The 60,948-nt window shown below is 43.1% G+C and overlaps 1 protein-coding gene across 1 annotated transcript; it reads left to right on the top strand.

The window, feature by feature from the left end:
• Positions 1-18,018: 18,018 nt before the first annotated feature.
• On the top strand, positions 18,019-56,519 carry LOC308298472 (Fc receptor-like protein 5). The gene is made up of 15 exons (XM_080742078.1): positions 18,019-18,078; positions 27,455-27,496; positions 29,303-29,461; positions 29,645-29,746; positions 34,707-34,973; positions 36,002-36,019; positions 39,442-39,600; positions 41,092-41,193; positions 47,968-48,228; positions 48,653-48,835; positions 50,408-50,423; positions 50,532-50,629; positions 50,986-51,036; positions 51,239-51,255; positions 55,145-56,519. Exons 1-13 carry the CDS (start codon positions 18,033-18,035, stop codon positions 51,012-51,014), a joined length of 1,482 nt encoding a protein of 493 aa, XP_080598204.1. The 5' UTR covers positions 18,019-18,032; the 3' UTR covers positions 51,015-51,036; positions 51,239-51,255; positions 55,145-56,519.
• Positions 56,520-60,948: the final 4,429 nt, after the last annotated feature.

Consider the following 60,948-nt stretch of genomic DNA (forward strand, 5'->3'; position numbering starts at 1 on the left):
GCGAACCTGCGCGGCGTGGAGCGCCGTTTAGGCAAGGACCCAGAGAAGGCAGCAGTATACACCGCAGAAGTTCAGAAGTTGGAGGAGGCAGGCTATGCCACTAAAGTTCCCTCAGAGATGGTGGACCAAGTCGAAACTTGGTACATTCCCCATCACCTGGTTCATCACAATGGCAAGAACAGATTGGTCTTCAACTGCTCATTCAAGTACAGAGGTGAGAACCTGAACGAGCTACTCCTGCCTGGGCCTACCTTGGGATCCACACTTCTCGGTGTCCTCCTGCGCTTCCGGGAACATTCTGTCGCTGTCAGTAGCGATATAAAGGGGATGTTCCACCAAGTGAGACTTCTACCTGAAGACAGGCCACTGCTCCGGTTTCTGTGGCGAGACCTACAGAGAGAAGATCCCCCGAGTATCTATGAGTGGCAGGTCCTCCCTTTCGGGACCACCTGCAGCCCGTGCTGCGCCACCTATGCGCTGCAGAAGCACGTGATCGACCACAGCCTGCCTGGAGAGGATGTCCGTGAGGCAGTCGAGAGATGCTTCTACGTCGATAACCATCTACAGAGCCTGTCCTCTACAGGTGAAGCAAAGAGACTGGTTGACAAGCTGAAAGCGCTCCTGTCGACAGGTGGATTCGAGCTGAGGCAGTGGGCGAGTAATACACCGGAAGTGATCAGTCACCTACCCAAAGAGGCTCGAGCGGAGAGCAGTGAGCTTTGGCTCAGTCCGACCAAGCAGGTGTGGAACCCCAGGAGCAGACACTCGGGCTCCGCTGGTTGTGCAAGTCTGACACAATGGGGTACAAGTGTCGAGCACAGGAGAGCTCTACGCCCACGATGAGAAACATCTACCGCGTGTTAGCGAGCCAATATGATCCGTTAGGATTTATTGTGCCTTATACCACAAGGGCCAAGATGCTGGTACAACGGCTGTGGGACAAGCAGCGAGAGTGGGATGATCCTTTGCTACCTGATGAGGTCCTCCAGGCCTGGAAGACCTGGGAAGAGGAACTGCAGCACCTGCACCTAATCTCATTCCCCCGCTGTTATTCCAGTGCCGAAATGGACCGCCTGGACAGTGTCAGAGATGTACACATCTTCTGCGATGCGTCTGAACGTGCCTATGGGTCAGTGGCATATCTGCGCACAGAAGATCCCCAGGGGCAAGTTGAAGTGGCGTTCCTAACCGCCAGATCAAGGGTAGCCCCAAAGCGCCAGCAGTCCATGCCACGGCTCGAGTTGTGTGCTGCCGTCACCGCAGCACAATTAGCCACCCTGCTAGAAAGAGAGCTCACCCTGCCTCTGCGCTCAATAGTGTTGTGGTCAGACTCCACAACAGTCTTAACTTGGCTTCAGTCTCAATCATGCCGCTTCAAAGTCTTCGTAGGCACAAGAGTAGCCGAAATTCAGGAACTGACCGACGTGCAGGCATGGCGCTACGTAGACTCTGCCAATAATCCAGCAGATGACCTTACGCGAGGGCTGTCTTTGCAGGAGCTTGCCACAGGAGGTCGATGGAGTCAGGGCCCAGCCTTCCTACGGCAGACATCCGACAACTGGCCAGCCAAACCAGTGACTGAAGACCAGGAAGATCCGATGGAGGTGAGGAAGCCAACCTTCTGCGGTCTGTCCGTCACATCCAGTGACCCTGCTTTACCAGATCCAGGTCAGTTTAGCAGTTTCAGAGAACTGGTTGAAGCAACTGCACTGTCTCGTCACGGGGCGGCCGGGTTGCAAGGAACTCCTTCTGCGGAGGCCCACATAGAGGCGGAAAGAGAAATCTTAAGGAAGACTCAAGAACAATGCTTCGCAGAAGACCTCAAGCAGTTAGCAGCAAGTAAGCCCGTATCTTCCACAAGTCGCCTGCTCACCCTGGCTCCAGAGTACGACCAAAGTACGAACCTCATCCGGGTGGGAGGAAGACTGCGGCGCAGTTCTGACCTAGAACCCTACAGTGTTCATCCTATTGTCTTAGACCCAGTTCACCCAGTGACAAGGCTGATAATTCAGGACACTGACAAGGATCTGCGACATCCTGGCTCAGAGCGGCTGTATGCAGAGATCAGGCGCAGATATTGGATTCTCAGAGGGCGAGAGGCCATCAAGAAACAGCAGCGGACCTGCGCAGACTGTCAGCGTTGGAGGGCCAAACCTACCATCCCGAAGATGTCTGACCTGCCTGAATCTCGCCTACGTCTATACCAGCCAGCATTCACTTCCACCGGAGTGGATTGTTTTGGGCCTCTCCTAGTGAAAGTGGGCAGACGGAATGAGAAGAGGTGGGGAGTGCTGTTTAAGTGCATGACCACTAGAGCCGTCCACATAGAGCTCCTGTCTAGCATCGATTCCGATTCTTTTCTGATGGCCCTGCGAAGATTCGTTGCCCGAAGAGGGAAACCTGCGGAACTTTTGTCTGACCAGGGCACGAATTTCAAAGGTGGAGATCGAGAACTCCAGGAGGCCTTCAAAGCTCTACATCCCACCCTTCAAGCCCAGTTGGGGAAGCAGCAGATCAAGTTCACGTTCAACCCACCGAGTGCGCCTCATTTCGGGGGAGCTTGGGAACGTGAAATCCGAAGCATCGAGACCGCCCTGACTGCTACCGTGAAGGCGCAAGTCGTCACTGAGGAAGTTCTTAACACTGTCCTCATTGAAGTTGAAGGGATCTTGAATTCAAAACCCCTAGGGTACTTGTCCACAGACTTGGCAGACCCAGAACCAATCACGCCAAACATGCTTCTGATGGGGCGGCTTGACTCAGCATTGCCTCAGGCTGTCTACCCGGAGTCTGAGCTCCTCAGCCGCCGTCGATGGAGACACTGCCAAGTGTTAGCGGATCAGTTCTGGAAGCACTATGTGAGGTACTACCTGCCTACACTACAGACCCGCTCGAAGTGGTGGAACGACTCAGCCAACCTTCAGTCAGACACAGTGGTCATGGTTGTCGATCCACAGCTGCCAAGGGCATTGTGGCCAGTCGGACGAGTGAGCAAGGTTGTCCCAGGGGCGGATGGACGAGTACGTACAGCCGAAGTGGATATCGGAGGGAAGACCTACATGAGGCCAGTCGCCCGGCTTATCAAGCTACCTGCCATCCCAGATTAGGACATGGACAGAATCTTCTACTTGATGGCAAATCTGGTGCGCCAGATTTGGGGGCGGCTGTTAAGAAGATTCCCCAAATACTATATGTTGAGTTACTTTTTCTGTTTTACCTCTAAGTAGAGTGTGCCTTTAATGTCTTAACTGACTGATTAAGTGTTCCTTTGATGTGAGGTCACAGTGTTCCTTTGATTATGGTCACACCTGCTGTTAATGGTGATTACCTAGTTTTTCCACCTGTAGTAGCAAATGTTTGGCAGAGTGTCATTCATTCAGTTTCCTGCACAGAGAGCAGCAGCAGCCTTTGAGCATTTTGAGCTGCAGCTACACATTCTTTATTTTCCAGTGTGTGCGTCCTTTGGAAGTAAGTTGTTTGTTTCTTTTCACATATACTGTATGTAAGGCGTACACTCTGTTTGTTTAATGTTTAGTTGGAATATATTATATTTGATGTCACTGATATTTGAGTTTGAGATATACTGTATTTAGTAGTTTGTTGAGTGAGTGTTATTTTTTATGTTACTGTTATACATGTGGGTAACTTGTTTCTTTTTCTATTCTGTTTTAATATGCAGAAAACCACACACATACTCAAATCTACCAACCTGTAACCCCCCTGCACAGTGCGTGAATAAATAACACTAAAGACAATCTCTGCATTTTTATTTATGCCCCACGGTGATCACGATTACACCGAACCTTTTTTTTGAGAGAAACAATTTTACAACTAGGCTATACCTAGTTAGTAGTTTTCAAATAATTGTGTAGTGGATTAAAAGTACAATATTGTTCTCCAAGATCATGTAGTGGAATATGGAGTGCAAGTATTGGAAATTAGATGGCCTGCCTTTAATATGATTTACAGTGACAATTGGTTTCTCAGATCTGATCAGAACATAATGTCTACACAGGTATACCATAGAATGTATCTCTCATTCTCATCCCTTCTTTCTTCATCCTTTCTTCCTGACCCATCCCTCTTCTTCCAGTGTCTCTGAGAGTCAGTCCTGAAAGATCTAATTTCTTTGAGCGGGAGTCCACCTCACTGAGCTGTGAGGAAGAAGGGAAATCTATGCCGGACTGGTCTATGAAAAGACACAGTCAGAGAGGGAATGGAACCTGCAGCAAAGAATGGGGAAACATCAATGGTAGGGAGGGATGGATAGATACGTAGATATATGATGTATTTTACTGTAACTGAAATCTTCTTTCTTTTCGTTGTGATTCTGTGTAGGAGGGTCCTGTATCATGGTGCCGTATCGTTGGGACAGTGGAGTTTACTGGTGTGAGTCCAAGTCAGGAGAACGCAGCAAGTCCATCAACATTATTATCTCTGGTATAATCAATATAATTACTTCAATATAATCAATATATGATGGTGGGTCGACAGCATCTATTCTACAGTATATGTTCAGTACCATTCAAGATGTAGCCTAAATGTTATTTGTGTTCTTCTTGTGCTATTGTTGACAAGCCAAGGCCTGTTCTCTTGATAAGGTTACAGTATAAATGATCACTCATATCCAGGAAAAGTCATAAATTCATCTACTCGTTCATTCATTGTAATAAGCTTAATGAATACAATTTAACATCAGCATTTCCCAAAACCGTAGGTTGCAGTTAACTATGAAAACCGACACAACTTGTCAATAACGCCTGTCAGAGGCCGGATAACGCCTCGATGTCTATAGCTGACCTATGACATCACATTGTTGTGACATCACATTGTGACATTACATTCCGTCCTTGTCCCTTGTATGCCCATATATAAGCCCATAGCTTGTAATGCCCATATATGGACATATTATTGTGTGAGTATCATGTCGTCTATAACATAAGACATCTATGATGACAGACGCCAGTCATATCCATATTTGGGAAAATATTTTGTCCACATTTTGTCCAACTTGAACAACCAACCGCAACTCGAATCACACTTCGAATTATGTCCTGTGCGAGGTCGCTCTTCACCCTTAGGCTTCCTACTGGTACTGTATTATGTTTCACATGATTTTGATTGGTTGATGACAACTGCACATCATCTTGATTGTGGAGCCAACAAACATCACATAAGTGCTGTACTGTTCTCAACCTGCTGTTGGTTCTAGGTGGAGATGTGATCCTTCAGAGTCCCGTGCTTCCTGTGATGGAAGGACATGATGTCACACTCCACTGCCTGTCCAAAAACAAGACTGGTAATCCATCCTCTGGCCTCGCAGCTGATTTCTATAAAGATGGGTCCCTCATCAGGACTGAGTCTACAGGACAGATGACCATCCAAAATGTTCACAAGTCTGATGAAGGATTCTACAAGTGTAACATCTCTGGCCTTGGAGAGTCAGCAGAGGGCAGAATAGATGTGAGAGGTGAGTTAGTCATGAAATAATGCTTAATAATTAATTAATTACTAAGGGTGTTATCTTTAACCTGCAGCAAATCGGAGCTAAGCACAACACAGATGTCATTGCTAGTTTCTAATCATCCAACGGCTGTCGTCAACGTTCCCTTAAAGGGAATTGGAGAATTCAGAGATTAAATTCAACCCATTTATACTGTGCGTCTAGCTTCCCTCAACACATTCACTGCCCAGTATTAATTAATTAATTCATCCACCTCTGCCACGTTTTTTCAGTTTTTTTACCTGTTTTCGCCAAACCCACGGAATGCATCATGCATGTGAGCAGGATGTAAAGCACAGCACTGTCTAAATTATAAAGTGAAAACGCAGTGTTTAACAACCAGAATTGGAGCTACAGTAGATATATCCCCAGCACAATCTGTCCTGTGCCAAAAACATAGATTGTCAAAATAGCCTATGGAAATATTATATAATTGCGACCGTCAGGTTGCAGTTACTATCAAAACCTCCACCGGCTGTCTGTCTGTCTGTCTGTCAGTGACATCACATCACGTCACGTCACGTCACATCACTTCACGTCACACTTTTTCCCTACTCATATCTCCGCCACCGTTGCCCCTATCCATGCCAAACTTTGCGCACACACACTCCTTGGCTGCCAAACCACAACCTCTACTCCTCATTTCTCACATCGACACATTTCTCTTCTAGCGCCATCATGAGTCCGATTCTTGCAAAGAAAAGAACGTGTCTCTTGTCAGAGAAAGAACGTGTTTAGTTGGAATGGAAAGATTAGCACCATTGACATACTGTACCTGTCTCATTATGCACTGAAGAATCCCTCTCATTAGTTTCACCACACTCTAGAGGGGAACACAGACTCAGTGACATTGGCAACACAGCATCCTCTGTAAGCAGGCACAGAAATATGACACTACTGTAGTCCATGCCAACTGGAACGCTCTCTCAGCACAGAGGAAGGACACGGACGTGAGCACGGGCACACCCACACACATATGACCCCTGACTGTGCTTTGCCTGCAGGACAGGCAAGATACAATCCCATATACTCAAACTCAAACCAGGGGTGGGAAACCTTTTTGGCTTACATTTTCACCCATTTGTCAGAAGGTGAAGAAAAGTAGAAAACCTCTATCGTTTTTTTTTCATCATATGCTGCTAATTTGAATAACACCATTATAAAATGAGGTAATCATCTAAAAACAAACCCTAAAAGATGGAGAGACAGGTGTTATGGAAACGATTGTTTTTGATCCGACTCAATTAATCTCAGCAGTAGTAGCCCAATCTGATCACCTGGTGGATGCAAAATAGGTGTTTAAATTCTAAACATGCACACACAGGGATGCACACACTATCACTCACACACACACACACACACACACACACACACACACACACACACACACACACACACACACACACACACACACACACACAAGAATTGAAATTTAAAAGAGATAAGATTCACAGCTCTTAAAATGTGTGTTTAAAAGGAATATGTGTCTCATTCTGCTTCAGATTCTCCAACCTCCAAATACAATGAATCAGACCCTCCCTCCCTCTCTCTAGCTCCCTCTCTGTCTCCCCCTCCATCTCTGCCCCCTTCTTCTATCCCTCTATATTTCTACCCACTGATGTGTGCTGGAGTCTCCATCTTCCTGCTGATTCTGGGTCTCTGTCTCTGGAAGAAATGCAGAGGTATTTTAATGATGTTCAGACATACCGTACAGCCATTTAGAGAAGTCAAAACAAAGGAGTAATGTAGGAATAACCTCAGAATTGTAGCAAAGTTCTTTGGTCCTGTTAGGCTTGGCTAGCTTTTCACCTACTGAACATGGCAACTAGCTGTGTTGTTGGGTTCCAAAATCAAAGGAGTATATGAATGAGTATGTATTAGTTTTACTGAGCTTGAATAGGTTAGGTTTTGTCACTGTTTTACTGATGTTAAGGTTAGGAATAAGGTTAGGTTTAACCGTTTTATAGAGGTTACGCTTCGGAATGCCAGGCAGAGACCGTGTACCGTTCCTCCGGATAGATGCCCGAGGCGAAAAGGATTTCGGGCGAACGAACGGACTGGTATTCACACTGGGAGGATGTATTGATTGATTGATTGAAGAGTTTATTAGCAGGTTGCAAAGGGAAAAGTATAGTTTCATGACAGTACAAATGACTGGTACAACTAAAGGGAGATCCTAGTAAGCTTTACGGCTTATTTACACAGGAACCCTTTATGTATCTCATATAACATTGAAAGACAGGCGGATAGAACACAGTACTATGCATAGGATATCATCAATAAAAAAACAGGGGGAAAAAGAAAGGAAAATGAAGAAAAAAAGAAAATAAAGGTTAAATAGAATAATAAGAAATAGAAGATATTTACAGGGAAACAGGGAGGTAAGTATGGGCTTAGTCTATTACAAGTTTCGAGTAGCAGCCCTCTGTAGGTGACTTTTCAGACCAACTTTGAAGGAAGTTAGGGATTTACCCTCCTTTAAGGCTTGTGGTAGGGTGTTCCACATGTTACATCCTGTTTAGGAAGTATTTTGTCAGGTACATGGGTATCTTGGTGGTGTAGTGTATCTTGTAAACCAGGCGCATTGCAAGATGCTGTAATCTGTCAGCTACCGTGAGCCACCCCACTGGGAAATCTCGCTTTTTCGAACGCACATCATTTCGACAACGGAGCGTCGGCAGGTGTCGCTACTCACCCAACGGAGGTTAGGGTTAGGGTTAGGTTTGGTTGTCGAAAAGATGACTTGTAGAAATAGCGCCATGCTCCCCTACCCCACACACTTATATAGTGATAAGCAGTGATGTTGATTGATTGAAGACTTTATTAGAAGTTTGCATAGCAAAAGGTACAGTTTCATGACGGTACAGTTCACTGGTACAAGGTCAACTAAAAGGAGATCCTAGAAAAGCACTTGGCTTATTTACACAGGAAACCATTGAAGTATCTCATATAACATTGAATGACAGACAGATAGAACACAGTACTATGCAGTAGATATAGTCAGGAAAAAATAAAAAATAAAAAAACAGTGCAAAAAATATATACAGTAGGTAAAAACAAATAAGGGTCAGGGGAAGGTAAGGCTGGGCTAGGTTTGTTATTGCCAGTTGCGAACGGCTGCCGCCTGTAAGTGGTTTTTCAGGGCGATTTTAAAGGATGCTAGAGATCCACACTCGAGCCTTACCGAAGGCCTTAAAGGATCCTTTAAGGCCTTCGGTAAGGCGTTCCACATTTTGATGGTATAGCAGAAGAACGAGTTTGACCCTTTGACTGACTTGACTCTGGTTGAACGTGATCTGTGGCGCTGCCTCTGGTGTTGTAATTGTGGACATCCTTAATGTTTTCAAAGTAGACAGGTACATGGGTATCATAGTGGTGTAGTGTATCTTGTACACCAGGGGCCAGTTGCACCACCAGACCGTAAGTTCTGCCTAAGTTAGGGAGTAAAGTCCTTACTAGAGGCTTAGTAACTACTAGTTAGTTTGTAACTAAGTGAGTTACTAACAGGTGTTGCACCACGACTGCTTAAGGTATAACGTAACTAGTAATGCGTAGAAGACTGTTCCTAAAGTAATGTATAGTCGCATAAAATGACGTCATAGCTCCAGAATCCAATGAAAACGAACTGTTTCTAGTAAGGAAGCAAAGCTTGTATTGTCTTTTGTCAACAGACAGAGCTCCGTCTCTCCACTGGCATGTACACAAAGTCATATTGATACGCGTGCTCATGGCGAGCGCATCCCTGCACACGGATTGTATCACAAATTATATTGGCCCCTCATACATTTTTCCCCCGTTGTGAAGTAACGCAGGGCAGCGCATCTTTGGAGGGGAGAAGAGCACCGTTCAAGTCGCTGTTGTGCTGTATGCAGTCAGGTTGAAAAAGTATGCAAATTAATTAAAAAAGTATCACTCCTGCAATATAGAAATACTCTATTATTAATAGCAGACACATTGTGTGCTTGTAGATCGGCTATTTTCAAATGGCCGAAATGTAGACTATATACTATAGGGCTTAATGTATGTTTTAAACAGATGTGTCGTTTCATTGTTGAATTAAATAAATAGCCGATATAATGCTGCCTGTCTGCCACGTTAGTAGTGTAGTTGCTCTACTCCCATAGAGATAGGTTACTTAGTAAGGATTTAGTGGTGCCCAAAGGCTGGTGTAAATATTTAGTAGTTACTTAGAGATACGTTAGAGTGGTGCAACAGCTGAAATTTTAGTAATGCGTTTACTAGTTACAACTAGTTTACGTTATAACTTAGTAACAGCTGTTGCAACCCTGCCCAGGCCCATTGCAAGTTGGTGTACTCTGTCATCTACTCTGAGCCACCCCACTCTTAACTGGTGCGTAGCGGTGAGGTGAGTCTGATAGGGAAGGTTAAGCAGGTCCCTAATTAGTTTGTTTTGGGCTGTTTGGAGCTTAGTTTTCAGGGCTTGTGGGGCATCACGATACCATATGTGGACTCCGTAGTCAAAGAGGAGCTGAATTATTGTGGGCCCGAGAAGGAAGGTCAAGCAGGACCCTAATCAGTTTGTTTTGGGCTGTTTGGAGCTTTGACTTTAAGGCAATTAGGGCATTGCGATACCATACGAGGACTCCATAGTCACTCAGTCAGAATAAGTGCACCTCCTAGTAGTCGAGGACCCACATGGCCAAAAGCTCAAAGAAAAGAGGGGTACCTGTGATTTTCTGCCGTACTTTTTATTTCAGTTTTATCTATTAGGTCGGTCATTAAGGTCCTCAGAATGAGAGGCCTGCTCTGCCGGAAACATCGCGAAAAAAAGTTATGGCCATTTGTATATTCACTGTCCCATTGACTCCAATACACTGTGACTACACAGGAAAAGAAAAATATTTAAAAAAGAACAAAATCTACTTTAAGTAGCATGTGAGGGGTCAAACTGGGGGTTCTTCATGATTCTGAATCCATTGCAAGCATTTGTTTTGCATGAAAAACATTCCTTGGGCTACATTTCGACCCGAGAAAATGGTGAAAAGTGATGAGTCATCAAAAAAATAAAAACACCCCAGTTTGACCCCTCACGTGCTACTTAAAGTAGATTTTTTTCTTTTTTTAATATTTTTCTTTTCCTGTGTAGTCACAGTGTATTGGAGTCGATGGGACAGTGAATATACAAATGGCCATAACTTTTTTTCGCGATGTTTCTGGCAGAGCAGGCCTGTCATTCTGTGGACCTTAATGACCAAACTAATAGATAAAACAGAAATAAAAAGTACGGCAGAAAATCACAGGTCCCCTCCCATTTTGTGGACTGGGTCCCCGACTATAGAGTCTTCCATGTTTTTCTATTGACCAGCGGGGAGACCCTGCAAGAAACAAATTCTTTGGTTGACTTTTTTTGATTACCTTTGTAGTAATTCTTTCACTGGAAATGTTTGCCTCTAAGATGCTACGGGAATTTGGGCAAACTGACTTGTTACCCTGTAGGTGAGCCAGTTGGTTACAACAGCAGTGGCACGTTGTGGGTTGACTCTTTCTCTTCTGCAGGCTGTAGGACAATCAGTGAACCAGACGGACAGAGTGAAGAAGTGACTTATGCTGCCCTGACTGTGCATACGGCTAACCACACTGCAAGGCCAGGCGGACAAAGTGAGGATGCGACGTATGCTGCTGTGAGAGTGAAGCAGGAAGCAGGCTGCAGCACAGGCAGCCAGGGTGAAGATGTGACATACGCTGCTGTGACTGTGAAGCCAGAAGCTAACCACAGGAAGAGGAGAGGTTGAGTATCTCAACACCACACTGAGCTCATAAATATACTGTTGTTTAATTGTTTTAACACTAATGTTGCACATGAAATGTGCAGATCTACCAGTTCAGTCCACAAAGCATAGGACCACAATGGAAAGTCTGCAGGACTTTTTTGCATCCTTTTAGCCTAAATGTCTTACTGTACCCGTGCTGTTTACATTTCGGACTAATAAAGTATTCAATCAATCAGTTGCTGCCAGGTGGACCTTTGGTCAACCTCAGTTCCACGCATCGATTCTCAACCAATTAGACACTTTAAGGCCTTCGGTAAGGCGTTCCACATTTTGATGGTATAGCAGAAGAACGAGTTTGACCCTTTGACTGACTTGACTCTGGTTGAACGTGATCTGTGGCGCTGCCTCTGGTGTTGTAATTGTGGACATCCTTAATGTTTTCAAAGTAGACAGGTACATGGGTATCATAGTGGTGTAGTGTATCTTGTACACCAGGGGCCAGTTGCACCACCAGACCGTAAGTTCTGCCTAAGTTAGGGAGTAAAGTCCTTACTAGAGGCTTAGTAACTACTAGTTAGTTTGTAACTAAGTGAGTTACTAACAGGTGTTGCACCACGACTGCTTAAGGTATAACGTAACTAGTAATGCGTAGAAGACTGTTCCTAAAGTAATGTATAGTCGCATAAAATGACGTCATAGCTCCAGAATCCAATGAAAACGAACTGTTTCTAGTAAGGAAGCAAAGCTTGTATTGTCTTTTGTCAACAGACAGAGCTCCGTCTCTCCACTGGCATGTACACAAAGTCATATTGATACGCGTGCTCATGGCGAGCGCATCCCTGCACACGGATTGTATCACAAATTATATTGGCCCCTCATACATTTTTCCCCCGTTGTGAAGTAACGCAGGGCAGCGCATCTTTGGAGGGGAGAAGAGCACCGTTCAAGTCGCTGTTGTGCTGTATGCAGTCAGGTTGAAAAAGTATGCAAATTAATTAAAAAAGTATCACTCCTGCAATATAGAAATACTCTATTATTAATAGCAGACACATTGTGTGCTTGTAGATCGGCTATTTTCAAATGGCCGAAATGTAGACTATATACTATAGGGCTTAATGTATGTTTTAAACAGATGTGTCGGGCTATATTTCGACCCGAGAAAATGGTGAAAAGTGATGAGTCATCAAAAAAATAAAAACACCCCAGTTTGACCCCTCACGTGCTACTTAAAGTAGATTTTTTTCTTTTTTTAATATTTTTCTTTTCCTGTGTAGTCACAGTGTATTGGAGTCGATGGGACAGTGAATATACAAATGGCCATAACTTTTTTTCGCGATGTTTCTGGCAGAGCAGGCCTGTCATTCTGTGGACCTTAATGACCAAACTAATAGATAAAACAGAAATAAAAAGTACGGCAGAAAATCACAGGTCCCCTCCCATTTTGTGGACTGGGTCCCCGACTATAGAGTCTTCCATGTTTTTCTATTGACCAGCGGGGAGACCCTGCAAGAAACAAATTCTTTGGTTGACTTTTTTTGATTACCTTTGTAGTAATTCTTTCACTGGAAATGTTTGCCTCTAAGATGCTACGGGAATTTGGGCAAACTGACTTGTTACCCTGTAGGTGAGCCAGTTGGTTACAACAGCAGTGGCACGTTGTGGGTTGACTCTTTCTCTTCTGCAGGCTGTAGGACAATCAGTGAACCAGACGGACAGAGTGAAGAAGTGACTTATGCTGCCCTGACTGTGCATACGGCTAACCACACTGCAAGGCCAGGCGGACAAAGTGAGGATGCGACGTATGCTGCTGTGAGAGTGAAGCAGGAAGCAGGCTGCAGCACAGGCAGCCAGGGTGAAGATGTGACATACGCTGCTGTGACTGTGAAGCCAGAAGCTAACCACAGGAAGAGGAGAGGTTGAGTATCTCAACACCACACTGAGCTCATAAATATACTGTTGTTTAATTGTTTTAACACTAATGTTGCACATGAAATGTGCAGATCTACCAGTTCAGTCCACAAAGCATAGGACCACAATGGAAAGTCTGCAGGACTTTTTTGCATCCTTTTAGCCTAAATGTCTTACTGTACCCGTGCTGTTTACATTTCGGACTAATAAAGTATTCAATCAATCAGTTGCTGCCAGGTGGACCTTTGGTCAACCTCAGTTCCACGCATCGATTCTCAACCAATTAGACACTTACTTATTTATAGACAGCCCCATTTGATCGGGGAGGTTTGCATTGCTCATTTGAATTAAATAAAATGAAATTTTATTAAAGCGCCAAATTACAACAAGTTGTCTCAAGTCCTGACATTGTCCCCACCAGAGCATATGAGCGGAGCGGAGCAGGGAGCGGAGCAGGCCGTTTTTGACGTGAGCGTGAGCGAGCGACTTTTCAAATGGGTCTGATCGGCTTTGGAGCGAGGATTTTCCTTCGCTCCGTTCCTCCGCTCCAAGCCGACACTGTTGGGGCTGCGCGCCGCACGATTCCAACAAAACAGTGCCGTGCGCAGTCCATGGTAGTGCAGCTGCAGCCATGTCACAGGAGGGAGTAAGCACCGCGGAGAGGAGAACCTTTATCAAGATTTCACTCAAGTCAAATGTATCTATATCATCCATACAAGTGGCTATGTTTATAATAAATAGCCTACCTTGTGTCAGTTAAGTTATAGGCCTATCACCAGCCAGTCAAAGGATACGATTTGAAATGCAAGTGAGACTGATGAAAAAAACACACGCAACAAGTCGCCTCCTTCTCGAATGTGGTGATTAATCAATAAATAACCAACTGGATATTTGCCTGCCTCCATCAAATGCTCAACAGCAGGCATTTGTGTTGGGAACACTTGTGACAAAGCAAAGGAGAAAGTTTTCACCCTGAGTATACATTTTTGCGATGGTTGCAATGGGAGTAAATGGGCCCTATACCTTTTATAGAGAACGGTCTAAAACACATCCCTGTGTATCTTGGTGTAGTAGCGTTCCAAAGCCTCCCCCTCGCATTCACTTCACAGACCCCTCCCCAGTCCTCACAAAAAGATTATAAAAAATTATCGGACTTGAACTGTGCTATTATTTGTTTAGTTGGCTGACTTGGCTCTATTCAATGAAATGTACATCATGCCTGGTTTTCAGAGGGCAATGGGAGGCAGCAACCTATGTACAGTATTTGTACATTTAGTTTACATTTAACCCAGTTAATCCAGTCTGTAATCTGTCATTGTCTAAAAGCAGATCCATTTAATAGACAAATCAAATGTGCTGCTCATTTATTAAAAACATTTTAATCCATGCGTTATCCTGACCGAATTCTTTTTTCTCCAGACCAGACCTCTGAAGAACAAGACATCTACTCCATTGTGAAGATAAATACAGGTCAGCACACAATGTACACAGCTATATGCTGATGGGCTTTAACCAAATAATTATTCTGGTTTACATGAAGGTATCCTACGTAATGATTTTAAAAGATGATAATAATAGTAATAATAATAATACAGTTCATCTGCACATGAGTACCCACATGTACGTCAAAGAAGACATTTAACCACAATGTCTTTGTTTTCTTCTATATGTTTTTCTGTTTTGTATGGTTTTATTGTGTTACAGATGGAGATGTTTGAGTGAAGGTAGCTCCTTTCGGAAACTCTCCCTCCGCTATGCAGCTCCGAGATGAGGAGATGTGCAAGGTCACTTCTTACTTTTAAGTACCTCTGAAACACACACATACACCTACATCCACCCACCTTGCCCTGGCCTTTGTATAGCCTGAGCCACCTTGATGGCTAACATCCATTTCCTCTTTGGTATAAAACGCCCAGCCACCCACACACACACACACACACACACACACACACACACACACACACACACACACACACACACACACACACACACACACGCACACAGACACGCGCGCGCACGCACACACGCACACGCACACACAAATCACCTCACCGCCTTGTAACCAGGGCCCAGAATTTTGTGCGACACCCCTGCCCCCTAGCACTTCAGTACACCTTGTCTGATGTTTTTTGTAGACTGTAGATGTTGAGGTTCAATACTTGAGGTTATTAAGACTGTTTTGTTATTACACCATATAATTGAGATTGATTTTAAACTTTTGTTTGAATTTTTACATGTGTGCATCATGACTCAAGTAAATCTGATTAAATGTCTTGCCTGTTATTGTATATGTGGGGTTTTGCATAGCGTTCTGGATTTTGCTTAACATGCTGTATTCTATATTTGTTGCAATAAATGGTTAAATCTATTTAAGAATATGTGATCCTGACTGAATTGTATGTTTTACTCCTCTACAGTTATTTTAAAACATTAAGTTTATTGTTTTGATTGAATACTTTATTAAGTTTGCAAAAAGTATAGGTTATGTTTATATACAGTTATGATACAACATGGGTGCCAAAAGGATGACGTAAAAAGTCCTGAGGGCTTGTTTCCATTTTGGTTACTTTGTAGATTTAACTTATTACCACAAAACATGCATTAACCAATGAAGTCCTATTTCATACTGTCTACTCAAATTGCATGTTGGTTAAACGTTTTTGGGGACACAGGAAAAAAAGAATGAGTACATTAGTTATATTTTAATGACAATACTTTTACTCAAGCTACATTTTGAATATAAGCCTTTTAATTAGCTGAGTATTTCTTAATTGTGGTATTACTACAGTAGACTGACAGGAAATGGGGAGAGAGATGGAGAGTGACACGCAGCAAAGGACGTCAGGATTGGGACTCGAACCTGCTACACCCCTTCAGGCATCAGAGCTAATGTGGTATGTGCCTAGACCTCTAGGCCAGCAGGCGCCCCCTAATTTTACTTTTAATACTTTTACTAGTCCTGCAGACCTGGTGATACTGACATATACCGATTCCCCACTGTGTGCAGGACTCTATCTATTTGAATTTTGTCTGATTTGAGATGAAATTACATTTTGATTACAGTATTTTCTGGACTATAAGGCGCACCTGACTATAAGGCGCACTGTCAATGAATGGTCTATTTTCAAACTGTTTTCATATATAAGGCGCACCTGACTATAAGGCGCACGTAATAGACGCTACCATTGCGTTATGCATCAAACAGATGGAGCTATGCTAAAGGGAATGTCAATGTCAATGAATGATCCATATATAAGGCGCACTGGACTATAAGGCGCACTGTAGTTTTTTGAGAAAATTAAAGGCTTTTAAGTGCGCCTTATAGTCCGGAAAATACGGTAAGTGTTTTAATGACAAAATAGGCCATAATCTCTCAAAATATTTTGTCCATCCAGCAAAAGACAAACGTCAAAATACTCAGGGGTCCCTTGCACGAAATATTTTGTGATGGGGGTTCACGGCCAAATACATCATTTTGTGGGTCCATGATGACCATGGGCATCATTTGGGGCAATTTCCACCCCCTAGTGTTGCACATTTAACTTCAAATGTGATTTTATCCCCAACTCATTTAACCACTTTCAACATGGCATCCCAATTTTGGGAACGACGGTCGTTACTATGAAAACCTCCAACTATAGGCTATTTTAGAAACGGGGTGTTTATCTATTTTTGCCACACCCTATTTCTTTTTTAAAATAGGCCTCTGTCAAAAACATGAACATTTTTGAGAAGCACTAATAGCACCATACGTTTTTCAAAAAACTGTTTTGTAGAATCGGCCTCAGGTCTTGGGTTAAAGAGGTGGTGCCATGATCCCCCCCCCCCCCCCCCCCCCCCCCCCCCCCTATAAAACATGATTATCAGGTATTATGATTATACTAGGAGGAGGGTTTTTCCAAAAAAGTATACAGAAAGAGTTAGAATTGGGTTTTTATGTGGCCACACCCCCAGTTCATTAAGTATGCATGGATGGCATGGTGGGTGGTGACCCAGCTGATATAGCCACACCCCACAGTGTTGGGTGAATGGTAAATAGGGGAGGAGTTGATACTATGACATACTTAGTATCTGTGTTTTTTAACTGACACTTTTCACCACAAGGTGGCAGCCTCCAAGAGAAAACAAACAAATACTAAGAGAATACATCATTTCTCAAAAAAAAAAAAAAAACACATAAGGGGGTCTAATGAAGTACTTTCAACCTCCTAGAGTCTAGGAGGTTGAAAGTACTTCATTAGGACCTAGACACATGAAAAACAGAAAAAGTACAAAACTATGGCACCACCTCTTTAAAGAAATTTACCTCAAGGGGTTCACTATAGGTTGTGTGTGTGTAGCTGCATGTTTTTTTTTACATGCAGCTACTATATCATTTTAATTTTTGGTTTATTCTGTCCTGTATGTGCACATACTCAATTTCCAATTTACAGTTACTGTAAGCATTTGTAATAGCAGACTCTCTTATCCAGAGTGACCCGGAGATGTCTGCATCCTATTATGGTGAATCGCTAGCATAAATTGAAAGAAAAGGTGACAAGAAGGGGTACTGAGAAAGTGAAGTACTAAGGGGTGAGGTGATCTCTGTAAGTTTTGGTGTGTGTGTGTGTGTGCGTGTGCCTGTGTGTGTGTGTGTGTGTGTGTGTGTGTGTGTGTGTGTGTACGTGTACGTGTACGTGTGTGTGTGTGTGTGTGTGTGTGTGTGTGTGTGTGTGTGTGTGTGTGTGTGCGTGCGTGCGTGTGCGTGTGCGTGTGTGTGTGTGTGTGTGGGTGGGTGGGTGGGTGGCTGAGCGTTTTATACCAAACAGGAAATGGACATCCTGTTTGGACATATGTGACATAGCTCACTCATCACTTGAGTTTCATTTTCAGGCAGGCACTTCGTCAGAATGACATTTATTAGAATGAAATTTGGATCAACTTACATCATTTCATGTGAGTACTTTATTATTTTAGTTACTTTTTTAGCATCATAGAACACGCTATTTTTTGAAATACAGTATTTGGGATGGAGTTACTTCCTTGGCATGCTTTGTGTGTGCATGCACAAAAAGATTCACGGCAATCGGTCTTCATTGGGGCTGATGAAGACCACTTTTGGTCGATACATGTTGGAGAATTAAATGAGGACTGTTCCCTCTTTTAACCTCGAGTACCCTGATCCATCATATCCTATTTTCTTTCTCTGATGCTTTGTTTTGTATTTCTATTGTATTATATGAATCTATGTATTATTGATTAATTGAGTACAATGGACCACAATGGAAACAAGCCCCCTTGGGTTTTTTGTTATATTAGCATGACATTTGACTATACTTTGTTATCAAACTTGTTAAAACAGTATGGCATTGTTCAATCAATCAATCAATCAATCAATCAATCAATCAATCAATGTTCTACAACCTATGGTTCAAGAGTTATATGCCAAAATGTGAAATGGGCTGCTGTTGTAGTACCACCATGAGGCAGAAGATTTGGTGGCGGGGTTCTTCCTTTGCCTTCTGTGAGTGTGCATGCAAAGATTCACTGCAATCGGGGGCTGCATTCATGATTTGTGGCATTTTCTGCAAAAATGGCCACTCCTGCAAACCTTGGAAGCCTATTTGTACCGATTTGCTTGTGGTTTGGCCAAAATCTGTAGGATTGGAAGCAACAAAGATATCTCACAAAATCTGCCTCATGGTGCCGAATATAACAGGCCGATTTGAACACATTTGGGCGAATGTTCTTCCTTGGCCTACTGTTGGTATGCAACTGTGCATGCAACCTTTCCTGGTGATGGGCCCAGTATAGTGCTTGTGGCATTTCATTTAAAATGGGCAATTATTTTAAAGCCAATTGTATTAAGCATCTGACAGATTTTGATCACATGACTACGAGCTTGAAGCCGGTAATTCAAACTACAGTATATGCCAATTAGGGATGAGGCCGAATATTCGGCACAGAAAAAAATGGCTAAAAATGCATTTTCGGTTTTCGGCTGGATAGCTTTTAAAACCGAATAGTTGAGCACCGAATAGTGTGAAGGACAGGGGTCTAGTACAGGGGTCCTCAATAGGCGGACCGCAGTCCATGTCCGGACCGCGGCACATTTCTGAGAAATCTCCGCACAGTTGTATCTGACGATCGGACTGACTGTGTGTGATGTGTGTGCGTGTGTGTGTATGTGCTGATTGTGCTCATTCGCTCAAACAGGCTCACAAGACACACCCCTACGTCAATTTGCAAGCCCACAAAGCGTCGCGGGTGCAACGTGCTGTGGGCTTGTAGATCAAAGGTTTTCCTTCCCTCCGAGTCTCCGACGCAGTCTGCTCTCCATGCTGCTCCCCCCCTCCCCTCTCCTCTCCTCTCCACACACTCATGCCGCTCGCTGCCTTAAAAAAGTTGCTAAAACCTCTTGGAAACCATTGCTCCCACTGGATTAATAACTTAGAGATCTTCTACCTTTGGCTGTTCAATTGGAGAGGACAACAGCAACACATTAATATCCACGATGTAAGGCTCCAACTGCTTGCATTAGACGAGAAATGGTCGCGAAACTCGCGATGCGTGATCATGCGTCTTTAACAATGTGATGTGTCGTCGCATATTATTGCCAGCTATCCTAGGCTGTGTTAGGTTAATAACTATGACTCGTTGACCCTAATTTGACTGGTCATTTGACATAGTCAATCAGCACAGTCAGTCTGGCTTGTGCAGTACGTGTGTCAACTAACTGAATGTCAAGTAATCCTCTCCCCCTCACGCTAAGTTCCACTTTATTTTCCATTCTGAACGACAAGCCTAATATTGCATTTATGCTCTTTAGTTTCCAATAATTAAACTATAAGCCAGTGTTTTATTGCTACACAATAAATGTAAATAATGTAGCCTACTCTACATGCATAAATAATTATCCATCCATCCATCTTCAACCGCTTATCCAGCATCAAGTAGCAGGGGTAACAGTTCCAACTGAGATTTCCAAAGTTCCAAATAATAATAATAATAATTAAAATAAACAATTCTAATGATTATAATAAACATACATACATACAGTACATACTGTATAAATGTATCCGCCTTATTTCGCCTTCGCCTTTTTTTTCGGACCTGGACCTGTTTCAAAAAAATATTTCTGGACCTTCAAGATTTGTATTTGAGGACCCCTGGGCCCTAGATCATTTTGCAACATACAGTATGTGCATTTGTTGTTGAAGGCCTGGCTGTTACAGCCCTTGTGTTTACAATAATATTTTGTTGTAGGCCTAGATCATTCTGCAGTTTTAAGCACCTTGTTCTGATGCACTTTTATCTCTGTAGGATACTACAGAAATAGTTGCACTATTTTGACTTTGTTTTATGCTAACATTGCAAAGAGAAAATATTTTATTTTGTTATGTGTGCATTCAAAAGTGAGAAATAAATGTTTTATGGAACCATATGGTGATTATTATTTAAGTTAGGGTTTGCCATAATCAGGTAGCTTTACAACAAAGGTACAGCAATGGTACAAACATTTATTATACAAAATAAATTATATACATGTATTATTCGGCTATTCGGTATTCGGCGGAATGTTTCCAGTATTCGGTATTCGGTTTCGGCCAAGAATTTTGCTTTCGGCCCATCCCTAATGCCAATTTCACTCAAGTCAGAATATTGTTCTCACTTCGAAGCTAGCGAATATGTGGCTATGTTGAAAACAGCTAGACGGTTCATCAGTGTCAAATTATTTTATGCACACTATTAGATCAAACTTCATCCAACACATTTTCAAATCGGCCTCATGTTTTTGAAATACCAGCCTGCTTTACAGTTTGGCTTTGAACCGCAGACATAGGAGGCCTGGATTCCTTGGATCATGACGCAACTCCCCATGTAGGCCACACCCATTTCCACTCAACTCGGGTACTTAAACTACCTATATCAAAAAAAATGTTTTTGCAATAGGCTACACACTCACACGCACGCACGCACGCACGCACGCACGCACGCACGCACACACACACACACACACACACACACACACACACACACACACACACACACACACACACACACACACACACACACACACACACACACAGTTGTGGTTAGCCAGTGGCAGCATGGGGGAGTGATTGCATGCATGCTTCTGCTTAGGCTCACAAAGACTGCACTAGAAGCACCATCATGTGGTCACAACCAATAGTGAGCGCGCGCACGCACGCACGCACGCACGCACGCACGCACACACACACACACACACACACACTTTAAAGTAAGCAGGTAAACTGTAGTAATGCTGCACAGAATGTTTCTAATTCCTCTTTCTGTTTCTTGTTTTGTCTGTGTCCCAATACTAGCCCGGCATAGCCAGACTATATACTAATGCAGCTAACTAACTGCAGTATAATACATCCCCACCTTGTTTTAACATGGGTGGATGGTTTAGCTGTGCTAGGCTATCCATCCCAGTACTGCCTGTGAATTATTAAGCATTGCAAATATACTGTGGTGTTTTGTGGTGTACATGTGATCAACAAGGAAGTAACTGGCTCCGCCCTTAGCTTGATTATCAGTGGCCAAGCCACATAGTGGCAAAGGCCACTTATTGATATTGTACTTCAGTATTATTATTCCGCCACTTTTTCTCTAGTGGCTTGACCGTGCAATCGCTTTTTACGAAACTCAGCAGTATGGTAGCAGTAATTGGCCAAAGTGTGGCGCTGTAGGAAGCCTTTGAACAGGAGGCCTTTGAACAGGTATAGCTCATGCTCTGTTTTACCCACAGCCATAAAACCTGTATGCACTTATTTGTCTCCTCATACCGAACAACTTTTACACTCTGACTTTTGACCTTTAGATCTCCCACCATTTTGAATTATATGAAAAACAGCTAAAATCTATTTTCACATCACGTGCACAGAACCTTTTTTACATTAACTTTGGACCAATATCTAAAGATCTGTCTGATCAGATTTTTTTTTAATTGAAACATAATCTTTTAATAATTCAATGAATATTGAAGCTTTATGCAAATTATTCTTCTGCCTCTAAATCATACATGCAAAGTCACACGTTCATGGCATTTGGCAAAGATGTAGAGGGTTAGTCCAAATATCACTGAAACCAATCTTTTCCAATTCCAATTGGCCAAAGGGGGGCGCTATACGAAGCGTTTGAAAATTCAAACTTTAAACGGGCATAAGTCATGCCTCATTTGGTTTGAAGACATGCAACTTGCCTTCACTTAAGTGGAACACATCTATGTCTTTGTCAAGTAAGCTCCGCCCTTCAATTTTCCGCCATTTTGAGCAGTTTGTAAAACACTTAAACCCGTTTTTATCCTAGGATTTTCGCGTCAAGTGCACAGAACCTTTTTTACATGAACTTTGAACCAATATCTGAAGATCTGTCAGATCGGATTTCTTTTAAATTGAAACATTCTTTTTTAATAATTCAATGAACTAGAAAGGCTTCGCGCCCTGTGGGCGCTCAGGCAGGACTGCTCTATATTTGATCAACATAAGGGGTTTAGGGGCGCTCAGGCAGGACTGCTCTATATTTGATCAACATAAGGGGTTTAGGGGCGCTCAGGCAGGACTGCTCTATATTTGATCAACATAAGGGTTTAGGTTTTAATTCAGATTAAAATGTTTTCAATACCTTATTGTCAATATCTATCATGAACAAAAAGGCACACTTGGTCGGACACCAATAACTCAGGAAACAGGAACAATTGTTGAAGGTGTCCAGTGTAGTCTGAGCTGACAGTCAATACTTTTGTACTTTTACTGACGTAGCCTATATGTTGAATTGAGGACTTTTGAGTGGTGTGGGGGTGGGGGGGGGGGGGGGGGGGGGGCTGTAGGCAAATTTGCGAGGTTGTTGTATCTAGACTGATTGATTGATTGAAGAGTTTAGCACTGTTTGCAATAGAAGACGCAGTTACAATACACAACATTGGCACACACACACAGTCCCATTCCGCGAGCCACCCGTGGGTCGAGACCCACACAGTACTTGGGAAACAATGCTTTAACATCATACTCACGCAGCTTTATAGACGCTGTCTGTATCTGTGCTCTCTCTATCTCCGAGGCATGAACGCACACTCACTCATTCACTCACTCACACACGCGACGCAAGCGAAAAGCGGTTGTCCGTGGTGTAACCTACTTATTATAACTCTATGGGTGTAACATGTTGAAAATTTAAAAATATCCGGGCCGTGTGGCAAGCGACGTCGCAAATGCATCATCCCAATGAGCAAACCTCCTTTGTTACAGAGGTTGAGTAGGTATCGGCGTTATGTCGCTGTACTGTCTGGGTATATAGGTGAAGTGAATGAATAGGCTATCAGCCTCTCACCAAATCTGTCATGTGTGCGCACTATAGCCCATGCAGGGACTCATAGGTTACGCGAGGCTACAGCAAGAGTGGACACTGTCTATTGACAAACTATTGGTCCCGTTTGAGCTACTCTGTTCTGTTGTGCTGGTCTCACTCTGCTCATTGATACTTTTACTTCAGTCTAAAATGTCCACCACTGATTTCACACGTTACGTGTTCACTTTCAACATCAAGGCAAATGAAATGGATAACACTTGTCGAGTTACGTTCTAGACTCGCATAGAAACACGACACATATTCGGTAACACTTCCCAACTTCAGGTCTCAAGTAAAAGTACAAAAGTATCGCTACCAACGTACCATGCTTGTTATTAACGGACTACACAAACACACGTGTGTCTCGTCAAACATCGCTGTTTTAGGTGATTCACACATCCAGCATAGAGGTTAATGTTGTACTTGGATCCATTCCACGCGCAATGTAAGTAGTGGGAGAGGGGTAGCCTATATTCCAGCTCACTGTCTCCCTCCCTCCCTCTCCCTCTCCCTCTCTCTCGGAGGAAGGGGGGGGGGGGGGCAGTCTCGCTGCGTCGCTGCTTGAGGCTTGAAGCAAACTGTAACCTGATACTTTCGTGACGAAAATTGCATAGGAGAACTTCCGGGAAAGATATGCTCAGTAAACTTACACATTACTTTTGTACAAAGTGTACATCGTGCAAATACCATAGCTTCAGGAGAAGCAGCTAAGAACATTCGGGTAAAAATGCGCGATTTTTGTGCAAAAATCCAGCATAGAGGTTAAAGTTGTACCATGTAACTTTTTTTATAAAACAAATCTTAAAATTGTCCTAACTGTTAAATCGCTAAAGTTTTAGAACACCCACTCCGTGAATTTCAGCCTGTAAAGCCTTCTCTATATGTAAACTGCGATCCTTGCCGTGGACCGGATCTCGCGCCAAAATTGCGTCGTCACACTACCGGCCAATCACAGCGAGGGTTATACAACTGCCGGCCAATCACAGCGCATCTTGAAGTGGGGTCGCTATGGCAGCCATATTTGTTGTCGCCCGTTTGTACCATCCCTTCTCTAGGTAATTTCGCCTACCAGGCAGGGTGAAGGAGTCCGTATCTCTGGAATTACTGAACGCACAGGAACAAGGGACCCCTCAAAAGATAGATCTCAGCGAGGTGGAGGCAGACGCGGGGGTCTGAAGGTACGAAAAACGGCCGAAAGACGCGGACGCGACCGCGGTTTGCTATAGGGCTAATGACCACTAGTTGGGCATCTTACACAGTATAGCTTTAATGTTGTACTTGGATCCATTCCACGCGCAATGTAAGTAGTGGGAGAGGGGTAGCCTATATTCCAGCTCACTGTCTCCCTCCCTCTCCCTCTCCCTCTCTCTCGGAGGAAGGGGGGGGGGGGGGGGGGGCAGTCTCGCTGCGTCGCTGCTTGAGGCTTGAGGCTTGAAGCAAACTGTAACCTGATACTTTCGTGACGAAAATTGCGTAGGAGAACTTCCGGGAAAGATATGCTCAGTAAACTTACACATTACTTTTGTACAAAGTGTACATCGTGCAAATACCATAGCTTCAGGAGAAGCAGCTAAGAACATTCGGGTAAAAATGCGCGATTTTTGTGCAAAAGGTGGAGTCTTTAGAAGCAGTGTAAATGTGATTCTATCGCGGGTTTGCCTAAAAATAATCGAAAAATAATCGCTCTGAATTAGTAGTAGGGATATTTATCCTGGGATTTTTGAGCAATTTGCAATTTGAAACATTCTACATGCAATCTAAGGACCTTTATTTAATATGCCTATGAAGCGTCCTGAGCAAATTAATATTCAAAAAAGCTGGAATCGTTACATAAAGGAAGAAACCTCATCTTTGTGTGATCTTTTCTCAGTGCAGGGCTGGGCGATTCATAGTTCACTTGGTAAGGCCTTTGTCTGTCATTCCAGAGGTCCCTGTTTCAAACCTTACCTAATGCATTTCACAAAATATAGCTTAAAACGAGCCCATCTCTACAGGCCGTTACAAAAGCACTGATGATCGCAGTTGTGCTTTTTCTGTTCTGAGTGAAAGAAAATAAGATTGCACGAAAATTCCAGAAACACTCGCTTACATTTACTCAGATTAATTTTACTCAGAGCCTTCAAAATATAGAAAAATTAAAATATTGTGGCACTCAAAAAGGCACTCAGTGTGTCAAGTACATTAGGTGGAACTTTTTCTAAACATTTATATTGACACATCTCATTAGGTTTTGTATTAGTGAAAGAAAATACGATCACTCAAAAATTTCAGAAATACTCAGATTACATTTACTCAGATTACTTTTACCCCAAGAAAAATCTATAAAAAAACCATGGCACTTGGCGATTAAATCATTGTTTAATCGAAGGCACTCAGCCTACATAGAACTTTTTCTTTTTTTTTCTCTTTTTTTGAGCGGTGGTTACACCGTCTCCTATACGTGGCCGTGTGTGTATGCGTCCGTCCGTCCGTCCGTGTGTGTGTGCCTGTATGTAGCCTGCAGGCCTGCAGTACCTTTTATGACCACACATGTTAAGGGAGGGGCGCTGTTGTTCAGGCCAGGCCAGACCAGGCACACACACACACACACGCACGCACACACACACACACACACACACACACACACACACACACACACACACACACACACACACACACACACACACACACACACACACACACACACAGGGGGGAAGGGGGGGGGGGGGGGGTAAACCACCGTGATTTTTTTAAACAGACATGACTGATACAATACCTATGGCTAAACCAATGGTGAGCGCAAATGCCTTTCATGCAGAGGGTTGGTAGATGTGAGAAGGAAATCACAGTATTATGTCTGTTGCATATAGGCCTACAGTCTTTTGCATACATGTTGTGTAGAGGCCAATTTGTGTTCTATAACTCCACCGATCAGTGTAAAACTTTGTATGCACACTTCCCAGAGGCGAAGGAAAAACCTGTGCCCTGCATTTTTCACATCTACCTTTTATAGCGCCACCAGAAGGCTGATTTACGGCATGTAAAACACATTCTTCGATATTACTCCTAGATGTTATCCGAAAATCACACAAATCAGCACACAGTATCTCTACAGTGATGTAATCATGACAGATTTGTCCATATTCTATCTAATTGGCTAACATTGGATTACAACGTTTGCAGGATTGCTCCTTTTTGAACAAAATGTCTCTAATCATGAACGCAGCCTGCTATGTGTGTGACATTTTCCACGCAAATTCCCACTAGGCCAAGGAACAGATGCTACCCTTCTCACATTGGCCTGTTAGAGCACCATCAGCGGGTCAACCTTTTCAAAACACATTTTTTGGAACAAAATGCCTCAAATCCTGCATGATTCGTCCGATTGCCGCGAAAGGCCCAAGAACGCATGCGACCCTTTTCACTTTGGCCTATTAATTCCACCAGGCGAGGATGCCAAAGAAACCTACCTGACCTGCCGGAGACCTTCTAGTTTTACTTTGATTTCTTTTACCACTTTTCTAGCTTTTCCTGCTTTTTTCCACTGCTTTTTTCCTTTCCTACCTTTTTCTGTCTTGGCCACTTTATCGCTGCTTGCAGCTATATTTTGGTTATTGGAACTAACTGAAATGTATTGTGTTTACAAAACTAAGACAAAAAGAGAGAGAAACTGTCCTTGGTTTTCAAAATGTCATATACACGGCTAATATTTTGGGTTTATATGAAATCTTCAATATGTTTTACCAGTGGCCGGGGATTAGCTGATTGGCTAATATTTTGTCTGTGCCAGTTTTAAGCTCTGTTGTAAAAACAAAAAAGCAAAATTAAATACAAATATTTAACCAAACCAAATGGACAGCTCAATTGACATGATCTTCAATAGCCTAGATTACTTAAAATAAGATATATTATATAGTATATTTTCTTTGTCATCTAATATGTCTCCTTTCCTCTGTCTCTCTATCACCCACACACACAGTGTTGTATCTCCTTGTCTGCTGTGGACCTGCTCAAACAGAGGGTGAGACAATCTACCTCAACAAATAGCCTAAATCTGTACTTGTTCTCTTCCTATAACACATTTCTTCTGTGGTTGCTGTTGCAATCCTTTTATAGCAAGCTCCCCCAGTCACTAGAGGTTTACTTTTTACAGATCTGACTGACATCACAATCAAGTAATGTTAATGTTATTTAGAGTTAGCCGCAAATTGCAACACTAGATTTTTTTTTAATATGTTGAATGTTAATATGTTGTGGTTCCTGTGGAAATAAGCCGTAGTGCTTTCTAGGATCTCCTTTTAGTAGACCTTGTACCAGTGATTTGTGCTGTCATGAAAATTTACTTTTTATATTGCAAACTTCTAATAATCAATCAATAGCGTTGCAATACCTCCCATAGGCAGCCAATGCATCAAAACCTTTGTTTTTGTTTTTTGCTATCTGATAGTATTAAACGACGTCCAACGACCAATATTGGGTCTCTATGGAAAGCTTGAATAATCCTCTTTCTATCTGCAAAGTATTTGTTTCATTAAAACCCACCATAGACATTATGAGTTACTTTCTATCAAGAAATTAAGTTCAAGTGATTATTTTTTCTAAGTGAGTTTGGAAGTGCTTGTGGTGCACCACCTGGTTCTAAATGGCACATAATGCAGGAGGCAGCGGGACGTTGTGTTATAGAAGACAAGCGGTATAGCTCAGGGGTAGAGAAACCGATATTAGAGCACGAAGGGTTCCCGAAGGGTTCCCAGTTTGAATCCGGGCTCCCCCTGAGTTAATGTCGAAGAGTCCTTGGGCAAGACTCTGAACCCCTAATTGCTCCCGTTGAGTAGGTTGGTGCCTTGCATGGTTTCCTCTGCCACCGGTGTATGAATGTGTGCGTGAATGGGTGAATGTAATGCACAATCTATGTAAAGCGCTTTGGATACAAAATGCTATATAAATGCACCATTTACCAAGCGCTTCCAACACGTAGGGGGAAATAAAACATGTCTACTCAGATTTATTGACAGAAAGTAAGTCATAACATGTCTATCGTAGGTTTTTATGAAACAAACACTTTGCAGATAGTAAGAGGATTATTCAAGCTTTCCATAGAGACCCAATATTGGTGATTTTGACGTTGTTTAATGCAATCTGATAGCAAAAAAACTGTTTTGATGCATTGGCTGCCCATGGGAGGAGCAACCCTAGATTCAACCAAACTAAAGAAAATCTAGTGATGCAATTTGCGGCTAATTTAGAGTGACAGATAGCGGCTCACACATCCGATCAACACATAATGTCTACAGCAGTGTTTCTCAATCTTTTTTGGCTTGAGTACCCCCTTTCCCTGATTTCTGAATCCAATTACCCCTTTACCCGGCAACATTTTGCTTATAAAACTGTAATTAAAATATAAATAAATAGTGGTATATGATGCTATGGCTATGATAACCCCCCATTTCAAGAATATAAAATCACAAATAAGAAATGGAGAAGAGTTTCAAACTGTTTTCATGTCAATAACCTCAATTCAAACAACTTTAAAACACATCCCAGTTGCCTGGTACCATGTCATTTGGGTTAGCAACTCAGGCTCATATCAAGTTTCTCCATGTGTCATCATTAAACATAACAGTACATGTTTGTTCCCCTCCTAATTCAATTGTAGTCAATTATTTAACGATGAACAATATTAGCATGATTTATACTGTAAATTATACTGTACCCCCTGCAGTACCTCTGCGTACCCCGAGGGGTACACGTACCCCCATTTGAGAAACACTGGTCTACAGGTAATTTGAAACCATCTCTCCCTCTCATTCCTGCTTCTCTTCTACAGTGTCTCTGAGAGTCAGTCCCGAAAGATATCAGTTCTTTGAGCGGGAGTCCCTCTCACTGAGCTGCGAGGAAGAAGGGAAATCTATGCCGGGCTGGTCTGTGAAAAGACACACCAGTAGAGGGAATGGAACCTGCAGCAATGAATGGGGAACCATCGAAAGTATGTACTGTATGGTCTGTGTGTGCGTGCATGTGTGGGTGCGTGCATGGGTGTGTGCGTGCGTGAGTTAGGGATAGATGATACAGTATAGATATACAGACATACAGATAGATAGATAGATAGATAGATAGATAGATAGATAGATTTAACTGACATATTTCTTTTAATTGTGATTCCGTGTAGGTGGGTCCTGTATTGTGGTGCCGTATCGTTGGGATGGTGGAGTTTACTGGTGTGAGTCCAAGTCAGGAGAACGAAGCAAGTCCATCAACATTATGATCCCTGGTACATCCCACAACCTTAATTAGAATTGCCCCGTGTGTGTGTGTGTGTGTGTGTGTTTCCATCTGTAACTCCACGTTCAGCAGTTGTTCAATTGTCTAAAAAACATAATACAAAAATCAATAACGCATGTACCTTGCCCAACATCAACTTTATCACCTTCAGATGTGTCTCTACTTCTCATAATCCCCAAATGTTTAAAATATTTTCCCAAATTTTGGCCTGTAGGTGGCTTTGTCCTGTGATGCGATTTACATCACAAATGGGCGTCGACAAGTCTGTCTCTCTGCTGTGATGCGATTTACATCACAAATGGGCGTCAACAAGTCTGTCTGTCTGCTTCACACCAAGGGGCTGTAGGCTAGTTCAAATAATCCATTATTGTAGTGGGTAGACAGAGATGATTCATATACAGTAGTATCTTTGCTAACCACTGTTGGGTAACAGTGCTTTTACGAGTAACTTGTTAGATTACAAGAATTAAAAAGTAATAACTTACGTTATAGTATGAACTATTGTCAGTTAGGCTACTTTTAGATTACTTTTGACACCCATGTAGCGTTTACCCCATAGACTGTAGAAAAACATGGACGATGCAAAGCCATTGGTTTCTATGCAGCGCAAATGGCCCCTTTCTACCCCTTGGAATGGGTGTCGCCATCATAGAATAGCCAATAGCGATCACGTGCAACCGCAGGGATACATGGGAGAATGTGGTCTCCCGAAATACAGCACACGAAGAAGAACACAGCCAGCTGGTATCAGTTTAGTTGGCCACGCCCCCCCGCAACTTTATCATTTATTTTAAAATAAATTGGACCACATTTTGACAAAACGAATATGATGGCGGTTGAAAGGCATTTTTTAACTAGCGATAGGAACCATATATTATTCATGAAAATGTTAATTAAGGTTAGACAACGAAAGGGGAAAATGAATGGGATCCAATGGAGAACAATTCTTTTTGCGATCAGCCGGGGGGGAAAACAGCGCAACTAGCGGCCGTACATAGGATGTTTTAGTTCCGTATTGGGCTCATTTTAAATCGGCAGAACTAAACTAGGTTTACCCTCTAAGCGATTCAATCCCAACTTCTCCAACTTTATTCTTGATCCCAGCATTTAGCACCGATCCCCAAGTTATCATCCCATAGATTGGGCTCTACAGCACACTATCATCCCATACATTTGGGCCAGTTGGGCCCATCTACCCATCTAGTTGGGGCTATTTGGGGCTTATCAACCTTTTCTAAGGCTGATTCAATAAGTGGTCTAAGAAGAAAAAGGAAAACAAAGACATTCCCTGAGTGGGATTTGAAACCACAAGCTTTGGATTCTCAGCTATACCTGACACTGCTGCTCGCACCACAGGATCCACAATGGAGGTGCGTCCTACATCTCATTAGTCCTATATTGGTTAGGGTTAGGTTTAGGGATAGGTTAGGTTTAGGTTTAGGTTTAGGGTTAGGGTTAGGGTTAGGGTTAGGTTTAGGGTCAGGGTTAGGGTTATGTGCCGTTATGGACAGAATAGTAAATCTTCGTTCCCCGGTATCCACGTTGTCAAACATAATACAAAAAAACAAAAAACGGCAATTGACCTGCCACACGGTAGCTCAGTAGGTAGAGCACGTAGGCCACTAAAACCAGGGCCTGGGCTCGCTTCCCACTCAGGGAAGATAGCTATCCGATTAGCTATTCAGGGAAGATCGCTATAGGTTGATGAGTCCCAACTAATAGTTGGATAGATGGGCCCAACTGTCCCAAAAGGATGACAGTGTGCTAATTAGAGCCCAATCTATGGGATGATAACTTGGGGATCGGGTGCATTTAAACAGGCTACTTACTGTCTTGGTCATAGACTGCACTACAAGTAGTGTTCATGAAAGTTTACACGCTCACTCCTAGTAGACCAAGGATGATTCCAACCCAAGTGTTTCAAATCTGTATTGTTGCGACCGTAGGGAGGGTAAGTGCATTATACTAACTGCAACATGGTTGTAACAAGTTCTATTCATACAATTTATTTTCTTTTTCTTATTTTTTTTCATAACTTTTGTTTGGGTGGGCAGCTGCACTTTTGGGTGTGTGGAGAGAATGTATCCCCTAAGCCAGGGCAATTATCCATCCATCAATAGGTCACTATGGGATTGTGACCGCTTCTGCTATTCATATTTGACACAACCTTGCTTTAAAGTCTAACATTTATTTTAGCACTGTGTCATTACAGCGTTTGCCTATATGGTAGAAGCCCCCAAAAATGTATGCTACAGGGTCCTAACACCCAAGTATATTTTGGAACGTAACACATGATAAATAGGGGGCTGCTCATGACTCTGAACTCTCCATAGTCCGATTTAGCGTCGGCAGGTTAGCTACTCACCAGCGTCGGGCAGGTTAGCTAATCACAGCGTTAGTTCTACTGAGGTTAGTGTTAGGTTTAGGTGGTTGGACCAAAGGGAGGTCATGACATGTTACTGATAAATAAATACATTTCCGGAACATGTCAAGGACAGACACTCACAAATTCAAATGTTTAACAGCATTTAGAGAAGTTGTCAAAACACATTTATGTGGAATGGTTATTGTGGAAAATATACCTGTGAAAGGTGAGATCTTTAGATACAAAGTACATAGAGTAGTATGACTTTAACATACTGTAACCGTTTTGACATCAGATGTTTGACGTCATATGAGACTGACACAATATGTCCATATATGGGCATTCCCAGATATGGGTTATGTCCATATATGGGAATTCCCAGATATGGGATTAATATTGACATCAGGGATCTGTATATGGGCATAAAATTGATTGTATAACAGGGCATCATCTGGGAATACCCATACTGTACATGGACTTACTGTAATATTGATGTTTTCGGGCCTGTACAATGTATGCTAATTAGAAAAGCCAGACAGGGCCTCGGGGCGGCCCATTTAGGGCCAAGCCTTAACTTTTGGGCCCATTGAGAACACTGAGCTGGTCGAGTCATCGTTGTGATGTCAGAACAGGTCAGCTACTGTATATCCTTTTTCTGAGCTGAGTTTTCATTTTGATGTTAGAACAGTTCAGGGCAAATGAATTCTGTCTTGGCCATTCATTTGCATCATTGTGATGTCAGAAGAGCATGAGGTGGGGCGCCTGGTGGCCTAGTGGACCAGGCGCATACCATATAGGCATTGCCATTTCGGCATCAATGCCTGTCGGCATCGCCGATTCGATTCCCGATCCGGGCGACCTTTGCCGCATGTCACTCCCTGTCTCTCCCCCATTTCCTGTCAGTCTACTGTCCTATCCAATAAAGGCAAAAAGCCCAAAAACAAAAAAAAACAAAAAAAAGAAGAGCATGAGGTGTGACAGACTGACATGAGCTGCAGGTTTTCATTCTAAGTAGCGATCTACGGTCGCAAAAATCACATTGAGGACATTCTGTTACAGTATCAGCATGGCTTAGAATATTATGTTCCTCAGAATCACAGCTCTGTAGGTGAAATGATATATCTATCTGTGATTATATATTTGTTCCCCCAATACATGAATCATTTTGATTGGTTGATGACAACTACACATCATCTGGATTGTGGGGCCACCAACCATCACATGTGATGTCCTGTCCCTCATCAAAAAACACTACTGAATCACTACTCATCACTACTACTAAATGTCTACACAAACACTACCATTTCACTACTTGATTACTATTGCAATGTGTAGTGATTTAAGTAGTGATTCCCAGTAGTAATGAGTAGAGTATTGGCTGGTTTCACCCACTGAAACACTACTGATAATCACTACTTAATGACTATTCAAATCACTGCACGACTGCTACTTAATTACTTCAGTATCACTATTGGCTTTTGGGAAAGTACTACCCAATCACTACACATTTATTATTGAATTACTACACAATGCTTACACATTCACTTCTGTATCACTTCACAATCCCAATAGAATTAATACATCCTTGTATGTGTAGTGTTTATGTACTGTTTTATCACAACTGAATTACTTTTAATTTCTACACAAACCCTTTTGAAACTCTACACGATTATCATTCGGTCACTCCTGTTTGTGTAGTGTTTATGTAGTGTTTTATCACTACTGAATTACTTTTAATTTCTACACAAACCCACAGTGTCCCCCAGCGGGAATCGAACCCAGGACCTTCTAACTGTGAGGCGACAGCACTATTGACTGCGCCACCGTGCCCCCTTAAAGCAGTAGTGTTTTAACAGCTTTTTCACTATACTCCGCTTGATTACTACTGGAAACACTACTGTTTCACTACAAAACTCTACTGGTGTGTCATGATGAGTAGTGAATATGTAGTGTTGTGACTACATATTCACTACACATAAACAAGTAGTAAAATCTCGACATAATCACTATTTAAATGCCTTCACTACTCCGATTACTACTGGAAACACTACTGTTTCACTACAAAACTCTACTGGTGTGTCATGAGTAGTGAATATGTAGTGTTGTGACTACATATTCACTACACATAAACAAGTAGTAAAATCTCTACATAATCACTATTTAAATGCCTTCACTACTCTGCTTGATTACTACTGGAAACACTACTGTTTCACTACAAAACTCTACTGGTGTGTCATGAGTAGTGAATATGTAGTGTTGTGACTACATATTCATTACACATAAACAAGTAGTAAAATCTCTACATAATCACTATTTAAATGCCTTTGTAGTGAAGCAGTAGTGTTTTAACAGCTTTTTCACTACTACGATTGATTACTACTGGAAACACTACTGTTTCACTACAAAACTCTACTGGTGTGTCATGAGTAGTGAAAACATTACAGATTTACTACACAATTGCTACACATGACTACACAGTCACTACTACACGAATAGGTTTTGTGTAGTGATTCAGTAGTGTTTTTTGATGAGGGGTAGGCCTATGTTCATACTGTAACTCAACCTGCTGCTGTTGGCTCTATAGGTGGAGATGTGATCCTTCAGAGCCCTGTACTTCCTGTGATGGAAGGAAGTGATGTCACCCTCTGCTGCTTGTCCAAAGACAAGAAAACTGGTAAACCATCCTCTGGCCTCCCAGCTGATTTCTATAAAGATGGGTCCCTCATCAGGACTGAGTCTACAGGACAGATGACCATCCACAATGTCCACAAGTCTGATGAAGGATTCTACAAGTGTATAATCTCTAGCCTCCTCTCTGGAGAGTCACCAGAGAGCAGGATGGATATGAGAGGTGAGTTAGTCATGCAATGATACTGAATAAATAAATTAACACCATGGGCTCTATCTTGCCACCCGGCATAAATTGGCACTAAAAGTAGCTCCTTTTGGAACCTCTGCCTCGGATGATGCCTCTATGAGAGTTTTCCGGCAATAATTCACCAGGTTTCCCCGATTCTTACCTTCACCAAGCATAGGTGACTGGCCATTAATCTGTGTTACATAAATGTTTCGCCATCAAGCGGTCTAGGCGAGAAAACTGGCCACAGGCTGACTAAAACAAGGAACTGGCTGACAAAACAAGCAAGTTAAAAGTATTGTTTCATTCAACACATCACTTGGTTTTCCCTCAACGCTTAAAAAGTAGACATCTGAGAGACAGGTATGCAACCTTTACTTTTTGAATACGATGTTTGGTGAAGGTAAGAATCGGGGAACATTGACGAACTATCGCCGGAAAAATCTCACATGGGCATCATGCGACGAACAGGAACCTCATTTCGGAGTTCCAACTTCCAACCGATGCCTTTACCATTTTCATGTAGTGTCCACATTGTATATTTCACCTGACCTGCCCACCTACAGTATGGGAGCATTGCTCTTAAAAGCTGGTGTAGTTTGCGCATTGTTATCCTAGGTAGGGTGAGAAAAATCGGAAAGCGATCACGCCTTAGCTTTGACCTAATTTAAGTCTAGTACAGTCCTCCAGTGCAGAACTTCCCTCCTATTTAAAGAGTGCATTACATAGAAAGTACAATATTTCTCAACACACACTGCACAGTGCACACTCTGATTGCAATCAAAATCCATCCTAATGCAACACAACACACGATCAACATGGTATATAATATTGCTGGTTTGAATATGTTTAAATACAGTACCTCTTTTCATCTGAGAATTGTATGAATCCATAACCTCCTGGAGGCTTTCTTCTTCTACTTAAATAGGTGGAACATAACATGCAATGTATCACAGATGTCTCTCTCTCTCTCTCTCTCTCTCTCTCTCTCTCTCTCTCTCTCTCTCTCTCTCTCTCTCCAGAGCTACATCTCCCTGATGGTGAGACAACTTCAATCTACTGCATTATGGGTAGTATGAGAGAAGCCATCTGAAACCCTCCTGTTAATACACAATAAACCTAAAAAAAAAAACCTTTGACAGATTCTATATTACTCCTACAGAGTTAGTCCAAACATCACGCATCGGTATACATCTCTAGCCTCGGATACCACAACCACACACTTCCGGAAAACGCATGCTCCTGGATTACGGAAGTTGGTTTACTAAGCTACATTATCTCTACAGTCAAGGGACCAACACGGCTGGTAAAAAAAAGTAAAAAAAAAAAAAAGAAATAATAAAAAATTCGGCCATCCACGGTGGTACTACGAAACATAACTCCGGCCATCCACGGTGGTACTACGAAACATAACTCCGGCCATCCACTGTAGTACTACCGAAACATAACTCCGGCCATCCACGGTGGTACTACGAAACATAACTCTGGCCGCTCTCTCTAGAGGTCTCATCACACGTTGTTATGAGAAGCTGCTAACGTTAGCTTCAGCTTGATAGCTTCACCCTCTGGCTGTGGCTCTGTGAATTAAGCCTGTATCAGAGTGTACGGTGGAGACCTATCCACCGCAAATTTGCGGTCCCTGCACTTATCAGAAAATAAGTGCAGGCCATCATAGTATGCCACGGTGGAGTCACGGTGGAGTCCTATTCACCGTGACTGACTAGTCTAGATTGACCAATCAGTGAACGGGGTGTAGAGCCTGTCTGTCTGAAAGTAAAAACAGAGAGATGTGTTGGGACTCACGGTGGAAAGCTCTCCACCGTGAGGAATGATGTAACGTTGTAGTTTCATGACTCAAAAAGACTCGAAAAGACTACACCGCAGTGTAAAGCCTTCCACCGCGGACCCGACTATGATACAGGCTTTACAAACTGTTGCAGATAGCAGGGTGACCACAGCTTAGCTTGTAGATTTCTCCTCATTGATCTTACACCAGCATGCATTTGCAACATAGCCTCTAGTAGCCTAGCCAGACAGTGGCTGTCTCTGACTGACTGACTGACTGACTGACTGACTGACTGACTGACTGACTGACTGCGAGTGGAGGAGTAAAGGAGAGGAACGTATGTCTCAGTGTTGCCAAGTCTGATATTTATAAGCCATGTTGGGCTTGTTTCTTTTTTGTTGTAAAGTTGCTTGTAAATAATGGTGGTTGTGATTGTGAGCTTGTAGATCAGACCAGCTGTTTTCAAATAGCCAATGTATAGGTTTAAAGTAATCATGTGGCCTATATTCACTTATTTTGGGCTTGTTTTCATAGACCTGGTTGCTTATTCCTCTCACAAGATTTGGCAACACACCCATCTATTTTGATAATGGTAACAGAGAACTTACAGTGGCTATTTACTTAAAGGAGTGGCGACACCGGCCGAAATTTAACATTATGATACAGTAGGTCACGTGGTGTTCCTTCAAACAGTCTGAAAAGGAGGCGGGCCGTATCATTTAGTAGTGAATGTATACTTCGTCCGTCGTGCGGTGCCGCGCAATGTATACTTCGTCCGTCGTGCGGTGCCGCGCACAACGTGATGGCTTGTTGTTAGCGTGTAGCCCGGCTAACGCTGCACCGCACGGCTATTTGCGAGAGCTATTGTGTGTGTACACACGCGCGAAAGCACACACACACAGGCTACACACACACAGAGTGTATGAGCCACGGGCACGGACCTCAGTACGGCCGCTGTGCTCTGGTGAGTCAGCAGGACATGGCTTGCTCCGGTCGGTCTGGTGCTCCAGTCAGGTTAGGGCAAGAGACAGCAGGGTATGGCCGACAAAACCGTTTCATAGACGGGGAGAAGCGTGTTGACCCTCGTACACCTTTTTTGACACCTTTTTTGAAGAAGACATGTACTTTTTTATCGGTCTAACCATTGGTTTTATAGCGAATGCTATATCATTTTTACCCCTAGAACTGATAGTTTTAAAGTTGGTTTAGAAAGTCGGAAACACACCTCAGACAGCTTTTTTTGGGGCAGTTTCAAAAGATAATGATATGGATAATCGACTCTGCCCCTCCCCCCATATTAGCCCAATCAAATTAATTTATTTCAGTTACTGTACAGAAAGTACTACTTTCAGTACAGTAACTACAATAAATTAATTTGATTGGGTCATTTAACATGGGGGTACATGACATCATTAAAAAAATTGGCTAATTTGATAGCCTTAACACCTTGCCGTCCGAAATAGAATGGTGGTTGGTAGATTAGCCGTGAAATTTCTATTATTGTATTGTGATCTGAGACATAATATTATGTTTATAAACATGACCCCGCAGCCCCTCCATCTTGAACAGCACCGCTGTTTTTTCTTTCTTTTTTTTTTCCAGGTCAGTAACTCACCATGATTTTCTCGATTTCCGTTGGGATAGAATGGGGGTTTTGGCCGATCGTCGATGTCCCTGTGCGTTTCGCGTGCGCGATCCTTTCACGTAAATGTCCCCGCAAACAATCCATGTGTGACTGAAGAACAGAACTGAAAAGTTTCGCTAGCATAGCCCCAAGCATGGCTGCTGTAGGAGCTCGAGTGTGCAGACAGCAAACGGATGGCTGGGAGTAGCCTTGGAGAAGGAGAGGCGCTGACGTCACCTCTGCTTCATGCACGGTCTGCATGAGCTATCAATGCACGAGTGGTGACTAGGGAAGGTTAGACGATCGCCGATTTTCGGATCAAAAGCTTTTATTCCGGTTTTAAAGACAAAGTCCGGGAATGTACGACGTGGCTGAGAGTCCCTGGGGGGATGTGCGATATAGTATGGTTTTAACATTAAGGGGCTCCCCGTGGCTTAGAAGGTGTTAATTAGCTGTTTTGGCCATGTCACTCCACCTTTAACTTTTTTGCTTTTAATAGTTTTATAGCTTAATTGCATTTACTTTTGTGTAAAACAATTTTCATCAGCTTTATAAATAAATCTCTTTAAAACTGATGACCATGCCCAATATTGATGATAATATTTAATAGAGAAAAAAATATATATATATTATTTGTATTTATTTTTTAATATTCAAATATATTCGATATTCGGGCCAATTTCTAAGACCAATATTCGAATGTAATATTTTGAGGAATGTTGAAGCCCTACTGCCTTGCATGGTTTCCTCCACCATCAGTGCATGAATATGTGTGTGAATGGGTGAATGTAAAGTCACAATCTCTGTAAAGTCCATTGGATGAAGGCACTATATAAATGCTCCATTTACCATTCAAACGATAATCTGTCAACAGACTTCCACAGATGGTGAGACATCACAGTCAATCAGAAGCATTGCTGTTATTGTTTCATCTGATGTTAATGTTATCAGTTAACATCTGATCAGAACACTTCTACAGTTATATGGTGTATCTCTCCCTCTCGTACCTTTATGATTCTCTCCCTCTCTCTCGCCCTCCCTCCCCCTTCCAGTGTCTCTGAAAGTCAGTCCTGAAAGATCACAGTTCTTTCAAGGTGAGTCCATCTCCCTGAGCTGTGAGGAAAAGGGAAGGTCTGCGCCAGGCTGGTCTGTGAGAAGAACCAGTGACAGATATAGTGGAACCTGCAACAATGAATGGGGAACCATCAAAGGTAGGAGAGAGAGAGAGAGAGAGAGAGAGAGAGAGAGAGAGAGAGAGAGAGATGCTTCAAGCTTCAATTCAGGCGATTTACACCCTGAAGGCAACTTTTTTACTGGTGACACAACCTTTCCCCTAAGTAACAAGAAATCTTGTGAAATAAAATGTTGTCAACCAATCATCAAGGATGATGATACACGAAAGAAGAAGAACAACCTTTCCAAATCTGGATAGCTCTTTAACAATAAGCCCATCACTTAAGAACGGAGGGATGTTTGACAGTAATACTTTTGTCGTCGGTGTAGCGAGAGGCGTTACAGACACTACATTGTCTTTTATCACCACGCCGTTTGTCACAACTGTGTTTGCCTTTTCCACTTCATCAACAAAAATCACTTCATCAAAAAGAAATGACTCAACTGCTATGCCATGTACAGCAGTAGTCAAACCCCGCTCACACCGGGGATTAAACAATGAAAGCAACAATCACTTAAAGAAGTAACCCAACTGAAATAGAGCTCGAACTTGGGCTCTGACGTAGGCTTGTATCTATCCGGCAGAACCTCTGACGAATGTCTTGTGGGACGCTTTCAATACCTTGCCCGTTCTACCCCTTTGGGTATATTTCTCTACTAGGGTCTATCGAGAGTGCTGTACTTAGCTTAGTTAGTGCTATGCTTAGCTTAGTTCTTCTTCCTGTGGTCAACTGGAGTCTGCCGCTGATCTGAACAGGAAGCCTGTTTATATATTGTAAGGTTGTCTGATGTCATATTGATGACATCAATCTGACACGTATGCCGTCCAGCCCGGTTGCCATTGACACCAGCCTAACAATGGCTACTGTCTATGACGGCAGTCCCATATGATGGGCAATCTCCATAATAGTGTTCTCCAAATCTCCATGTTTAGGCCAAACAGGTTCGCTCCATTTCTCCATGTATGGGTCCAAATGCCTATTGCCTGTCTCCTTGCCGTCTGATCTGACTGTTGTGTGGTTGTGGCCTCTTTGCCTGTGTTCCCTTACCGTCCTTTCTTCTCTGTGAGGATCTGTGGAGAAAGAACTAGTCTAGATCGGGTTAGGGTTAGGATTAGTATACAAGCACTCTGTCGCCATCTGATGGACAGAATATCGCTCAGCATAGGTACTAGAATCTCTCTGACACATATGCCGTCCATGCCCGGTTGCCATTGACACCGGCCTAACAATGGCTACTGTCTATGACGGCAGTCCCATATGATATGATGGACAATCTCCATATATAGTTTTCTCCAAATCTCTATGTTTAGGCCAAACAGGTTCGCTCCATTTCTCCATGTATGGGTCCAAATGCCCAATGTTGAGCTTAACACTGAAACGTTTTAACACCAACAAAGAGCAAAGCATGGAAACAGATAGAAAAACAAGCTCACTCACTCCGTAGAACCTCGTAGAGAGAGAGAGAGAGAGAGAGAGAGACTCCTTTTACTTTAACTGAAACCTTGAGTTCTTTGTGTTTCTTTTTAGGAGTGTCCTGTACCAGAACCATGTATCTTTGGGATGGTGGAGTTTATTGGTGTGAGTCCGAGTCAAGAGAACTCAGCTGGTCCATCAACATTAAGATCTCTGGTACAATCGATATAATTACATCCCTCTGTGTGTGTGTGTGTGTGTGTGTGTGTGTGTGTGTGTGTGTGTGTGTGTGTGTGTGTGTGTGTGTGTGTGTGCGCGCGTGCGCGCGCACTTGCTTACAGTATACAATTTTATGACCAGCCTGTTTGGCACCAAAACCTGCATCTTTAAACATGAAGTGACATGATTCCCCCCCAAAAAATGATTATCAGGTATTATGATCATACTAGGAGGTAGTTTTTATTCTCCAAAAAAGTGTACAGAAAGAGTTAAAAGTAGGCCACACCCACCAGTTCATTAAGTATGCCTGGTTGTCATGGTGGGTGGTGACCCAGCTGAAGTTAGCCTCACCCACAGTGTTGGGTGAATGGTAAAAGGGGAGGGGATGATCATATGATGACATTTTATCTGTGTTTTTGGATCGACACTTTTGACCCACAAGGTGTCAGCCTCCAAGGAATATAAGGAAGGAATGGAAACACGTGACCACCGGGCATGTGCCATGTCTGGCTATGAAGCTCACCATGAGTGCCAGAACCCGCAGCCGGTGTGCGTGCCAGATCGGCACGTCTGCCATTTTAGCTCTGCACATCCGGCGGTTGTAACTGACGGTACACAATATGATGTTGTGATTGGCTTTTCCTTTTCAAACCTTTATTGAACAAGGAAACTAACATCCCCAAAAGTAACTTTTAATAATACATATCAGTACTGCATTAATTCTTATTGCCTTTAATAATAAATAACAGTATTGCATTAATTGTTATTGCCGAAAATTCCAAGTAACTTTTAATAATAAATAACTGTAGGCCTACTGCATTCATTCTTATTGCTTTAATAATAAATAACAGTATTGCATTAATTCTTATTGCCAAAAAATCCTCTTCAATATTCAACACTGGAAAGTAACAATACAAAAAAGAAAACGTTTAATAATGAAAAATAACGTAATAATAAATATTAGCGGTGGCCCCGTGGTCAGCCGCTGACGGTCACCTCGCCTCGCCGATGACCGTCACCTCGCCTCGCCGGTGACGGTCAGCGGCTCTGTGGTCAGCGGTGAGGGTCTCGCTACTGACCACAGGGCCGATGACCGTCACCTCGCCGCTGACCACGGGGCCGTTGACCGTCCACCGGGGTGTCTCTCACCGCTGATATTTATTATTAAAAGAAACTATTTACTAATTATTAAGAAACGTGTTATTTTCCTGTGTTCAATAAGAATTAATAATCCATGTAGCTGTAGTATTCTAAAAACGACTGGGCACTGGTGGCTGTGTTGGGTGGCGAAAACAGCCGATCTACAAGCCCACAAAGCGTTCCGCTTGCTATGCGTTGTGAGCTTGTAGGTCTGCTGTTTTCAGCCACATTGTGTGACGTCAGTCGCAAGCGCCGGAAGCGAGCAGAAGCGCCGGAAGCGAGCAGAAAAGGCAGAGCGAGTGGATCTTTAACCCACACCAGAAGTGCGACTGCCAACGGTCACGTGCAACGCAGGGATACATGGGAGAATGTGGTCGGAGCTAGGGATGGCCAAATGGAGATTTTTTGAGCGGTGCAAACCGCTCCTATATTTCACTTTCGGTTTATTTAGTTAAAACATATTAGCACGGGACGATTCTTTCATTCTTCATCGATTGGCTAGTTGAGTAACTAAACATTAGAATCGACCAATCAGAAACCGTTCTACTCATGACAACATGTGTTAGCCAAACAGAACAGACCAATCAAATGCTGTGTTGTTCATGTTAATTTAGATCTGTCTTGGCCATTACACTTGCACTTGAGACCGGTTTAAAGTTCATGAAAGGTCCAGGCGTAATGGCCATGTTGTTTCATATCCTGGACCTCTCCTAAACCTTAAACTAACAGATTGAACAACACACAGGATTCGAAACAGCAACCACGCTACATTACCCTTGCAGGCTATGATTACTGTTTCGAATCCTGTGTGTTGTTCAATCTGCCAGTTTAAGGTTGGTCATGCCAAGAAGTGCTGGGTTGCCCTCCTGTCTGTTTTCCCTCTGTCTCCTAATTGCTTTATAACCCTCAAGAAGGTTCAGGCGTAATGGCCAGGTTGTTTCATATCCTGGACCTAATGGCCAGGAAAGGTCAGACAAACAACTTGTCAGACAAACAACTTGGCCAGGTTGTTTCATATCCTGGTTAATTTAGATCTGTCTTGGCCATTACACTTGCACTTGAGACCGGTTTAAAGTTCATGAAAGGTCCAGGCGTAATGGCCAGGTTGTTCATATCCTGGACCTCTCCTAAACCTTAACACAACCCGTGCCTCTTAATCTGAAGGTTGCTTGTTGCCTTGGTGCCGCGTCGTTTCCTCCGTCGGCCGCCGCTATTATTTTGAAGGGCTGGAAGGGGGTTGTTTTTGTTTTTTTGGATTATCACTTGACGGCAACGATTACGTCATCTAGTCACATGACAGTGTGGGACAAGAAGAGGAAGATGGCTGCGCCCTGCCTTGTGCCTTGTTTACATTTAGATCTGGTGCAAAATGGCTCAAAATGGCTATTTTGTTTAAATGAAGTTTCTTTATGGGCCTCTCCATTGACTTAACATGGAGGAGCTTCACTTCGCGTGCACGCCCAACGTGCGTTTTAAACAAATCGCCGACATTACCGATGCGGCCGTGACCGGAGCGACATTATGTAAGTATTAATACATTTACTGTAAATACAGTAAGATTGACGGTGAGCGCTGTCAACGGCGTCATGTAGTCACCGATTTGAATGACGGTGAGGATCGTCTACAGCAGCAGAACAGTTAAACTAACAGATTGAACAACACACAGGATTCAAAACAGCAACCACGCTACATTACCCTTGTAGGCTATGATTACTGTTTCGAATCCTGTGTGTTGTTCAATCTGCCAGTTTAAGGTTGGTCATGCCAAGAGGTGCTGGGTTGCTCTCCTGTCTGTTTTCCCTCTGTCTCCTAATTGCTTTATAACCCTCAAGAAGGTTCAGGCGTAATGGCCAGGTTGTTTCATATCCTGGACCTAATGGCCAGGAAAGGTCAGACAAACAACTTGGCCAGGTTGTTTCATATCCTGGATCTGACAGTTTAAGGTTTAGGAAAGGTCAAGGATATTGGGTTGGTCAGACCTGGTTGGTTGGTTGGTCATGCCAAGAAGTGCTGGGTTGCCCTCCTGTCTGTTTTCCCTCTGTTATCCTTCTGTCTCCTAATTGCTTTATAACCCTCAAGAAGCTTCATTTGGCTCTATGCATACAAACTCATTCAAGACAGCGGCCACACTTACATTACATTTGCATATGGCCAGGCTGTTTGTCTGAACCTGGTTTAGGAAATGTCCAGGATATTGGGTTGCTCAGACCTTTCCCTCTAACTTTGACTGACGGACAATGCCAAGAAGTGCTGGGTTGCCCTCCTGTCTGTTTTCCCTCTGTCTCCTAATTGCTTTATAACCCTCAAAAAGCTTTATTTGGCTCTATGCATACAAACTCATTCAAACTCATTCAAGACATCTGAGTGGTGTCAGATCTCTGCTGGTTTAAAGTTCATGAAAGGTCCAGGCGTAATGGCTAGGTTGTTTGTCTGATCTCCTGTCTGTTTTCCCTCTGTCTCTTTATCGCTTTATACTGTAGCTCTATTTGGCTCCAAGTTGTTTGTCTGACCTCCTGTCTGTTTTCCCTCTGTTTCCTAATTGCTTTATAACCCTCTCTTCAGTTGCACGTCCTCTATAATACGTTTCTGTCTTGTAAGTGGAATAATATAATCTAAATTCTCACATTTTATATACTGACCAGGGGTTCTGGTTACGTAACATATAAACATGACTTGTTGCAATGACGATTTGCGCATGCTGTTTTACCTCCATATTTATTACTATGACATATATCACCATAACGTCAGAGATTACTCAATGGATTATAGTCAAGGGTTGCTAAAGGCAGTCCATTCCTTAGCATTTGCCTTAGTTTCCTCTTGTTCACATCTAAAATCATGTTTGAGACAGTCTCACAAACAGATGTATCGAATTTGTCGTATTTAATGCCCAAAGCAGTGATGCCAGGGTTAAAATGGTTAAAATAAGGTACGGATTGCAGCTTCAATATAAACACAATCTTCGAACAAAATGCCTCAAATCATTAATACAGCGTGCAATTGGAATGAAATTGTGCATGCACATTCTCAAAAGGCCAAGGAGGAAATTACAATACAAAATATTCAAATATATGAAAATCTATATTTCTTTTTTCGTCACGCTATTAAGGATCACATGCATAATGAAAATCGCCTTTGCACCGCTCACTTCGCACGGGTGCGATTTTTTCTTAACCGATAACCGTCAGGCCTTATCAGTTAATTAACCGTTAACCGTTAAGGAAATGTGTTAAAAAATGCGCTATTTTAGCGATTTAAAAAAGGAAAATAGGCCTACACACGTTTTTCCCCATAATAAAGTGCTATATTTACACATTAAAAACAATAAAACTGGGAGAAACAAGAATACAAATGTTTTCTAAAAGAAATGTGTTTTTGCAAAGAAACGGTGGGATTGAAATGAGTGATCAGTCTAATGTGATGCGCTCGCCAGGCACGTGCGCACATACAGCAAAAGGGGCTTGCGCCCTTAACTTTTATCCGTCTGAAAAGGCCCTTTTAGAAATGTCAGCCCATGCCTCTCTAAAATTCTGTGCACTCCCTGGCAGTCGCCTAACAAAACAGCAGCAGCGGCAGCAGCGAGACGTCGGAGACGCTCGCATGTAGCCGCATGTAGTAGAGCAATAACTTCCAATCGTATGACTTTTGGAATGGTTGAATCGGCTAAACGTGATCCATTTCATTCATTTCCTTCTCTCTCGCCTGTGTTTTGTGTGTCATTGAATTTGCGACTCTGAGCTTTGTTATTTTCGCATAGCCAACTATGTAACCAAGACGACTTTAGCGTTCCTCACGTCATCAACATCCCACTAAGCAATTTGGGGGTTATAACACGTTCAAATGACGTCTTCGCCGAAACCGGACGTCTAGCTAGATCCGGTCTGTGACGAGTTTAAATTTTAAAGTTTTTTCAACGGCTATACATAGACTAGACATTGTATCACCGTCATTTAAACGACGTTAGCGGCCGCTAGCGGCCACCGAAAGTAGTGAAAATGTAGTGAAAATGATGGCAGCCAGCAGGGTTTAAAATCACTATTCCTTGGTTCTGAGAGCCGTATGCTATCTGAACCACCGCAGCTGATCATATTTGAAATGCATTCTAGCACTGTTATTATTTGACACAGGGAATCGACGGGGTACGAACTCGGGACCTTCTGATAATGAGACCTGCGCGCTACCGCTAGACCACGGCCACACGTTGTAACTTACATGTGTCCAGCAGCTATTAGAAGTTGACATATCGCCTCCCGCTGTTCGTTTTACGTCGGTGCATTTTGTTTGACAACACAAACTAACTTTATATTGATGGATAGCTATAAAACAATTTTATTTAATCATTATCGTATGGTGGGGTGGGGATGTGGCTGCAGTCTTGTGTGTTTGTGTCTGTTGGTGTCAGAATTAATTATGTAACTCAGAGAAGTAATAGTATGCTGTCATGAGCAGTACCACGGCATTATGCCATTATTTATTACACTTTTAGAATTTTTCAAAGGTATTGCCCAGCACGTCTTTTAGACGCCTAAATGATGTGCAATGGCCAGAAAACTGCTCAGTGGATGCAATTAAACTACAACTATTAAGGTAGAACCGGGATGAGATACTGTTAGCATCTGATAATGAACAACTTGATAAAAATGTATTTAAAAAAAAAGATGGTCTAACACACGTTTGTCCAAAACGGTGATATATCGTTAAATGGAAGCGTTCAGATGACGGCTACAACTCAACTAGACTATATAGTGAAATTGGCTCTTAAAATTACTTTAGTCCAATATTTGAAAACCAGGTGTGGATATTAAAGCTGTTTTTTTAATCAACAAGTATGGAATAATGGATTAAATGTAATCAGCTACAATCGGTCTATAGACAGACTGACGATAGACGGTTCAAATGAGGGCTAACCATAACCATTGGGCTAAATGACAGCTAGTGTTTACTGGGATGTAACATTAGAAAGTTGTGTTTTAAGCTCTTCTTAAACGGGATTCAATGTGACAACGGGGGTCTGTTTTGTAAAATCCAATCGACGAGGGATCATTTGTTTCCTGATGAACAAGTCAGCGTGTACTGTACAGCAGCGTCGCAGACTCGCGGTAGCATGAATGCATGGATGTTACACAGACATTGGTGTCCAGAAATGTAGTTGCATGGTTGGTGACTTGATGTTGCGTAGATATTGGTGTACGGGGCTTTTGGTGTGACACATGGGTTGATTTCCCTTTTCTTTTTTTTTTTTATCGGTCAAAATTAACCGTTAGTGCTTACTAACCAATTTCTTATCGGTTTAACGGTAACGGTTAAACGTTGGCCATCCCTAGTCGGAGCCTCCCGAAATACAGCACACGAAGAAGAACACAGCCGGACACCCCCCCCCCCCCCCCCCCCCCCCCGCCACTTTATTTTAAAATACATTGGACCACATTTCGACAAAATGAATATGATGGTGGTTGGAAGGCAATTTTTAACTAGCGATAGGAACCATACAGTAGGCATGAAAATGTTAATTAAGGTTAGAAAACGGGGGGGAGGGGGGGGGGGGGGGGGGACAGCGCAACTAGCGCTGTAGCGATTTTAAATCGGCAGAACTATGCCCCTGACAGTAACTCAACCTGCAATTGGTTCTAGGTGGAAACTTGATCCTGGAGAGTCCTCTACTTCCTGTGATGGAAGGAAGTGATGTCAAACTCCGTTGCCTGTCCAAAGACCATACAACTGGTAAACCAACCTCTGGCCTCCCTGCTGATTTCTATAAAGATGGGTCCCTCATCAGGACTGAGTCTACAGGACAAATGACCATCCACAATGTTCCCAAGTCTGATGAAGGATTCTACAAGTGTGAAATATCTGGCCTTGGAGAGTCAGCAGAGAGCAGGATGGTTGTGAGAGGTGACACTTTGCTTTATATTATGTATATAATATAATAATAATAATAATAATACAATACACCAAAAGTGGTGTCTTCAAACCACCTTCCCATTGTCACAAGCCAATCAGGGTCAAGAGACACACGAAAGCCTCTCCTTTCGGGGTAACCAGTTTTAAAGTCTGCACATAGTTAAATTACAATATGACAATGTCAAGTTAACTTTAGCTGATATAGATACAGTATGTATACCGTATGTATACTGTCGCATAAGCCGTGCTGCTCTGTTACACACCACATGGTCAATGTTTTTACAGACTAAACTCTGTCCAATCAACATTGTCCATCTTTAGATTTACATGGAAATTATTGACATTTAAAAGAGATTCACAGCTCTTGAAATATGTGTTTATGAGTAATATGTAACTCATGCTTCACATTCTCCAGCCTCCAAAGACAACGACTATTCCTCTTTCTCGCTACTTCCCACTCTATCTCCCCCTCCCTCTGTCTCTCTCCCTCCATCTCTGACCTCTTTGTCTCTCCCTCTGTATTTCTACCCTCTGACGGGGGCTGGAGCCTCCATCTTTCTGCTGATTCTGGGCCTGTGTCTTTGGAAGAAATACAGAGGTGCGTTTGTTGATAATGTTCAGACATTAGAGAAGCTGTAAGATTCTAAAGGATGAGATGTACTGTTCCTTTTGCTGTTTGGGGATAGGATAACGTATTAGTAAGAAAGAGAACTCTGCTTTAATGATAATAATGATAACAATAATACAGTTACAAAATGCTTACAACGATAATAAAATGGCTTAAACAGACCTGTGACATGCAGAATACACCTAGTTAAGAAAGATCCTTTAGACAGATGCACAAATACATGGTCTTGTTTATGCATTTATATCAATACAAACATCAATCAATCAATATTGATCACACTGATCATATTAACTAGTAAGACGCCTCATGGTGACATGCGACCTCACCCTTTATATCGGACCAGTTACCCATATACTGTATGGAGACACACTGGTACCCATATATGAAGATCCATGCACTGTATTAGTACATCCCTTTTATGCCCATACATGGAGATCCCTATCTGAACCAGCCACACAGATATGGTCTTTCTTCCTCCATATATGGGCATTCCCAGTCCTGTTAGATATGGGCTTAACATTGATGACACCAGGGATCTCCATATACTGTATGGGCATAAAAATTCTGGGAGATCCCCATCTGAACCAGCCACACAGATATGGGCCATGTCTTGGTCATCGGGCCAGTGATATACATCGATGACATCAGGGATCTTCATATATGGGCATAAAAGGGATTCTGGGGAATACCCATACATGTGTGGTGGAGAGAGTCGCAGCCCCAGCCTGAAGCCTCAAAAGTCTAGTATCTGCCCTCGTTCCATAGGGATATCCCTTTGGAGTAATGGTTAAGATATTGGACTTTCACACGGGAGACCCGGGTTCGAAGCCGGGTGGGGAGGTTCGGATCACCTCCATTACATTGGTGCCGTGACCTGCATCCGGGCTTACCCGTAGGAGGAGGTCAAAGGGGGGTGAGTGTGGCGGAGAGAGTCGCAGCCCCAGCCTGAAGCCTCAAAAGTCTAGTATCTGCCCTCCTACCGTAGTTATATCCCTTTGGAGTGATCGTTAAGATATTGGACTTTCACGCGGGAAACCCGGGTTCGAAACCGGGTGGGGATGTTTGGATCACCTCCGTTACACATGTATATGGAATTTTACATACGTAGGTGATGTCACCTGTGATATCACCTGTGATGTCACAGTGATGTGTCAGGGGAACCACAGTGTCAGGCTTGACCTTCAGAGATACACGGATACGTGGACAAGATGTGCCGGATATCAGAGTGACATGAGAGCATGATGAGAGCAATATTTAAAAAAAGTATTAAACGTGAAAACAAAACAAAAACTTCTCGTACTTTGGTGGTCTAATGGCAGTGCGCACAACAAATTTGGCACTGAACGGTACAGGAGTGAGATAAGCTCTGGACGCCAGGGCCGTTTTTAGCTATAGGCGGTATAGGCGGTCGCCTAGAGCGCCATCCTAGAGGGGGCGCCGAGGGGGCGCCGAACTCGCCATGAACCATACTGATGACTTTGGTGAGTGAGTACTACTTTATGTAAAAGGTTAAACGATTTAACTTGTCTTTTCAATTTACAGATCCATGTTGTGTCAGGTAAGTACAGTACTGATCTGTGTCTATTCATGAACATGACAGCAGTAGATTCCATCCTGATTCCATCCAACTTATTTTCTATTAAATAATGATTTATTACAATTACAGTCGTGTTCAGTCTCAGGGGACCCAACAGAGCTCAGCTGATTACCAGAACATCAATCAAAGCGCGGCTCCTGATGATGTGTATCTCCCACTGCAGCATGGTCAGTATTTTTCTTTTTGCCTAAGCTCTAAGTGGTATGCGCCTGGACCAGTAGGCCACCAGGCGCCCCAATTAAAACATGTTTTGATATAATTGACACATTGATGCTTATATGTTTACCTTTAGGCAACACTAGTGTCTATGGAGTAATCCAGCTCAATCATGTTGATTAAGGATATTTCTGACAAGGCCAACTGAGTCAAATAATAATAAAAAAAGATCTTACAAAATTAAACAATGAATGTCCTTTATCGAAATACCTTTGTCACATTGTTTTGTTTGTTTAGCAGAAGAATTTAGTAAAATAAAACCATGTTTTGATATAATTGACACATTGATGCTTATGTTTACCTTTAGGCGACACCAGCGTCTATGGAGTAATCTAGAACCCTGATGACTATGAAAATGGTACAGTTTATACCTTTAAAGAGCCAATCCAATATTTTGCTAATTCCACATGCTTTTATTGTGAAATATTAATGTTAGGAGTGTCACTTCTTTCAGATTCAAATATTACTTGATTTGTTAGGCCTTTATGTTTTTATTTGGTTCAATAGCTTATGGTATAACTTACTCTAATCTTTTTTTTCTTTTCTTTTTTTTTTTATAGATCCATTATAATGTCACGTAAGTACAGTATTGATCTCTGTGTATTCATTATCATATAAGCACAATAGATTCCATCTTGTTTTCTATTTAATTTCTCCTGGCCCAAAACTCATCCATCCATCCATGGCATGAAAACACTTGAATCCAGTCAGCTGAAAATCTGTTTGTTTACATTCCGCCAGTCAGCATTTCCTCCTATGGGAAGGCGCTAGCCGACAAGATCACACAGAAATGTCACACGTTTGCTCCCGAAGGTCAATTCCTATTGGCCGAAGGGCATGTCAATCATGTTATAAGGCCCGCCCCGGCGGCACCCTATAAAACCGGTGACTTCCCTGTTGCTCCTAGCCAACAATTTAACAAACTACTTCAGAGAAGATCTAATCGTCACGGAGATAGCCGAAAGCGACAAGAAGGGATTAGTCCACCGGCTCCGCGACTTTTCTTCAGTCATCTTTCCAGTTTTCTACATCCTAAACAGCGGTAAGAATTCTCCACCGCTTCTCAACTCACGTGTGTTGATACTAGCTTGTTAGCCCGCGTTGCTAAGCTAAGCTAAGCTGCAACGTCCTTACCGGCTTTAGCTACTGGCCCCGTACACACACGTTTCGATCTACCCGCCTCATTGCAAATTCCTACGTTTTGCTTTTCAGGGGAAAGTGTACGAATACGCTGTTCTCCCCTTCGGCCTGTCACTAAGCCCTTGCGTCTTCGTCACAAAAACGGCGATCGAACCCTTGAGGCGGCAGGGCATCAGGATAGCCAAATACCTGGACGATTGGCTCATAAGCACAAGCTCGAGTCAGGAGGTGGCACGCCACACCGAGATAGTATCAATTTTGAAGAAAGCGTGCTGTCTCCCTCTCAGCAGATCACCGTCCTGGGAACCTCGTTGGATTCCCGGAGTATGATAAACATAGCAGAACGAAACATAGCAGAACGAAAGCGTGTTTTCCGAGTTCTCTAGCCGTCTGTGGGACCAAGGGGTGTCCCTTCTCCCTCGCCCTAGATGACCCCCACCCTACCTGAATTCGATGCCTAGGCTGGGACCATGCCGTGCAGGCCCTCGACGAAGAACCGGTTTGCCAGCCATGCTTCAGCGTTCCCCTGCTCATTCGGCAGCATCGTGCCGATATGGCAGCGGGCCTCCTCGTGATTGTGTCCACCTTCTCCTTCGGCGTTCCGGCGGAGACAGCGGGGACAGCGACCACCGTTGCGGCCCAGCCGGCCGCTTCTCCCCACATGGAGGCCCAGTCACGCCGCTCCCCTGCCTCCTCGCGGGCCAGCGGCACTTCCTCGCGCTTCTCCTACGGCAACTTTGAGGAGGAATCAGATGGGGACAAGGTTGAGGGCCTTACTCCTCACCAACAGCGGGCGGAGGAGGACGAATCCAAGGACCTGGGGACCCCACCCGAGATCTCCATCTCCGAAAGTGAGTCACTGCTTTCCCCACCTCCCCCTGCATCTCGAGCGTCTCTGGGCTCCGCCGAGCCCGCGGCACAGGGACCTTCTCCCGGGCCCCAGGGGCTACAGGCAGGCCTCGCTTTCTCCCAAGGATCGACTACTACTCCACCTCCGGCCGTCGGCGTGTCGGCGGCCCAGATGTCTTTTCCAGCGGCTGACGCTGGAAACCTGAAATCAGGGGTAGCCACGTCTGCCCCCCAGGCCTCCGCATCCGGCTCCACTACAGCCCGAGACGGGCTCACTGGAACCACAGCGGCGAAGAGCGGCTCCACCGCCGCCACCTCTGCGCCCATCTCCATGGACCCGTGGGCTGTTTTGGAGAGGGCCACGTGCAGATCCAATCTACCAGTGCACCTGGAAGAGCGGCCAGTGGCCACCAAGGCGCCCCGCCTGGGCAAGGACCCCTCCGAACCACAACCGCAGGTGATGAAGTTCTTGCCCGAGATTACTGGTTTCAAGGAGGCCCTGCACGAGTCCTGGACCACAACACAGGGACCCGGATAAGCTGACCTTTGTCACTGAATTCCCCGGGGCTCACGAGTTAGGCATCCCCACATGTCCCCACGTGGGGAATGCTCTGGCCGCCACCCTGCAAGCCAAGGCCCTGAAAGCAGACAGCAGTAACGCTCCTTTCATCCTGACGGGCCCCAAACCCACCTTCTCTGACTCCTATGAAAGGAATATGTCCAAGAGCTCCAGAGAAACGTACAGGGCCACGCCACTAGGGATCTCAACGCAGCTGGCCTCCTCGCCAATTCCATCAAGGTATTGTTTCGAGAAAATCACCGCCTCCGAGGAGCTCCTGGTGGACCTTAACTTTCACGCCGTAGCGTGGATAGGTCGCGCCATGGACCACGTGATGCAGCAAGAGACCACCCGCTGGCTGAGCAAGATCAAGTGGGAGAAGGAGTCCACCGAGAGGACCAAACTCCAGAACCTTGACAGTTCCCCGACGGTCGATGGAGATCATGGCAGGGGGCATCCAGATGTTTCAGAAGCGGGTCACTGCCCGCAAAGAAACCAAGGAGATAGTGGAATCCACCATGCCATAAGTCCGAAGGTTCATTAGTCCGAAGGTTCATTAGTCCGAATTTAGTTAGGGTTACTGAGGTTAAGGTTAGGGTTAGAGTTAGGCATAGTATTCTTAACAAATTCGGACCAATGCCATGGCACTCCCCAGGCGGGGTTAACATCCCCGGAGCACTCGTTCAACGCACCAGCACGTCCGGCTCAACGTCCCCACGTCATGGAGCCAGGGACATCACGACTGCCGCCATCTCACGCAGGTTTGTTTGTGGAAGTACCCCTGCCCCCCAGGCGAGAGGTTCATGTCACAGGGAGTCCCCCGCTGGTGGGACTCACACTCCCCGAGACTTTGACAAATGTTATGACGGATCCAGTGGCGCCAGTGCCCTTATACAGACCGCTAGCGGTGTGTGCGGCACAATGGAAGCGGTGCAATCCCAACCGTTGGATCTTTTGCACCATAACAAAGGCCTACAGAATGCAATTCGAAACAAAGCCGCCACTGTCTTCCAAGGTGATTTTCACCAGAGCCTCCGGTCCGGAAGCCATTGCTCTGGAGGAGGAAATACAGGCTCAGTTTCAAAAGGACGCTATAAGGGAGATCCCGCGGAACAAACTCTGTCTCGGGTACTACTCCGAGTATTTCCTGGTGCCAAAAAAGAAGGGGGGGGGGGGGGGCTACGGCCCATACTGGACCTATACGGTCTGAAACCTTCAAATTCAGAATGTTGACTCCTGCCGGCCTGCTGCGGTCAGTGAGGGAGAATGACTACTTCAATTCGATCGATCTGAAAGACACGTACACACACGTTTCGATCTACCCGCCTCATTGCAAATTCCTACGTTTTGCTTTTCAGGGGAAAGTGTACGAATACGCTGTTCTCCCCTTCGGCCTGTCACTAAGCCCTCGCGTCTTCGTCATGGTGACAAAAACGGCGATCGAACCCTTGACGCGGCAGGGCATCAGGATAGCCAAATACCTGGACGATTGGCTCATAAGCACAAGCTCGAGTCAGGAGGTGGCACGCCACACCGAGATAGTATCAATTTTGAAAAAAGCGTGCTGTCTCCCTCTCAGCAGATCACCGTCCTGGGAACCTCGTTGGATTCCCGGAGTATGATCGCGTGTCTCTCCCCGGAGAGGATAAAGAATTTCCTATCTTGCACCGCTGCCTTCTGGACGGGACGGAAAGTCCCTTAGCCCAAGGCTCCACTGGCGGCGTTGCGTTGCTCTGCGTCGCGACGACTTCATTGACGCAGTCACATTGACGTCCGACCGGGCCGGAATTTCAGCTGACTGGAGTCAAGTGTTTTCATGCCATGGATGGATGGATGAGTTCTGTTGAGATGAGCATAAAAAGTACTGAAAGAATGTCACTGTATCCTGTTATAAATGTTTACTGTAACTTTGTTTCAGCTCCGGAGACGTGTAGGACAGCCCAACAAACATGAGACGAGGATAAAAGCAATGGCTCTTCTCCAATTTTAACAGTTACTGTGGTTAACATTATATAATTAAGTAACCATACAAATGGATCTTGACCAATAAATGCAGGGTAAAATGTAGGGCTGCACGATACTGGAAAAGAAACTAGACCAGGTCAACCTGGTTGTGCCAGACCCCCTGTCTGTCATCATCATTTATGACATCATGCCTTTTGTAGGCATGTCATCATCATGTCATCATCATATATACCCTTTATATAGAAAACCCGGACAGACCGACATTTGCTTATGTAGGCCTACCCATTTCATGGGTCTGGCAAAAACTTGCATTGCAATATTTTGTCTTCCTATGGCTATGGTATATATTGTGATATTAAAGCAGCTATATGTAGGCCTAGTGTTCTGCTGACGTAAGCAGATTTTTGGCAATTGCTTTTATTTTTTCCCTTTTTTGAGCTGTACAAACCGCTCCTATGGCCTGCTTCATGTTACCCTAATGATGATGTCATGACTCATGAGTTAGCCAGACCAATCAAACACAAAAAATCACACCCGTGTGAAGTGGAGCTGTGTGTGTGTGTGTGTGTGTGTGTGTGTGTGTGTGTGTGTGTGTAGATCATGTGTACCGATTTTTGTGACATTTGAAGAAAATATCTAGGAAAAGGAGCAAAAAGTGTGTTTTGGAGAAAATTCAAGATGGCGGAAAATCTATCCTGGCGCAAATGGGCGTGGCCTATATGGGGAGATGCGTCTTGACCCAAGGAATCCAGGGAAAAAATACGTTTAATTTTCCGATCTACGGTTCAAGAGTTACGGGGCAAAACGTAAAGTGGGCCGTTATAACGCCACCATGAGGCCGAGTGATGTAATTATTTTTCGATTCATTCTTAAAATCATTATGAATCTCCTCTCCGAGGTTTGAAACTATAGCTCCTATGGTTTACGAGAGAAAAATACTTGAAAGTGATTTCTTGCCCCATTATAAGTCAATGGGGACAATTAAGCGTCGTTTTTTGCCGATTACGTCGGCATGGTAAGGCGGATCGGAACGAAAGGTAATAGAACACCATTCCCGGCCGAGCCGCACATTTTGATGTATATATTGCGCGAGTGGCGTAAATGGTGCGGCACTAGTTACGCGCCGAAGTTCAGGCTACATACACACGGACGGACGGACACACAGACAGACACACAGACAGACCCACACAGCCACGTATAGGGAGCTGCACACAGCTCCAAAAATGTGTACCGACCAATCAAACACTTATTTGTTCATGATGTCATAGACACAGGCACAGATCAATCAAATAATGTGTTTAGTCAAAAAATAGTACCTCATAGACACAGAGGCCTCTGATTGGTTTGCCAGTCTGTCTTTAACCAAAGAATATCTACCATTCATGTTATGAATTGGCCAAACAGAACAGACCATTTGATTTTGAATTTCAAATCGTTGTTTGATTGCCCTTAAAGGCAATCCTTCCGGGAGGGTTCAGTCTGTGAAATATCTTTCTGGTTTGGTTAAACGGTCGTCCCATACCTTGATGACAAGGACCTTGGTGTAGACTTTAAGTTTTGTCAGATCAAAATCTAATATGCTCATGTCCTATTGGTCTGCTGTCCCTCTTGATTAGGTCATAGTCCTTGGGTCTTTGTTGCGTTAAAGTCCTTCATTACACATTCATGAGGCTCTCTGGCCTCTTTGGTTTCTGAATGGCTTTGAAAATAACACACTGCAATATGCCAGACATATCCTATTGAATGGCTTTGTGTTCTTCAATAAATAACATAAGAGATATAATAACTATGAATTATCAAGTGGATTTGTTATTTATATTGTGAATGATGTCACAGTTCTGTCATACTTTCTGACATCATGTTGTGAAGGTTTTACTAAATTTGTTTTTCAATATATACATCATTAACCGCTCACTTCGCACTGGTGCGATTTTTAAAAATTATATTCAGACGGCTAACAATGCTTCCTAAATAAATCTAGTCTCTGTGACACTTCCAGGGTCTGCCTCCAAAACTATTTTATCTGAGAAGCTCTGTCATTGGGGGGGTTGAGCCATCGCCTGGCTGTACAAAGAATCAAATGTGCACGCAGAAGTACGATGATTCGATAATCACATTGTGATTCGGGGTCACCACAGCTCCAGAAAACACCCACAAAACTCTGAAAAGTGATGACTCATCACTTTTCATCACTAAACCATCTGGGGCCATTTGTAGACCAAGGAATGTTTGTTTTTTGTGCAAAACAAATGCTTGCAATGGATTCAGCATCATGACAAACCCCTAATTATACCCCTCACATCCTACTTAAATACCCAGAAAAAAAGTGTTTTCTGGGTATTTTCCTCCTGTATTGAAAGTCGATGGGAGCCCAACTTGATTTGGCCGCTGTGGCGACCCTGAATGTCGCAGACACGGGCGCCCTAGCTAAATCGTTAGAGCATGCCCTGAGCTACATCTGTGCAAAATGTTGCACTTTAAGACTGATTAGCACGAGAAAATAAACCCTAAGAAAGGGTACGGAAACTTGGAAGTTATAAAAAAAAGAAATATAAATTTGGGTACAACAAGGTGGACTCGCCTTCAGCGAGCCCACAATAAATATAAACTGGGGTAGAACAAGGTGGACTCGCCTTCAGCGAGCCCACAATAATGAAGATAACATACGTGTGCTCGCCTTTCAGGCGAGCCCACAATTATAGAGTATTTTCAAACTCAATAATCCTCATTGTAAGATGATGCTATTTCTGTCTATACTTGCATGGTCTGAAAAATGTACAGATACAAAAAATGTTTATAGTTTTAACTACATTTCAACCAAATAATGACCCGGAATTGTGGAATCATTCTTCCTCCTCAGCTTTTCTCAGAAGGATAATAAGTCTATCCTTATCCAATAGACAACCAGCTACAAGGCTAAGCCATTCAGAATTGGAATCAGTTACTGGTAAAGAACTAATTGAGTACAATAAAGGACTTTTAAAAACCTTTTAAAATCCTCTTTGCAGACCTTGTAAATTGAAAATTATTTTCCTGTGCCTGCTAATAAAGTATTCAATCAATCAAGCGTTTCTCAATTTACACACACAGTTCAGATTACTACATGTGGTGGACAACATTCTCAACCACAGGAGGCCTACAGATAGCCTTCTTCTCCTTTTCAAATATTAACAACTACAAGTGCTTTAAAAATACAAATTAAAAAGCACATTTACTTTCTATTCTATCAATAATGAATAGCTACATTATTTACCCATTTACAGTAGATTTGAACTGATCTACTGAAATTAAATTTCATTAGTAATGTAGTGGAGTCAAAAGTGAATTACAAAAATACAAATACTCAAGTAAAGTACAGAACGAAATCTCTTACTTAGGATGTATCCTTGAAGCTAATCTTTCCAGCGAAAAGATGACTTCAAAAGTAATAAAAAAAATCAACCAACGAACTCGTTTCCTACAGAGGATCGCCCCAATGGTCAACTTCAACACACTGAAGACCATAGCTGGTGCAATAATCCAGCCCCTCTTTGCCCCACAGGCCCTTAAAACTAAACTCCAAACAGCCCAAAATAAACTTAGGGTCCTGCTTAACCTTCCCTATCAGACTCACCTCACCGCTACTCACCAGTTAAGAGTGGGGTGGCTCAGAGTAGATGACAGAGTACAGCAAATTGCAATGGGCCTGGTGTACAAGATACACTACACCACTATGATACCCAACCTGTCAAAATACTTTATAAACGTTAAGGATGTCCATAATTACAACACCAGAGGCAGTGCCACAGATCACGTTCAACCCAGAGTCAACTCAAAGAAAGGGTCGAACTTGTTCTTCTGCTATACCACAAAAATGTGGAATGCCTTACCGAAGGCCATAAAGGAGTGTGGATCACTAGCATCCTTTAAAATTGCCCTGAAAAACCACTTACAGGCAGCAGCCGTTCGCAACTGGTAAAAAACCTAGCCCAACCCTACCCTCCCTGCCCCTTCCTTGTATATACTTGTATACTTGTATATTCCTTGTATATACTTACTGTTTGTTTAGATTTACTGTATATTCCTTGTACTTACTGTTTGTTTAGATTTACTGTTTTCTTTTCTTTTTTTTCCCCCTTTTTTCTTTACATATCTACTGCATAGTACTGTGTTCTATTTGTCTGTCATTCAATGTTATATGAGATACTTAAATGGTTTCCTGTTGAAATAAGCTTAGTCTTTTCATGGATCTCCTTTTAGTAGACCTTGTACCAGTGAATTGTACCGTCATGAATCTGTACATTTTCCTATGCAAACTTCTAATAAAGCCTTCAATCAATCAAAGAATAGGCTACTATAGGCTATACTCTCAGAGTCATCTTTACTAGACTACCAGGCCTACTTAAGTAGGCTACTGTCCACCATTGCTAATGTCTTGTCATCTCACTGTGACATTGAAATGTAAATTGGATACACTTCTCCTTCTTGTTCTTCTAGAAGTAGAACACAATATTAGTGGACCAGAGCTAGAACACAATAAACAGCAGCGCCACAGTGACATCTACTGGCAAATGTAGACGCTCACGGCAATGATCCGTTCAAAATTAATGATTCGTTCACGTTCACCGTAGACGTCACGTCTCTCCTGGCTCTTGGCTGTATAAGGGTGGGTGACGTGACGTAGCGTTTTCGCTGTCCTCGGTGTCAAACATGTATAAATAAAAAATATATTTGTCAAAAACCTTCTGAATATTGTGCAGGACATTAAGCTTTATGTGAACTTACTCAAGATTAAAACATTTCATTCCTCATTTCTTCAGAATCTTCAACCAAACATGGTAAATGTCATCTGGTGTGACTGTCCCAACCTTGTTTCTCAAAGTGGGAACTTGAATAAAACTAAGAAAAATAATTGCTAAAATTCATTTAAAAATGAATTTAGGCAAAAAAAAATGTCTATTTGTGAGCCTATATCTTTTCAAAGTCCAAGCATAATGTTTTCAGTCATTTCTGATCAAAAAGATTTTGTCCCCCAAACCAAAATCATCTGGTGTGACACTAGTTTGGAAAAATTAAACAGGCAATAATTTGGACACCTACTGGGCTAGAGAGGTCCTTCTTCTGTAAGGCTATTCAGCACTCCCAGCACAACTGCAAGACAGGTGTCTGAGGTGAGTTATGATTTTAACATTTTCATGAAATGCCATCTTGTTGAAACTTTGACAAGTGTGGCACTTCTGGATGTCATCTGGTGTGACACCTTTTTCATTAATAAAGCAAAAGTTATTTGAAACTTTGGTCATAATTACATGTAAATCTAGGTTGTTTTGTTATAGCTAGCATGTTGTTAGCATGCTAATGTGTACCTGGTAGCCTCAAGGTAGTCCTAAATGCAGAAAACGTCATCTGGTGTGACACTTCGTCATCTGGTGTGACATATCTGCTTGTCACGCCAGATGACTTGATTGTCACACCAGATGATATATACTGTATTTTCCTACAGACATAACAATAAATAACAAGTCCCATGTTTCTTTTGTCCATTTAAAACATTTTAACATGTTTAAAACAACGTTTTAAACATTTTTACATAATTTAATTTAGCTTCATTCGGTGATACAGCAAATTCATCAGACAGAGCAGAAACCCCTTCACAGAAACCTAAACCTTATATTGTGGTAACACTTTATAATAACTATCCGTTATAAGCAGTTAATATAAGACACTTGACAACAGAAAATGGGTGGTACAGAAAATGTGATTTTATTATTTCCAAAA

Source organism: Nannobrachium achirus, assembly GCF_963921795.1.
Source record: "Nannobrachium achirus genome assembly, chromosome: 14".
NCBI lineage: Eukaryota > Metazoa > Chordata > Actinopteri > Myctophiformes > Myctophidae > Nannobrachium > Nannobrachium achirus.

What these genes read in the sequence shown, in the direction of transcription:
- LOC308298472 (XM_080742078.1), top strand. Translation starts at nt 18,033, where the DNA reads ATGACATTTATTAGAATGAAATTTGGATCAACTTACATCATTTCAT. An exon ending in CATCAACATTATGATCCCTG is followed by an intron (nt 29,747 to 34,706) that starts GTACATCCCACA and finishes TTGGCTCTATAG; the next exon opens with GTGGAGATGTGATCCTTCAG. An exon ending in GAGCAGGATGGTTGTGAGAG is followed by an intron (nt 48,229 to 48,652) that starts GTGACACTTTGC and finishes CACATTCTCCAG; the next exon opens with CCTCCAAAGACAACGACTAT.